General features: G+C 38.8%; 6 protein-coding genes and 2 long non-coding RNA genes across 14 annotated transcripts; 6 read left to right on the top strand and 2 right to left on the bottom strand.

Moving 5' to 3' along the window:
• The first annotated feature begins 6037 nt into the window (after positions 1-6037).
• LOC145116465 (uncharacterized) lies at positions 6038-9348 on the top strand. Of its 4 annotated transcripts, XR_013712101.1 has the most exons (8): positions 6038-6740; positions 6833-6951; positions 7167-7399; positions 7468-7543; positions 7706-7759; positions 7880-8058; positions 8228-8310; positions 9011-9348. It is a non-coding gene; the product is annotated as an uncharacterized LOC145116465 (long non-coding RNA). The 4 variants fall into 4 exon arrangements; XR_013712100.1 differs by having other exon boundaries at positions 6038-6223; positions 7167-7543; XR_013712099.1 differs by having other exon boundaries at positions 7167-7543.
• Positions 9349-12880: 3532 nt separating this feature from the next.
• LOC145112739 (histone H2A-like) lies at positions 12881-13711 on the top strand. Its single transcript, XM_079048874.1, has 2 exons — positions 12881-13159; positions 13363-13711. The coding sequence occupies exons 1-2, from the start codon at positions 12950-12952 to the stop codon at positions 13606-13608; spliced, it is 456 nt and encodes a 151-aa protein (XP_078905000.1). The 5' UTR covers positions 12881-12949; the 3' UTR covers positions 13609-13711.
• Positions 13712-15092: 1381 nt separating this feature from the next.
• Positions 15093-15891, top strand: LOC145112738 (histone H2A-like). The gene is made up of 2 exons (XM_079048872.1): positions 15093-15348; positions 15540-15891. Exons 1-2 carry the CDS (start codon positions 15139-15141, stop codon positions 15783-15785), a joined length of 456 nt encoding a protein of 151 aa, XP_078904998.1. The 5' UTR covers positions 15093-15138; the 3' UTR covers positions 15786-15891.
• An 18765-nt stretch (positions 15892-34656) lies between these two features.
• Positions 34657-35521, top strand: LOC145112731 (histone H2A-like). The gene is made up of 2 exons (XM_079048863.1): positions 34657-34941; positions 35172-35521. The coding sequence occupies exons 1-2, from the start codon at positions 34732-34734 to the stop codon at positions 35415-35417; spliced, it is 456 nt and encodes a 151-aa protein (XP_078904989.1). The 5' UTR covers positions 34657-34731; the 3' UTR covers positions 35418-35521.
• A 7407-nt stretch (positions 35522-42928) lies between these two features.
• On the bottom strand, positions 42929-43387 carry LOC145114100 (uncharacterized). Its single transcript, XM_079050107.1, has one exon. The coding sequence runs from the start codon at positions 43385-43387 to the stop codon at positions 42929-42931; it is 459 nt and encodes a 152-aa protein (XP_078906233.1).
• A 958-nt stretch (positions 43388-44345) lies between these two features.
• Positions 44346-45173, bottom strand: LOC145114099 (uncharacterized). Its single transcript, XM_079050106.1, has one exon. The coding sequence runs from the start codon at positions 45171-45173 to the stop codon at positions 44346-44348; it is 828 nt and encodes a 275-aa protein (XP_078906232.1).
• A 5018-nt stretch (positions 45174-50191) lies between these two features.
• LOC145112727 (small ribosomal subunit protein uS8-like) lies at positions 50192-51753 on the top strand. Its single transcript, XM_079048860.1, has 4 exons — positions 50192-50305; positions 50983-51135; positions 51234-51394; positions 51492-51753. Exons 2-4 carry the CDS (start codon positions 51003-51005, stop codon positions 51588-51590), a joined length of 393 nt encoding a protein of 130 aa, XP_078904986.1. The 5' UTR covers positions 50192-50305; positions 50983-51002; the 3' UTR covers positions 51591-51753.
• Positions 51754-52698: 945 nt separating this feature from the next.
• LOC145112726 (uncharacterized) lies at positions 52699-56678 on the top strand. Of its 4 annotated transcripts, XR_013710642.1 has the most exons (9): positions 52701-53226; positions 53985-54116; positions 54198-54269; positions 54352-54410; positions 54593-54735; positions 54800-54883; positions 55424-55488; positions 55726-55827; positions 56322-56678. It is a non-coding gene; the product is annotated as an uncharacterized LOC145112726 (long non-coding RNA). The 4 variants fall into 4 exon arrangements; XR_013710644.1 differs by having other exon boundaries at positions 52699-53226; positions 54198-54410; positions 56341-56678; XR_013710641.1 differs by having other exon boundaries at positions 52700-53226; positions 54198-54410.
• Positions 56679-71853: the final 15175 nt, after the last annotated feature.

The following is a 71853-nucleotide window of genomic DNA, read 5'->3' as shown; positions in this document are numbered from 1 at the left end:
AGTCACCCTTGTATTGTACATAGACAATGTACGATTTATAGGAAACTATATTCTAACTTAGCAGGTGTAAAAGCTTGGCTTGGTATGAGAACTGTTTCGCTATGATATACATGGGAGATACAAGACACGTGCATAATAAGGATCTATGGAGATAGATCAAAGTGATTCATTGGATTAAGCCAAAGTACATTGAATGTTGAGGAAACTCGACATGCAGAACTCAAAAAGGAGTTTAGGCTGGCATGACATTGAGCAATGCTAATGTCCTAGTTCTACTATTGAGCTAAAGCAAATGAGTCGTGTCCCACATGCTTTTGCTATGGGATCGATCATAAATGCCATGACATGTACTTGATCCAATGACTCGTATGCCTTGAGCATGACAATTTTGATTAGATCAATTTGGCAAGAATCAATGAATCAAGATCAAGAACATTCTTAAGTGACCTTGGAGGATAGAAGAGATGATCTTGATATAGTATGGAAGAGATCATTGTAAGAGTGACATTGATGCTAAGTTCCGCACTAATAAAGGCAATTCCGTTCGCAGTCGGAATTCGTGCTTTTACTGAATGGTGATATATTAGCTTGAAAGAGTACCAGGTAATACACCATAGTGGATTTAACATACTTAGAGTATATTGCAGTTGGTTAGTGGACAATGTGACTGAAAGCGATTCATTAGTGACATCTTTGTTGAAGTTCAATCATTGATGGTCCTTATGAAGTTTCTTGTGACTTTGGGTGAACTTACCTCGAGTATGGATCCCAAGTCACACGAGCTCACATGAAACATACTCAGTAAGTACCAACACATTTGATAGTGAGTCAAATGTAAAGACATCATAGTCAATGATTCATATCGAAAGATAATCTTGTCGACCCATTCCATAAGCCGATGTCATTGACCATGTCTGACAGTCAGAAAAAGTCGAGAGGCATTAGATTTGCAAATAAATTGGCTTAAACACTCTTAGTTTGGTTTGTTTTAAAACCCGAGAACTTTAATCAGTATAAGTTTTAATTTGATTTGGCGATTATTAAGTGGTGATCTTAATATATGATGGATTTCGGTCATTTCAATTAGCCTATCACTGCGTTCTCACTTTTGCATGTTTGGAACCCACTTCCCGAGTATTAATTTACTCAAACGTCCACAGTCGGTCATACTCTTGGAAGTAAGTAGTGATTCAAGACTGTCATGAGTATTAGTGGATTGTCCATATCGATTGGACATAGCAAAGAGATTGCGCTAACACTCATGAGTGCTTAATAGAGATTTAAGTATTGGACCAACCCACGCTTAGAGATTACTTCATGGATTCAGTCACGAGTAATTCTAAGACGATAATATCTTCTATTCTTCAAACCTACATGCATGCGGGGTTTTGCTCTATGATTCTGTTATGCATTGGTCTACTCCAACGCTAACCGTAACTGGTAGTTATAAAGGGTATGTCCATGTGTGACATGATGAAATAGACAAAACTATGTAGTCAAAGTTTATTCGTTCCTTCTGCCTTAATAGGAGAAGCGATATCTTTGGGCCCCTCGATGATTTGGTGCTGACATCTAAAGTGCTTGGTCGAGCCCTGACTGGAATTGATGTGTTCAATTTAGTAGTCAGATGCAGTCGTCACAAATCTATATCGGGAAACATAATCTTGAATTCTTGAGATTGACCATTATCCATGTCTCGAATTCATAAAGATATCATAGAACGAAGGGATAGTTGATCACTTATCTAAGGGCTGAATATTGACTAGATCAAGAGTTCGGTAGTTGCATTGGATGGCTAACTCTCTGTTGATTATTGGAGAAATATTAGTCCTCGTATAGTTGATGACTTGTCCAAGTGGGAGACTGTTGGAATAGTGTCCAAGGTCATTAACTATTGCTAATATTTCTAATAATAGCAGGGTCCTTTTGGGTTGCCCTCAAGACCCAAATTGAGTAGAATAAATAAAGGAGAAATTGGTTTATTAATTATTATGGTTAATAATTAATTAGAAACTAATTGGAAATATATTTTGGAAATATATTTTGGGAATTAATTAACAGTTTAATTAATTAAAGGGTTGAATGTTCATTAATCGATAGTTGGTTAATCAGGAATGTTCCAGAACCTTATGGAATTAGGGTTGGATGAAAATCACTCCATCCCACATGGGAAAGGAGTGAAATTTCGTGGTTAGGCCTTCATCCCACATGGGAAGGAGTACTAAACCCTAGGAGGCATCCAAGGCTATAAATAGGGCCTTAGGGATTTCATTCCTCCTTGCACCTTGGCTTGAAGTTTTGCCATCCCTTCTTCCTCCCCCTCTTAGGGACGATTTCTAACCCCTTTGGGTTTGTGAAATTGACCCTTCTCCTAGTTATTTTTATTCCACTCTTTGGTGTCATTGGGTGTGATACCATTAGAGGGATTCTGGTTTGGATCCTTTCATCCAAGCAACTTCATGGAGGTTCAAGATCTCAAGCATGGAGATCAAGGGCTACATAAGAGGTATGTTTTCTTACTTATGTTTTAGTTTTCTAAGGTTGATGTAATTAGCATGAAGCCATAGATCCATAGGTTGCATGTACACTTAGGTATATCGTTGTTTCGATTTTTCCGCTACCTAGTTTTAGAGTGTATTTGATGCGTAGAAAACCCAACACTTTCATCCAACACTCAGATCGAGTCCCACAACATCATTCTAAGTCATAAAGTTTCCACCTTTATGACTTTCCATGTCTAGAAAATGTCCAAAAGCTAAAACCTTAACTTATCAATCCATTAAGACATCATGACACTCTCCTGGAAGGTATAGAAGGATCAATATTACATTTTTATGGATCCTAAAAGCTCCATAATGGATAAATTTTCCAACTTTATCCATTAGAATAGTCCAAACCACCAAGATCTAGCCTTTAAGCATCAAATGAGACCAAAAGTGCATCTTTTTCAACTTAATCCATTAAGTCCAAGTCTCCAACCTTTAGATCTGAATCACAATGATGTTTAGATGGATAAAGTTTCCAACTTTATCCATAACAAGGTCACAAACTTTCAAGATCTAAATTTTATGCAATAAAATGACCAAAAGCTCATAACATCCAAAACTAGCTAGATCTAACAAATGCATCATCAAGACTCAAACTTTATACCTCTAGAAGATAGATCAAGGTGAACAAAGTCCAGATCTACAAGCTCCAATGCAACCAACACTTCTACAAGAAGTTCATTCTTCTCCGAGGTGCACCATGCATACTCCAAAGCACTCAAAATCACATTTTTTAGCTCAAAAGGCTCATCTAAGGTTAGGGTTTCATGAAAGGGGTGTTGGAGGGGTGGAGGCTGAGAATGGAGTGGATTTGGGGGAGTTAAGGAGCTTAAATAGGGCTTAAACCACAAAAATAGGGTTTGGGCACTGATTGCGTACACCCAGCGTACTCAGGATTCCATTAGTACGCCCATCGTACACCTTTTGTACGCCCAACGTACTCAGCTTGGCCCAAAACCACCCAAACTTCAAATGGTCATAACTTCTTCGTTCTAACACCGTTTTCGACGTTCTTTATATCCACGGAAAGGTATTGAGGAGATCTACAACCCTATCTAATTACTTTTGACTTAAAACACATCGAACTAAAATCCATAATTCATAAAAGAAGTCTGAAACACTACATTCCCATTTTACCCTTTGACTCCAAAGTGAAAATCGAACTAGTGGGTCACATATCTACATTATCCACATCCAAATGGGCCTAAATCTTAACTTTTTAAAGGCCCTAATCCTTATGATGATCGCTCTTCGGGCCACAGCCTCGAATTAGGAATTGATTCGGAACAGGGCGTTACAAGCATCACACCCCATTCCTATTTGAAAAAATGCTCTTGACCATGAGTTTGGATTCCTTCCCATAAGACGCACATAAGCAGCAGGGCTAATCATTTGAATCTCTTTCATTGTAGAATTGAAAAGGGGTTCAGTTGATGCCTAACAAACCTTCCAAAATCATTTCTCATATTAAGCCATAGGGAATTTCTTCTTGACGTTGGAAAGAACATGCCTGGCACATTGCCTATGTTCTGTCTCTGGGAATAAATCCTTCATTGCTTCAATTATCCCCTACATTTACATCATCATAACATTTACAAGTAGATCACATTTGAAACAAATAAGCAATGACATTATGAACACAAACATACCTTATGTTGATCTGACATCAATGTCTTACCAACCCCACCTTCAAGATGTTGATCTTTTTGCAAGTTTTCTAAGAACCATTTCCAATTGTCTTTATTATCAACATAAACTACATCCCAACCTATTGGGTATATATGATTGTTTCCATCCCTACCAACAACACACAATAACTGACCAATACACATTCCTTTTAGAAAACACCCATCTAAGTTTATTATCCCTCTGCATCCACTTTTCCAACCCTCCTTTAGTGCATGAAAACATATATATATATATATATATATATATATATATATATATATATATATATATCCTGCTAAAGTAAGTTTTCCCATCTGACATAGAGTTCACATACAACTTGACTGTTGATCCTGGATTAGACCTTTTTATCTCCTCACCATAGGACCACAACTTTGCATAATTTTCCACTATAGTACATTCAACAAGAGACACTTCATGTTGATTAGCTCTCCTACATTGTCTCATACTAACCTCTATGTCAAATCCAGTCTTTACTTCCTTTTTTAGCATCCTAACATTGAATTTCTGATTCTCAAGAACTTCCCTGGTGAAAGGACTACCAATCCATCTATAACTAACAATTAACCCTAACTTAAAACTTCTTGCACAATTATGCTCATTGATAAGGGACTTGATTGGGAATGAGTGCTCCTCACTCATCCATGACACCCAAAGCCTAAATGTGCATTCACCATCACAACACTTAACCAATAACATTTTATTGCCATTTTTTTCAAAGTACAATTGATACCCATTTGCTACAACATAATTACAAAGCATGAATTTCAATTGTTTAGGGTCGGTGAACCTCATACCTAGAATTGGCAACTGCTTATTCCAAGATATTTCTTCATTAAACATTGGTTTTCCTTTCACACCTGGGACATTCTCATCTTCATCATCATTTGGATCACCTTCTGTGGCATCCTCATTTCCATTTGCCTGACTTACTCCTTCATAGGTTACTCCTTCCATGTTGCTCTGTTGTGGACTCATTAAGTCAGTCAGGTCAATACCTTCTTCCCCTTCGATTGACATATTTGACTTCACAGAACAATTATCTTCATTTTCATTTTCCTTACTTGCATGCACAGTAGTACCAAAATGGTCCATGTAAACAGGCAGTTGTACCCCACATCGATAAGCAATGTCTATAAATTCTTGATATTGAAGATCATTAGAAATCAAGGTTAAACCTTCTGGGATTTGTAAATTAGGTTGACAATAATAAAGTTTCTCACACTTCTCTTGTGTGAATCGTTCAAGAAAAAACACAAACTCATTATACGACATACCAGCAAAATCGATGTTCTAGAACACATGATGAACACCATCAGAATAGCAAAAAGGTTTGTTGATGAACACACCTTGGACATGAACTTTGATTGAGAAGAATATAACCATCGATCTTCAGTTACTATGGTGGGACGAGGGGTTTCTTCAATGAGGAGGAGTTTCTTCAATGAGGGGGAAGGGATTGTATAACGCAATCGGTTTGTTTAAAACAAATTATTATAAATGTACTACATGTGGCCATTTCATTAAATGACCTGGCACCGACATTTTCCTTTGTGGCATGTATATTACCTTTCAACCCGGTTTCAGGTAACAAAAGGGTATTTTAAAACATGGAAATGAGAGTTTATTACTTTAATGTGCCAAAAAAATAGTTTAGTGACCTTTTAAAACAAATACGAAAAATTTGATGGGTTAATATTACATTTATCCATAATTAAATAGATGATTTAATAGGAAGTCTTAATTATGGAAAGGTTTTAAATATAAGAATAAATAAACAAATAACCGTTAGAAGTCGAAAGGGTTGGGTCGGTATTGGCGCATAATATACTTCAATCGTCCCGCTCTCAACAGACCCAAACGCCGCCGGTCGCCGGAGGCTCAAAGTGATCTCTGTAACTCCGCTCCCCGGAGAACCAAACACCCCCTGTCCCAATCATTCGCAGGAGATCCACTACCATGTCTTTAATCCAAGAATCATCAAGATCGTTGTAAGTTTAAAGGGTTTCTGTATCAAGATGCTGTAAGTTTAAAATTGATGTAGGGATGAGAAAAATCGAAGGTTAATTGCTGTTTTCTTAGTTCTCTCTCTTCTCAATACGGTTTCTTGTCTTACCCTGTCTTCGTCTCCATTATTTCGATGGCATTTTTCTGTAAAAATTGATTTTCTGGGTTTAGGTAACTACATTAGTTTCATTGCGTCTTATAAGGGAAGGAAACTAGAGTCTATTTCTATAGCTTTGTTGATCTTTTCGGGGTTTTCTTCTTTTTCTTTTCATTGGGGGTTTCGTTATAACATCCAATATGGTTTGTCTGCTGTGTTTAGATGTTTTTGTTGATCAATATGCCAATGTTTTTGTGTGTTTGGATGGTTTTGAGAATGTATTTCAGATTCCGTCTGCAGTTTTATGAATAAGCAATTTTATCAGATCACAGTTTTCTCTACCCTACTTACTATCAGAAGAGCAACCACACAAGTGGGAAGTCTGATTGATGTTACATCATAATGTAGTATTCATTTTCAAATTTCAATGTGGTTTGTTCCCTTAATCGTAGCAATAAGAATTAGTTTTCTTTCTCTGGTTTTTCATTCTTTACAGGAGTACTTTGATTTGCACCGCATTTTGGTTCAACATATTTCAGTGATAAATTTAACTGGCAATAAACAAGAAGATGAAGAATAGTGGTATATCAACCTCTAACAATGGCAGAAACTATAGTAAATTCAGTGCCTTTCTCATCTTTTTCTTTTTCTAATATTTTGATTTTTTTTTAAGTAAGATTTTCATCAATGGTGACACAGATCCATCTTTCATTTACTTATATGTTTCTTTGTGTAGAATACACCAGACTTTATCTTTTTTCTATATTTGGATCTGTGTTATATGTATGTTAATTGTAACAGAGTGTCTAACATTCAGGCTTTATGTTTAGGGAATTTTTACATATGAGAGGCAGCTGAAGGACAAGTCAGCAAAAAAATCTTTACCAACATTCAGATACAAAAATACTTACTTTGATTTAAGAAAAAGTCATTATTACATATTTTTTATTCAATCACTGATGCTTTTTGTATTCCATATGAGCGTAGGGATGCTCTAGCAAGTTTTCAGAGCATCAGGATATGATGTCACCAACAAGTTTCTGCTTTAGATAATACCTTAAAGGTAATATCCCCTAAAACCCGTTTATAAAGTTTATATTTGTAAACTTTTACAAAATTATCCATTTGAAGAAAATACCAAATTTAATCAAACTGTCGGGAGATGGATTTAAGAGCCTTTGACAGATGATGCAAAAGTAAACCCCAGGTAGATTAATCAGTTTTGGTCATTTATCTTTTCTAGTACATATGTAGTGAACAAATTAAGCATTAGCATGTGTTAATCATTGATATCATATAACATTAACAACATACAGAGTTGAATGGATGAAATAAAAGTTTTATGATTTTCTTTTTCTTGCTTATGCAGGGTATACAACAGAAAAAGAGTAGCATTATAGTTATTGGGCTTAGTTTTATTATGGTAACTTTTTCAACTATTTTCTGAAAAACAATGAGATGAAGAAACTTTTTTTTTATTGTAAATGCCAGGTCATCATATTAATGATCTTTTGGTTCCCATTTCATAATCATAATAATGTAGGAGGAGCTTATGGTACTGAAACCTCAAACAAAAAAACAAAAGCAAAGATGATCCTAGCAATAAATATAGCATACTATGTACTATGTTGATATTATCAGAAGATCAAACCACACAAGTGGGAAGTCTGATTGATGCTACATAATGTTTTCTTATTCAATGGTATTCATTTTCAATATGAGGTATGTTCCTTATATCATTATCATAAGAACCCTAAGAGTTTGTTTTCTTTCTCCGATTATTCATTCATTCTTTAGAGGATTAGTTTGAGGAAGATGAAGAATAGTGGTAGATCAACCTCTAACAATGACAGAAACTAATGCTTTTTTGTATTCCGTATGAACATAATAGGAAGATGCTATGGTAAGTTCCATATCTGTCATTCAGATTCAAGAAAGTTTTCAAAGCATCAGGATACCAAGTTTCTGCTACAGGTAATCTCCACTAAAAACCTGTTTATTATAAGTTTTATATTTGTAAACTTTTACAAAATTACCACTTATTTGAAGAAAATACAAAATTGAATTAAAATGTTGGGAGATGGATTTATAAGAAGAGCCTTTTTCATGAAATGTTCAGTGGATTGCTTAATTTGTTGTATTGAGAAAAAAAAACTTATAAGTTAGAAATCTGTTAAAATATATAATATATTTTTTACCAGGGCATATTATATTATTCAGCATTGCTCCACAAACGTTGATCCTAGTTTTGATATCAGAGAGTGAAACCTCCAAAATCTATGTTAAATAATGTATTTTCTTTCTCCAACCACTTATTCTTCCATAACTGCTTATTCAGTCTTTTTTTGTTTTTACTTTTTACTCCCTCCTCTCATTAACATTTTCAATTTTCCCCCTTAATCAGATTCTGATTTAAATCTTTATTATTTATTTGAGTAATTAATCTATTCTTATTAAACATGCAAATAAAAATGAACATTTGTTATATAGTTAGATGTAGTAAGCCAGCCATGTGTGTACAGATATAGTGAACAAATTTAGAATTAATTAACAACATATAATGTTGAAGGGGAGAGTTGCATTATAGTTATTGGGCATAGTTTCCATACTTGTATAGAAATGAGGGGAAAACCTGCAATTCCTGAAAACCTTTTCTCCTATTAATTCCTTGCAGAGATGGCAGAATAAAAGTGATTGGTGTGGATAACATTGAAGGGCTCCAAACAAATTGAAGGGTTTTTGGTCAGCTAATTTTATTGGCTATATAGTTCCTGACTGTAGCTAGCAGTCTGAGTGTGGGGTTGTCAATCCCAATATAGATCTATACACACATTGTTTCGATCCCCGGCTGGAGATTCTGGTTATAATGTCAGGACTTTAACTATATTGTCTAAATTAATTAAACAACCTGTATCAAATGACTCATAAAAAGCATATAAACGTTACATGTATAATAGTTATGAAAACCCAATCATTCTGAAATAAATGATTGACAGTATGTTCTTGAATAAGTGTTCTTAACATGTATCTGAAAGATGTATATCCTTGATTAATTTTGAATCAAACCTTTGTTCTTGTAAAACAATGTACTTTAATATACTTGAATCGTGCATTAATGTTATGTGAATCTTAAATTATACCTATTATAATTTATATGTACTTTCTAAATTGATACCGAGTATTTGTGAATGCAACCCCTTGCTCAACATGTTACAAAGTGTATTTGAACTGAATGAAATAACTTTTATATTTATATACATATACAAATATATATAAGTAAAATTTAAATGACACTCGGACAAATAACCGATACTTATAATTCACATCCAAACAAGGAAAAGGAACCAAAGTGGATTATCAGTCCTAAGCCTTTTAAATATTATATATATATATATATATATATATATATATATATATATATATGATTTCTGGAAGAAAATATAAGTTTATAAAATATTTAAAAGAAATTTAATATTTTGAAATACTTTTGGTGACTTAATGTCATTTAAACACAATCTTTGAAAACCATTTGAATTGATGATAACTGAAATTACTTTTGATAAGTTTATTGAAATCTTTTGTTTGTAACACAAAATCTTTGTGTTAGACTTGTATCCCCCCCTTAAAACAGTGAAATCTATGAATATACGGGGGTATGAACTCACCTGTAGTGAGTGATTCGAGTGAAAGATTGATATTGGATGCTAAGTGTCAAGTGAAGTCTCGAGCACAAACGGATCCTATTAAGCATATAATGACACGTATATGGATATAATTAGTGTATATAACAACTAATCATGAATTGGAACCACCTTAGGGACTAGGAAACACATGGAAGGAAGTGTTACAATCACATATGATTGTTGTAAAGGGGTTTACGGCCACACACAAGGGTGTTTTTACGGCCTAGGGTGTTCACGGCCATGGTGTTTACAACCAAAGAGGTTCACGACCATGGGAGTTTACGGTCAATGAAGATCATGAGGAGGGTTTACGGTCAATGTAGTTTACGGCCAATGGTGTTCTTCATAGGGGTTTACGGCCAAGGGAGATGCTCATGGTCGTAAACTCTATTGTTCTTGGGAAATGGTTGTTTTCAAGGGTATATGTTAAGAGCTTCTATAGGATAACTAGTATATGGAAGATTACTTATGTTTTGAAGCTTGAAGGGGGGTGTTCACGGTTCAAGAACTAGTATGTGTTCTTGGTGTAAGTGATGAAGATTTGAAGATCTACCCAAAAGAGATGACATCATGGATGAAATCACAGGGTTTTCACTAGATTAAGCAAGGTGAAAACTCTTGATGATAGTTGAGAGAGAATCGAGTTTCTTGAGTTGGAAGTGTGAGAAATGGTGAAAAATGAAGGAATATCATGTATATGGAAGGAGTTTACGGCCAACCAAGAGTTTACGACCGTAATCTATAGTTTACGGCCGTAAACTCTAAGACTTGGAGTTTTCCGGCTTGCATGCTGCACAATGAACTCCAGTAGATACTTCCTAACACCAAATCCTTGAAAGTACTAGGCTTAGAACACTCAAACAGACCCTTAACAATGCTAAAAGTTAGCAGAAACACGTCTGACTGTGATTGAATTGAATGACTGTACAAGATAAAAATTTCGGGTTGTCACAATGCAATCAGTCGAGCTCAAGTAAGCGGTTCCCAAGATTAACCATACTTATGTATTATGAGTAGTATGCTTGATATGAGAATTACATGCTAGATTAGAGCTAATGGTACCTTCAGGAAGCATATGATATAATTATCTGATTTGTGTGATGCCTTATAGCATAGGAGGATTATATGTTATGTATTACTTGGAATTGATATCGGCTTAATTAATTGATAAGGTGCTGTTTGTTAAAAAAAAACCACTTCATACCACTTATTGTTGCGCCGCGCAGCACACGCGCAACACTTGACCATTCACAGCTGTTTGTTTTTCAGAAGACTTCTGACTTAAAAATTGTTGTGTGTGTGCTGCGTGGCGCAACACTAAACCAACCGCTTCAAACCTCTTCACACATTAATTTAACTTACTGCAACAGTCTTCAGACGTTAAAAAACAAACAAACTTTTTATTAAATGTTGCAGCCGTTTGTTCCACCTCTTATGCTACAGAGGGTTGCAAAGGTGGTCCGCAGAGTTCATATATTTTTGCTTCGAAAAAACAAACAACACCTAAGTGTATGCTTTCAAATTTGTATACGATTAGGATTATATAGCCCTATAATGATCGATTTGACCTAATTTAATGTTCCTTGTTTTGTTGTGGACATCATTTGACAGTCCGTGTGATCCTATTTTGTGTGTAACGTGCATGCATAAGGCAACCAACGGTGTTGATTGAGGTTCTTGGTACTGCGAGCGGTGGGACTTGAGACTTCCTAAGAGAGCATAGGATATGTATGTTGTTTAACATAGGATTGGTATATAGTTTTAGTGTGGTGACTTAGAGGAATCATGATTGTTTTTTAGGAAGGTACATGTAGGTGTGAAAGGTAGTATTGAGTCTGTACTATTGGAAGCACAAGACCTGTACCTGAGAAGAGTTGACCTGGAAACTCTATGGAAGCCTGTATAGTGAGGATTCCCTCGAGTTACATATTGATTATTTACATGTTTGTGTTTCAGTTTGAGGACGGTGATGACTACTCAAGGAGGTTCTGGCTCTGGTTATGGTTCAGGTTCTGGCTCAGACACGGAACCAATTGATGAGAGGTTGCGCGAGTTCATTACAGCCGAGGTTACTCACGATATCTTGGATGCTACTCATGTGATGCTTGGTACCATCAAGGAGGGGATTATGAAGCTGATGGATGAGAGGCTCATGTATTTTCAACTGTTTTATAGAATGTGCTTTCTATTATTCTTTCAATTTTCACCATAATGGATGACCGATATCAACCGATAATTGAACTTCATTAACCAACAACCAAAATCGATATTAACCGAAACTCAATGGTTATGAAATTATATCAACGGTTGGTTCAGTTATACATGACACATGCTAACCTAAAAAATTTACCATTAAATAATAAAATCCATGAATAAAATTAAAGACGATTACTAAATGGTTAAAGAATTAATCCTTGGACGACCTTTTTCAACATTCAAGATTAAGTTTAGTGGTTTGGTCTCTTAATTTGGTTTTGTTTTGAGAGATAACCTCTATCATAAATTTACAAAATCAATAGAATTTAATTGAATCTTAATATTTTCCAATTAAACGCACGACACAATTTCATTTTCCAAAATATAATAAAAGTATAAAACAAAGTAATTGCATTTAAAATAAAAGTAAAACATGAAAAACTCTATAGCTGAAAGTCTCGCGGGAGATCCATACTATTCCTTAAAATTTTAAACAAAAATTTGAAAATCACAAAACCAAATAATCGGACTCATCTCCCGCGGATAGCGATTTAGCAAATCTAGTCCGTTGAAACAACACTCCATCCAACGGCTAATACAAAGCTATGATCGATCCCAAATTCCCCGCCACCCACCTTTCTCTCTACATAACCAAACCATGTCTGCTATTGTTCTTCATCGATTATCGAATAATTCATTCACTACTGCACAATCTATTTGTCGACATACAGAAAATGGACGGAGATGGAAAAGTTAAGAAGGGCGCCGGAGGAAGAAAGGGAGATGGTCCAAGGAAGAAGGCGGTTTCCCGTTCTGTGAAGGCCGGACTTCAGTTTCCGGTTGGTAGGATTGGGCGTTTTCTGAAGGTAGGACGTTATGCTCGGCGTGTTGGAAGCGGTGCTCCGATTTACCTCGCCGCTGTTCTTGAATACCTTGCTGCTGAAGTAAGTTTTCTCTTCCAATCTCCTTTCGTATCGATATAAGTTGAATACGTTTTTGATTATTAGCTATTCAAGTTATAGTTTAATTTAGGGATTTCTTAAATCGATGCCATGGCGGATTATGATGTTTTTTTTTTTCTGGTTTGATCTGGATTTTGATAATTCATGGAACATCTTCTAATCTGCTTGATTTTTGTTGTTTGTAGTTGTTGGAGTTAGCTGGAAATGCTGCGAGGGATAACAAGAAGACAAGAATTATTCCAAGGCATCTTCTTTTGGCCATTAGAAACGATGACGAGCTTGGGAAATTATTGGGTGGGGTTACGATTGCTCATGGTGGTGTTCTTCCAAATATCAATCCTGTTCTATTACCAAAGAAGACTGCTGCCAAGGAGCCTAAATCCCCATCTAAGGCTACCAAATCTCCTAAGAAAGATAAGAAGGCTGAATAGATTACTTTGTTAGAATTGTAGTTTTTGTGTTAGAATCATATAATTAGTTTGTATGTTGATGTTGATCAGGATTTAAGGAATGAAACAACTTGTTTTATTATAATGTTGCGATATAGATTTTCTTATTGAATGAGTTAACTTCATAATTATTATGTTTTTTTCAAACAAATTACATAGAAATCAAAACCTCAATCAATTAATTGACTGGTAATTTTTAAAAGGTACATAAAGCCAATCGTACATGCACCACATCGGCCAATCGTACATGCACCGCATTGAAACTCGATTTCCCCATCATCTTCATTATTAGCTCCTAATGAGACCATCATTAGCTACCGATTATCACTATCTTCGTCCCCTGTTCTCGCTTGTTTGTGACCCCATCTGCAGATCAGAGTAACAAGGAGGAATAAGGCATGTCATCATCGTCGTGATCTCTTTCTGGTGATAGAATCTCCCGTAACAGAAGTAGATCGAATGTGATGGGTTGTTTGTTGTCCATATATGAGAGAGTAGCGAAGTAGAGAGAAGGGTGGTTGCGAGAGTAGAAATCATCAGATTAGGGAGAAAGTGAGTACCATCTTCTTCCCCATCCCTCTTGTTTTTCCTCCTTTGAATTCGAAAGTTCCTCAAATTTGAATATGATTACTAGATTCATGTTGGTCTAGTGATTTTAGGTATTTGAGTTTGGGGAAGAAAGAGAGAGGGAAAGATGTATGTGTAAGAGAGATGATATCCACGTTTGTGTGTGTGTGTGAGAGAGAGAGAGGCCCAAATTAATTAACTATTTTCTTTTTCCTTTAAATTAAAATGGAAAAACATAAAAAGTATATCAGAAAGGGCATTTTAGTCTTTTCAGTTTTACGAGGGACCAAAATCACAAGCAAACTAGCTCAAAAGGACCACGAAGTCAAAAAAGTCGGAGTTTGGACTAAAACCCCAAAAAAATGCATACCACAGGGACCCTTTTTGCAATTTTGTCTAAATTGAATACTAACATCACAAACACCACAGTTTTCTTAACTTGACTCATCACGCATCTTAATTGTGGACCCATCATATATTGGTGTCAATTTCTCGAACCATCTATGATAGTTTTAAAAATTATATTAGTTGCCTAATATTAAATAATAATAAAAAAACTAATGATTATATCTTACAAGTTATAAAATAAAGTGACATAAATTTTATTTAAGCAAATACGGAATATGTTTTAACATCACCCAAAAATAATAAGGCCATTCATAATGGCGTATTTGGAAAACACGTGGTTAGTCTATTTAGCGGGAGAGTCAAAATATTTTTAAAATTTAAAAAAAGAGGTGAAAATCACACAATTCATTTCACGCGGATCGCTATCTAACAAATCAAGACCGTTGATTAATCACCCCATCCAACGGTTGTTACAAAGCTATCGATCCCGAGTCACCTCCACCCACCTCTACAAAACCAAACCATGTCAACACCTGTTCTTCATCCATAACGAAGAATCCGCTCATTTCTTACTGTTTATTCATCGCTAAAAGAAAAATGGAAGGCGCAGCAAAGTCAAAGAAGGGTGCCGGAGGAAGAAAGGCCGGTGGTCCAAGGAAGAAGGCGGTTACCCGATCTGTCAAGGCCGGACTGCAGTTTCCCGTCGGTAGAATTGGGCGTTTTCTGAAGAAAGGACGTTATGCGCAGCGTGTTGGAAGCGGTGCTCCGGTTTACCTCGCCGCTGTTCTTGAATACCTTGCTGCTGAAGTAAGTTTTATTTTCTCATCTCATTTCATTAAGCTCAACGTAGATATCGTAAATGGATGTTTACATGCTTGATTTTGAATTAAACAAAGAACATGGAGCTTAGATCTGATTTCTGAAGTTCCTTTTTTTGTTTATATTGATTCTAATTTATGGATTATTTTTCTAATCTGCTTGATTTTTGTTGATTGTAGGTGCTAGAGTTAGCTGGAAATGCTTCTAGGGACAACAAGAAGACCAGAATTATTCCAAGGCATCTTCTGTTGGCCATTAGAAATGATGAAGAGCTTGGGAAATTATTAGGTGGAGTTACGATTGCTCATGGTGGTGTTCTTCCAAATATCAACCCAATTCTATTGCCAAAGAAGACTGCTGCCAAGGAGCCTTCAACTCCATCTAAAGCTGCTAAATCTCCAAAAAAGGCTAAGAAGGCTGAGTAAATTATTACGTTAGAATTTGTAGTTCTTTTTTGGTTAAGATCATGTTATAAGTTTGTATGCTGATGTTGATCAAGATTTAATGAATGAAACGACTTGTTTCTTATAATTATCGCGGCACGGATCTTCTTATTATTTGAATGTCTTCCAATTATGTTTAATTGAGATTTAATGGTTTAAATCACTTCTTCCATCGTACATCTTTATCTCGCACATAAATTTTCGAAATAATATTTTAATAATTAATTAATTTTAAACAATTAATGATTTACCAATTAACCTTTAATTTAAATCATCAACGATTAAAATAATTAACTTCAATTAAACAATTAATAAAAATAATTCAAATTTAAATCATTAGGGATTAAATAATTATCTTCAATTAAACAATTAATAAAATACATTAAATTTAATCATAATCCAATAATCCTTATAATTTTCGAAAATAAAGAGATTAGGGTTAATAGGTTATAGTTATAAAAAAATTTAAGGCATTTAAAATTATAATTAAGGAGACTAAAAACCATAACATTTTCGATGATAGGGGGTGAAGGGTATGATTTCAAGAACCCTAGCCTTTTGCGAAAATTTAAGGCCATTAAGTTTTAATTTCCATAAACCTTAATTTTGATCAATTCACTATTATTCGTAATCAATTAGAAACTAAGGTTATAATATCAATGATGAGTTTTCTTGACTATAATAAAATTAATGTGACGGAAAACACTTAAACCTTTATGTTTACATATAACCTATAAATAATTTATGTTTTTTTTCTATTGATTTCAGTAACCTATGAACATCAATAAACGTTAAAGAGAGACTGAAAATCAGATTAAAGAAAGATTATATTTACATATGATTAATTGATTATAAGTTACACAAATGAATTGGCATAAAAATAAGCAAATATGATCAGGGCCTGTTCTGAAAATTTAAATATACTCAAATGCACATAACGAACAACAAAAAAAGACCTTTATACTTATGATAATTTTTTATTTTTAAACAAAAATATATAATCAAAAAACTAGGTTCTGTACAGCTGCCCACTTTGCTTTGGAGACTGGGAGCAAAACTTTGGAGCAAAAAACTATATTCAAGTACACCTACTTCCAAAACTTTGGAGCAAAACTAAGTAAATTAGATAGGATCCTTGTATGCCCAGAATTACTAAACAATTCCCACAAGGTGATGTACCGCTCTTCCCAGGGAACATTCTGATCATTGTTTGATCCTCTTGGAATTAAGTTCTTTGGATTTCGGACCTATCCCATTCAAGCTATTTAACTCATGGATCCTTCGACCTAGATTTAACGAGGTTGTGTTGCAGGCGATTTCTGAATTCAAAGGATATGGATCACCAGACATTTTTTTCCTTAGCAAACTAAAATTTATTAAAGGCAGAATTAGAAGACGGCGTGCGATGTATTCAAAAGAGGTCATGGAGATTGAGAAGACCAAAGAAAGGATGGTGGAATTAGATAAAAAGGCTGAAAGAAACTGTTTACAGATGGAAAAAGTCAGCGAATAGGCGAAAATTTCTAGCAAACTCACTGAATTGGAAAAAATGGCGAGCATGGATCTAAGGCAAAATGTAACACCCGTAAAATTCAAGCCAATTTAAAACTTTTTAAACAATTCAAAACCCAATCACGCATTTGCCTTGTCACAGAAACAAAGTCATAAAAAGTGAGGAACTGTACGATCACGCATTTGTCTTGCCACGATCCTCTGCTGCACCTGAAACAATAAACTGAAACTGTAATGGGTCCCCAACTTTACAGACTGGATTACCCCGAACCCACAGTACGAGTCTCCCTTTAGCCCGTAACTGGAATGCTCCCGAGCCCACAATACGAGTCTCCCTTTAGCCCGTAATCATAACCAACTGAACAACATTTAATGGGTCCCCAAATCTACAAACTGGATTACCCCCGAGCCCACAGTACGAGTCTCCCTTTAGCCCGTAACTGGAATGCTCCCAAGCCCACAGTACGAGTCTCCCTTTAGCCCGTAACTGGAATGCTCCTAAGGTCTGTTGGCTACCGCACGGAGCAGTACAACCTCAACCCATCCCACATAACATATAACATACCACATAACCACTGAGCATGCAATAATCATATAACATCACAGGTAGTCCTACAAGTCTACCTAACTGGCATAACCACTAGCATGCAATAATCATATAACATCGCAGGTAGTCCTACAGGTCTACCTAACTGACATAACCACTAGCATGCAACACTAACTCATACTCAACATCTAACACAGCTAGGATAACATATTCAATGGGCCGGCCTTCGTGCCTTAGACCCCTTAGTATAGTGAGGATAACTCACCTGGCATTTCTGAAGTCCCGTAGATAAAACTCCAGCTGCTGGTTGACAGATTCCCGAACCGTCAACATCAAACAATACCCAATTAATAATTGGGTTCCAAGCCCAAGGTCCAACTCACACTAGAAAAAACCCAAAAGTCAAGTAATGGGACAAGGCCGAACATATGGAAAATTGGGCCCAGACCTCTACATGGTCTTTCCTTAAGGCCCATCCAATTATTCCAGTCCAATTCCCATGGCCCAATATCACATAATCATAAAGGTCCAATTATGGCCCATCTATGGCCCAATTTTCCAAATTGGGCCCAAGTCCTCGCATGGGCCTTATCCTAAAACCCATACAATTATTTAGTCCATTTACTTATTCTTAGAATGCCCATTAATAGTCCAATCACCAAAACCCAATAGAAAGGCCCAACACAAACCCCAATTGAAATTAGGGTTTCACATAAAATGATGACTAGGGTTAAGTTTCCTACTTAACCCATTAAGGACTTAATCCATTAAGTCCATTTTTGTCTTAAGTTAGTTTGCCAATGACTATTAATTATTATTTTAGGTTTAATAATTAATTATCGTGTGTGTCCCAAGCAATTCCCACATTTAGGGTTTTATGCTCTTAGGGTTTTCCAAACCCTATATAGGGTTTCCAACCCAAATACTAGCCTATTTATCAATTTGTTGGGCTTTTTAGTTAATTAGGGATTTATTGGGCCTATTAGACCCACTAGAATATCATCAAGCCCATTAGGGTTTTATTGGGTCCATTGGGCCCCATTGGGACCACTAGGGTTTATTTTGGCCCATTAGGGTTTAGTAGTCCCTTGTCCAAACATCCAAACGAGACACAAACCAAACAAGGCACACCGCCACCCGACACGGCGGCAGGAGGCGGCAGCCACCACCTCACGGTGGTGGTGACGGATTTTCACTACTATTTCGTTTGGTTACAACTTACAATACGATCCAAATAACACACACACACCTAACGTACACAAAATCACACACACAACCACCTTCCATGGTGGCTGGTGGCGACGGAACATGGCGGCAAGCGGCGGCCACCATGGCTGGCGGCCATAGTGGGTCTTTTCTTCAATCTCCGGCAGCAGCAACTCGCACATCACCCAATCACGAGCAACACAACTCGCATACCCATCCTATTTGCTCAGGAAAATGGATCCAACACCCACCCGCAGTGGGTGGCGACGACACCAGACCAAGAAACGGCAACAGCAGCGGTGATTAGCCGCTGGGGAACGGAGCCGGAGAGATGGCAACGATTGGCAGCATAACAGCGGCGGCGGCAGGGTTTTTTTTTTGGCGGTCACAGCAGCGGCAGAAGTAGCAACGACCGGTGGCAGCGGCGTCTTCTTTCGGTTCTGGTCCAGCAAAACACGTCCACACACACACCACACTACTGGAACACGAACCTACTCATTGATCTAAACCAAACCACGCACCTATATCAGCCACTCCATGGCGGCAGGCGGCGACTAGCAGCAGGCACGAGCACTCCGGTGTCGACTGACGCTATGTTGTCTCACAGTCTCGTCTGCGTCGATATCACCGGCGGCAAGGTTCGTCGGGTCTTGGCTGATCGGAAAGACAAGGAGGAGGGGTGGTGGCGGCTGGAGGGCAAGACGATAAGGTGGCGGCTGTAGGTTATTTAGGGTTAGGGTTTTGTGTTTGTTGGCAACAGATGGAGGGGAACGGGGTTTAAGTCCCGTGTTCATATTTCAAACAAAATCCCATACTTACATTTCCAGCCCCTCCTCCTCTGTTCTTTTCAATTCAAATCCCAAAATTACCATTTGGCCCCTGACTCCATAAAATCCTTTCAATATAAGTCCAACAGTTACCCATTACACCCTGCCTTCTAAAATCTTTACAAAATAAGTCGCGCACTTACACTTTAACCCCTGGAGTTCAAATCCTGTCATTTGACTTCCCGAAACCAACACCCCACTAATTATTATTTAATTTCTGAGCTCTAACAATATAAAATAATAATAATTACTTCCCGGGGTTCCTGATTTATTATTTAATTAATCTCTTTAAAATGGGATGTTACACAAAAATCAAGAATAAAATGGCTAGTAGACGGGGATGAAACACCCGGTTCTTTCACGGGTTTGTTAATAATAGAATCCGGAAAAATCATATAAACAACCTTCTGATAAATGGTATTTGGTCAAATCAACCAGGAGAGATTAAGAAGGAAGTCCTTAGTTTCTTCTATTCAAAATTCAAAGAGAAATGGAAGCAAAGATCGGAATTTATAAGTGAAAAATTCAAAAAACTCTCCCAGGCTACCAGTGAGTTCCTTGAAGGTGCTATTTCGATAGAAGAAGTGAAGAGGGCTGTGTGGGATTGCGGAAATGATAAGGCTCCAGGACCAGATGGCTTCACCTTCAAGTTTTTGAAAAAATATTGGGAATTTTTAAAGGATGATATTATGGCTTATGTTAAACATTTTGAGCAGTGGGGCAGGCTCTCCCGTGGATGTAATTCTTCATTTATAACATTAGCGGCCAAGACCAAGGATCCGCTGTCCCTCGATGATTACAGGCCCATTAGCCTTATCGGATCTTTGAATAAAATAATTGCAAAGCTCCTAGCTTCAAGAATTCGAGTGGTGATTGGGGAATGTATCGATGAAGTACAAACTGCATTCGTTGAAGGTCGCAACATTTTAGAAGGACCACTTATTGTTAATGAGTTATGTTCATGGGGAAAGAAGGCTAACAAGAAGATCTTACTTTTCAAGGCAGATTTCAATAAAGCATTCGACTCGGTGAATTTGAACTTTTTAGATTCTATGATGCGACACATGAACTTCGGTATAAAATGGAGGTTTTGGATGAAGGGATGCTTGGAGTCAGCTAGAGCTTCGGTTTTGATGAATGGCTGTCCAACTGAAGAATTCCAATTGGGAAAAGGAGTTAGGCAAGGAGACCCTCTATCACCTTTCCTATTCATATTAGCCATGGAAGGTTTAAATATTGCATTAAAGGAAGCAACTGCAAAAGGTATATTTCAAGGTATAACCATTCCGAGCTCCAACATTCAACTATCGCATCTATTCTACGCAAATGATGCCCTTTTCATTGGGGAATGGTCCCACCAAAACATAAAAAACCTTGCAAGGTTACTCAAATGTTTCTACGTATCTTCCGGTTTAAGTGTCAATTTCAGAAAATCCAAAGTCTTTGGTGTAACATCCGGGAATTTGGGTATATCTATTTAACCTTTCCTTCTTTCTAAGTTGTCTTGTTTAGCCCTTAAAAGTAGATTGTGGCAAATGAGTACGCTGGGCGTACTGAAGAGTACGCTGCGCGTACTCATGGGCGTGTTTTGGACGCGGACTCCACCCGGTACGCTGGGCGTACCCTAGGCTACGCTGGGCGTAGCGGGTCCAGACTCAAAACCCTAAATAAGACTTGAGCCCTATATAAAGAAAGCTATGGCCTTATCCTCAACCACCATTTGAGAGAGTGAAACCCTAAGAGAGAGCCAACCTTCGTTCTAAGCTTGTGTGTGAGTGTTCTTGAGCTAAAAGTGCCTTTGTGTGTTAGTGAGGAAGAAGAGGAGGTTCTTATGAAGGCTAGAAGTTGGAGTACAAGCTTGGATCTGAGTTCTACAGAGGGAGGAGCTTCACTTGGAGGTAAAAAGCTCAGAGCTTTCCTTGTTATTGTTGATTTGTGCTTCATGGACCAATTTTTAGGGTTTTTGGTCCCAAGGTGGAGACTTTATGAGCAAAAGGTCTCCATAAGCTTAGATCTACTATATTTCAGAGTATTATGAGTTGAGGGTTCATAAAAATCCAATCTTGGACGTGAATATTAAGCCATGCATGAGATCTAGGCTTTGTGAGGGAAGAGGAAAGGTGTTAGAGTGATTAGTGACCTTTACAGCCATGCCAAGGCTTAAAGGTTTCAACTTTATGGATTAAGTGGCTTTAGAGAAGTCAGATCTGAAGTTTGAGTATATGTCTTAACCATTTAAGACCCAAAATCAAAAGGAGTATGAAACTGGGAGTTACGCGGGGCGTAATCCCAGTACGCGCAGCGTAGGGAGTCGCATTCCCCGATTCTGTGAAGTCGCCGAGTACGCCCAGCGTACAGATTTGGTACGCGCAGCGTAACCCGGAGGGTTGACTTTTGTTGACTTTTAGGGTTTAGTCAATGATTGGATCTTTGAGCCATAAGAGGGGTAAAATGGTCTTTCACCCTTCTGAGAGAACTTAGAGTGAGATTAGTCTAGCCTTTGAGAGTTGTATTGGTTAGAGTAATTGTTCCATGTGTTTAGGCGGAGGCTAGACCAGTATTACCGAGTTCGAGATTTACCGAGTTACCCGAGGTGAGTCTTCTCACTATACCTTACCTAGAGTGGTAATTAGAGTTATATGACAGAGTATCTTGTATGCTATTATGTGATTGTGATGCACTGCATTATTTCTATGTGATTTATGTTGTGTATGTTCCAGAGTTGCAGGGTTAGAACCGGAAGGTTCACAGAGTTAGGACCAAAGGGTCCACAAAGTTATAGCCTCGAGTGGCTAATATGTGTTATATGTGATATTTTGGGGAACTCACTAAGCTTCGTGCTTACCATGTTATGTGTTATGTGTTTCAGGTTTTCTCAGTATCTCGGGACGACACCGACTTGATTGTACACACCAGTGAAAGAATTATGTTTCGAGGATCCTGGATTATTAAAGTAATTAAGAAGGGATTGTGTTTTGTAAACTAAACAAATGATGTTTAATGAAATGTGTATTGAGAATCATATGTTTTTCAAAAGAAAATTTGTCTTGAAATTTTACAGTGTTATAAGTTGGTATCAGAGCCTTGGTTTGAGGGATTCGGATGCACCTTCTGGTAAATCTGGACTCAAACTGAGGATTTGAGAAAGAATTTTCAAAAGAAATGATTTTTCTAAAAACGAGCAAGAGTTTCTAAGAGAAAACGAGAAAGAGAAAGTGTGTACAATCAGCCAGAGCCCGAAAGGGCGTCATCCGATTCAGGAATAGTTATGCCGATAGGCGCCGATCAGACTTGGAGTTCCAGGTTGGGGATATGGTTCTCCTGAAAGTGTCGCCTTGAAAGGGCGTCATCCGATTCAGGAAGCGGGGTAAGTTGGGACCCAGGTATATTGGATCGTTTAGGGTTGCAGCCCGAGTGGGCAAGGTGGCATACCGGCTGGATCTGCCAGCCGAACTCAGTCAAATCCACAGCACTTTCCACGTCTCCCGGCTGCGGAAATGCCTGGTGGACGACTCAGCGGTGGTACCTTTGGAGGACATCCAGGTTGATGACAGCCTGAATTATATTTAGCGGCCTGTGGCTATCCTAGACCGGAAGTCGAAGGAACTGAGGAACAAGAGGGTGGAGCTGGTGAAGGTGCAATGGCAGCACCGGAAGGGCTCGGAATGGACTTGGGAGCCCGCGGATGAGATGGTGGAGCATTATCCGGAGCTGTTCCGGGAGGGAGCAGCAGACTTCGAGGATGAATTCTAAAATAAGTGGGGGAGATTTGTAACACACCGGATTCCTGGTACGATTTTATTTAAGTATTTTCTTAAATTTATGCCATGAACTCGGCGAGTCTGCGTCCCGACTCGCCGAGTAGCAGCGAGGTGGACACGGGATTTAAGCTGGGAACTCGGCGAGTCGACATATGGACTCGGCGAGTCCACTTGTCTGGATGAAACTCTATTTTCAGACATTGCACCCTATTTTACCCATTCTAAAACACCCATTTCGTCAAATTTTCCTCCCAGAGAGCAGTAGAGAACAACCCTATCTCCTTTGGTGTTCTTGAGTGATTTTGATATTCCAAAGAAGGTTTTGGAGCTTAGAAGAAGAATGAGGAAGTTGGAGTGTTCCAGAAGTGAAGGTAGATCCGAAATCTACTCTGGGGAAGGCATCAAATCAGGTAATAAAACCCTCACTCTGCTCATTAGCTCTTAGGATCCTTTTTGTCCCCAATGGTTGATCTTCAAGCCTTAAAACCCCCATATTTCGTGTGTATATGTGATAACCAAACCCTAGGAACTGAGACCCATGAGTTGGATCAGTTGCATGTCTCAGATTTGGCCAGATTGGGTGAAGAGTCGAAGGGAACTCGACGAGTGCCAAAGTGCACTCGGCGAGTTCCATGAAGATGGCCTTAGACTCGACGAGTTGGATGAACAACTCGGCGAGTCATATGAAGATTGCCTGGTACTCGGCGAGTTGTTCTTCAAACTCGGCGAGTCATATGAACTGTCACTAGGATAAGAAGGGTTTAAGTGTAGGAGGTCCAAACCTTCGTAGTCGCACGTGGAATTAGCAATTTAACGTGTAGCTATAGTCCCAGAATCTCCAAATCTCCAAGGTTGATGTTCTGATGAAAGATTGGAGCGAATTGTGAGATCTGTTCGTCCGACTCGACGAGTCCCCCCTTGGACTCGGCGAGTCCAGTCGCGGGTTTATTAGTTGTCCCCGTTTAGCGAGTCAGGCTGACTCAGTGAGTGGGAACAGGGACCCGATGAGTCAGAGTCGGGCTAGACGTAGAAGGACTCGACGAGTCGCTATATGGACTCGGCGAGTCCAGTCAATCAGAGAGTTGACTTTTACCAAGAAGTTGACTTTGACCAGTCATCTGACCTAAGGGGTATTTATGAGTACCTAATCCATGATTACAGATTTATAGCCGGAGGGTTACCGGTGCGACAGCCAGGCGTAGGTTGAGCGGGTTTTCAGCAGCTACCCTCGAGGTGAGTTACCTTCCAGTAGAAGTGGGTCTAAGGCCACAATGTCGGCCCACTAGTAGGAGTCGTATGATATATGACTGTCTGTGCGATAATCATCTAGGTTTGTTACTACCTGATATGCTTTATGTGCTAGCAGATTATGATGTATGGGTTATGTGATATGTTATTATGTGGTAGCAGTAGTAGGGGGTGAAACAGTCCCCGATCCGGTCGACAGGACCGAAGGGGTAGGCCAGCACCCATATATGCTAGGCAGTATCCGGTCGACAGGACCGAAGGGGAAGGTCGGGCACCCAGAAATGCCCGGCAGACATGTATGTTATGTGATTGTATGGTATGAGGTTCATTGGGGGAACTCACTAAGCTTCGTGCTTACGTTTTATCGTTTTGTTTTCAGGTACCTCTTCAGTTAGGGGAAAGGAGCCGGCGCGGTAGCGGCATATCACACACACTCTTGTTTCCGCACTATGGATTTTCTGGGATGTACTCTGAATATTTTACTATGATGTTACCGGTTTTCAGACATGAATTAATATTATGAATGTTTTGTAACGATGTTTTTATGTATTAACCTAATTTTAAAATGAAATTTTAGCTGGTATTTTTGGGATGTTACAAGTTGGTATCAGAGCCCTGGTTTGAGGGATTCAGACACACCTTCGGGGGTGTCTGGACTCAAATCGAGGGATTAAAAGATTTTTATAAAGAAATGATTTTTCTAAAGACTAAGTAAAAGAGTTTCGAGAAATAAAGAACAAGGTGTGTGATGTGCGCGACCGGCCGAGCTCAAGTAAGTTTTCCCCAAAGTACCCATACAAGTTATTGTTATGATTATCAGTTCCAGTTTTAGTAGAACAGCATGCTAGAATAGGACTAAGGATCTAGGAATGATGCCTTATGTGCCTGCTTTATGTGTTCCAGCTTTATGAGAATTGCATGCTAGTACAGATCAGTCAGTATGATAGCCAGAATAGTATATACTTGATTATGTGTACTCAATGCACGAATGTTGCTTGCTATGTGCTTTTAGGAGTTCTAGTTGTCTCTCACTAACTAGTAAACGAATATGTTACGTTACATATTGCAAGGACTAAATAATTTCAGAAGGTTGGGTCTAGCCCTGCTTCGCAGCTCTTGTCTGAGTCCAACCGTTGTAGGGTAGGACTTCTCATTCGAAGAATTATCTAGTATGAGTAATATGTAATAGTATTCGCGAGCTAGTTAGGGAAAGAAAGCAGGGACATCTTGTGCAGCTGATGGCAGAGAGTGGGATGACGATTACTTAGGGCAAGCCTAGGGCGAGAGTAGCACGAGAACCGCAATATTAGTAGAAAGGACTTGGTTGAGTTGAGGCAATTCTTGAGGAAAGTACGGATAGACGTGGAAGGTAGTATGGGCCCGTACTACCGAAAGCGGAGGATCCGTACTCGATTCAAAAAGGGCCGAGACGAGACCGGGGACTTGTGATATGTATGTGAGCCTCATTAGTGGCATATAGTTTGATGGTGGTTATGCTATGTTTTGCAGTATGGTGACCACACGACAGGGAGCGGGAGGCTCAGGATCAGGATCGGGTTCGGGTTCAGGGTCCAAACCAGTTGATGAGGTTCTACGCGAGTTCATCGCGTCAGAGATTACCAGTGGCATCCTTGAGTCGACTCCCATCATCTTCAGGTCGATCAAGGGGGGTATTGTAGAGTTGATGGAGGATCGTCTCAGGGCGTTCAGGAGTGATATGGTGGCTAGCCAGTCAGGACCACGCACACTGTCCTTTAAGGACTTCAGGGGCAGTGGTGCATCAGATTTCCATGGGGCGAAGGACCCCATTGCTGCCAGACGATGGATTGCAGACCTTGAGTCTGCACAGCTGATCAGCTTCTGCCCCGAGGGGTCGAAGGTACGATTTGCAGCAGGGTGTCTACGTGACAGAGCTAGAGATTGGTGGGAGTCGGCTTGTGACTCTTTGGGAGCCGCGACCATTGAGGCTATGACATGGCCGGACTTTATGACACGATTCAGGACGGAGTTCGCGCCTGCGGTGGAGCTCCAGCAATTGGCACGGGAGTTCTTGGATATGAGGCAGACGACAGAGACAGTGGCAGAGATCACCGCCAAGTTCCGGGAGAGGGCGTTACTGGTACCTCAGTACGCGGGTGATGAGGACATGAGGAGGACCCGCTACCACGACATGCTCCGAGCCGACATCCGGGAGCATGTCAGTTTTTTAGCTTGCCCTACCCCGGAGTCCATGATTGCCAGGGCAAGGGATAGGGGGATTGATCTGGGTCACATTCTGAAGAGAAAGGTTGAGGAGGGACAGATGATTGGGGCTTCGGGGAAGAAGCCCAAGGGATCAGATCCGGGCCCAAGAGGCCCACCGAGTCGTAGCCGCTGCAGGAAATGCGGCAAGTCGCATGAGGGACCATGCAGGTTAGGATCGTCAGGCTGCTACAAGTGCGGCAAGACGGGGCACTTTAGCAGGGATTGTACTGCTCCTACTCCGGTATTTCAGACGTCCGAGTTGCTGTGTTTCCACTGCAACCAGAGGGGCCACAAGAGGGCCAATTGCCCTCAGTTGACAGCAGCAGCGCCAGTACAGGCGCCAGCTCCAGCGACCCTGCGGATTACGGATGGCCGGCAGGGCAAGGCAGAGGCTCCGGTGGTGAGGAGCCGGGCATTTCAGCTGACAGCCGAGGAGGCACGCGCTGCACCCGATGTGGTGACGGGTATGATTCTTTCCCTCTGACCTATTTATATGAGATTTATGATATTGATATGTGCTCTGTGTATATACGTTTAGGATCGTTCCATGTGAACGGTATTCCAGTCCATATGCTGTTTGATTCGGGGGCTACCCGATCCTTTGTTTCTCTTGCACTTAGCAAGAAGTTTCCTGAGTCCTCGGGCATGTTGGATTGCCCTTTAGAGGTCGAGATTGCGGACGATCGGTCGGTGCGAGCATCAGAGGTCTTCCGAGATTGTGTATTGAGGTTGTTCGAAGAGCGGTATTTGGTTGACCTAGTTCCCATTCCATTGCGGGGAAATAAGGTCATTATTGGTATGGATTGGCTGAGTCCCAATGGGGCAGTGATAGATTGCGCGCAGCAGTTAGTACGAGTCAGAGCCCCAAGTGGGGGAGAGTTAGTAATTCAGGGTGAGAGATCACAGCGAGGGCCAGCCTTCTGCTCGGCAGCGAGGGCAAGGCGTTACCTTCAGCAGGGTTGCGCAGGATATGTCGCATATGTCATGGACACCCGGGAGGCGGGTAAGGCGACGGTGGGCGATGTGCCCGTAGTACGAGAGTTCGCGGATGTATTCCCCGAGGAGCTGCCTGGGATACCTCCGGAGCGACAGGTGGAGTTCAGGATCGACCTAGTCCCTGGTGCGGCTCCGATAGCCAAGGCACCGTATCGGTTGGCTCCTCCTGAGATGCAGGAGTTGTCTACACAGCTTCAGGAGCTGTTAGACAGGGGTTTCATTCGACCGAGCAGTTCACCCTGGGGAGCCCCGATTCTGTTTGTGAAGAAGAAGGACGGGTCGCATCGGATGTGTATCGATTATAGGGAGCTGAATAAGGTAACGGTGAAGAACCGCTACCCACTCCCGAGGATTGACGACCTCTTTGACCAGCTTCAGGGAGCATCTTGGTTCTCCAAGATAGATTTACGTTCAGGGTATCACCAGGTGAGGGTCAGAGAGGAGGATGTGCAGAAGACGGCATTTCGGACACGTTATGGCCACTATGAGTTCGTGGTGATGCCTTTCGGGCTCACCAATGCTCCTGCCGCGTTTATGGACCTCATGAACCGCGTGTGTAGACCGATGTTAGACCGGTCGGTGATAGTATTTATTGATGATATCTTGGTTTACTCCAAGACGCGAGAGCAGCATGAGGAGCATTTGCGAGAGGTTCTAGAGACCTTAAGGAGGGAGAACTTGTATGCCAAGTTCTCCAAGTGTGAGTTCTGGTTGCGCGAGGTGCAGTTTCTTGGGCACCTTGTCAACCAGAACGGGATTTCGGTGGATCCGGCCAAGGTGGAGGCCGTGATGAGATGGGAGGTTCCGAAATCTCCATCTGAGATTCGGAGTTTCCTGGGATTGGCTAGCTACTATCGGAGATTCATCCATGATTTCTCCAAGATAGCATTACCCCTGACCAGGTTAACGAGGAAAGTCGTGGTCTTTCGTTGGGGGCCTGAGCAGCAGGCAGCATTCGAGACACTGAGACAGAGATTGTGCGAGGCGCCAATCTTAGCGTTGCCAGAGGGCATGGAGGATTTTGTTGTATACTGCGATGCGTCCACCTCAGGTTTGGGCGCAGTATTGATGTAGAGAGGGCATGTCATCGCCTACGCGTCGAGGCAGCTGAAGCCTCACGAGGCGAACTACCCGACGCATGATTTGGAGTTGGGGGCCGTTGTGTTCGCCCTCAAGATTTGGCGTCATTACCTCTATGGGGTTCGCTGTACGATTTACACGGACCACAAGAGTTTGAGGTACCTCATGGACCAGCCAAATCTGAATATGAGGCAGCGTCGGTGGCTTGATGTGGTAAAGGATTACGAATGTGAGATCCTCTACCACCCAGGGAAGGCCAATGTCGTGGCCGATGCACTTAGCCGCAAGGCAGCACCGATCAGGGATATCTGTTTGAGGATGACGGTGGTGACTCCGCTTCTGGAGCGGATCCGGGAGGCTTAGCAGGAGGCTATGAAGGAGGAACATCGGAAGAGTGAGCGGATTGTGGGACAGGTTTCCTCCTTCGACCATGATAGCAGGGGATTATTGACATTACACCACAGGGTGTGGGTTCCATACCTCGGAGGCGTGCGCCAGGTTCTGATGGAGGAGGCGCACAAATCCCGATTCTCCATTCATCAAGGGGCAACGAATATGTATAGGGATCTTCGTCTGGACTATTGGTGGCCCTGCATGAAGCGGGATGTAGCATGGTACGTTGAGCGGTGCCTGACCTGCAGGAAGGTCAAGGCCGAACACCAGAGACCGCACAGCAAGATGCAGCCGTTGGATATCCCGCTGTGGAAATGGGAAGACATCACGATGGATTTCATCACCAAGCTTCCCAGGACCGCGCGGGGAGTGGATTCGATATGGGTCATCGTCGATCGGTTGACCAAGAGTGCCCACTTTATCCCGATTCAGGAGAGCATCTCGGCCGAGAAATTAGCCGATATCTACATCAGAGAGGTAGTGGCACGACATGGGGTGCCAGTTTTAGTGATTACGGATAGGGATGTGCGGTTCACTTCCAGGTTCTGGAAGAAGTTTCATGACGAGCTGGGTACTCGTCTGCATTTTAGTACAACCTTCCACCCGCAGACGAATGGCCAGAGCGAGCGGACCATCCAGACTCTGGAGGACATGCTGCGAGCGTGTGTTTTAGACTTCGGTGGTAGCTGGGATACCTATCTTCCTTTAGCCGAGTTTTCATACAATAACAGCTATCACGCGAGTATTGATTGTCCTCCCTTCGAGATGTTGTACGGGAGGAAGTGCAGGACCCCGATATGTTGGGGCGAGGTTGGACAGAGAGTCATGGGGAGCACCGAAGTAGTGCTCAAGACGACAGAGAAGATTCAGCAGGTCCGGAGCAGGCTTCAGACTGCTCAGAGTCGGCAGAATAGTTATGCCGATAGGCGCCGATCAGACTTGGAGTTCCAGGTTGGGGATATGGTTCTCCTGAAAGTGTCGCCTTGAAAGGGCGTCATCCGATTCAGGAAGCGGGGCAAGTTGGGTCCCATGTATATTGGACCGTTTAGGGTTGCAGCCCGAGTGGGCAAGGTGGCATACCGGCTGGATTTGCCAGCCGAACTCAGTCAAATCCACAACACTTTCCACGTCTCCCGGCTGCGGAAGTGCCTGGTGGACGACTCAGCGGTGGTACCTTTGGAGGACATCCAGGTTGATGACAGCCTGAATTATATTGAGCGGCCTGTGGCTATCCTAGACCGGAAGTCGAAGGAACTGAGGAACGAGAGGGTGGAGCTGGTGAAGGTGCAATGGCAGCACCGGAAGGGCTCGGAATGGACTTGGGAGCCCGCGGATGAGATGGTGGAGCATTATCCGGAGCTGTTCCGGGAGGGAGCAGCAGACTTCGAGGACGAAGTCTAAAATAAGTGGGGGAGATTTGTAACACACCGGATTCCTGGTACGATTTTATTTAAGTATTTTGTTAAATTTATGCCATGAACTCGGCGAGTCTGCGTCCCGACTCGCCGAGTAGCAGCGAGGTGGACACGGGATTTAAGCTGGGAACTCGGCGAGTCGACATATGGACTCGGCGAGTCCACCTGTCTGGATGAAACTCTATTTTCAGACATTGCACCCTATTTTACCCATTCTAAAACACCCATTTCGTCCCATTTTCCTCCCAGAGAGCAGTAGAGAACAACCCTAGTTCCTTTGGTGTTCGTGAGTGATTTTGATCTTCCAAATAAGGTTTTGGAGCTTAGAAGAAGAAGGAGGAAGTTGGAGTGTTCCAGAAGTGAAGGTAGATCCGAAATCTACTATGGGGAAGGCATCAAATCAGGTAATAAAACCCTCACTTTGCTCATTAGCTCTTAGGATCCTTTTTGTCCCCAATGGTTGATCTTCAAGCCTTAAAACCCCCAGATTTCGTGTGTATATGTGATAACCAGACCCTAGGAACTGAGACCCATGAGTTGGATCAGTTGCATGTCTCAGATTTGGCCAGATTGGGTGAAGAGTCGAAGGGAACTCGACGAGTGCCAAAGTGCACTCGGCGAGTTCCATGAAGATGGCCTTAGACTCGACGAGTTGGATGAACAACTCGGCGAGTCCTATGAAGATTGCCTGGTACTCGGCGAGTTGTTCTTCAAACTCGGCGAGTCATATGAACTGTCACTAGGATAAGAAGGGTTTAAGTGTAGGAGGTCCAACCCTTCGTAGTCGCACGTGGAATTAGCAATTTAACGTGTAGCTATAGTCCCAGAATCTCCAAATCTCCAAGGTTGATGTTCTGATGAAAGATTGGAGCGAATTGTGAGATCTGTTCGTCGGACTCGGCGAGTCCCCCCTTGGACTCGGCGAGTCCAGTCGCGGGTTTGTTAGTTGTCCCCGTTTAGCGAGTCAGGCTGACTCAGTGAGTGGGAACAGGGACCCGATGAGTCAGAGTCGGGCTAAACGTAGAAGGACTCGACGAGTCGCTATATGGACTCGGCGAGTCCAGTCAATCAGAGAGTTGACTTTTACCAAGAAGTTGACTTTGACCAGTCATCTGACCTAAGGGGTATTTATGAGTACCTAATCCATGATTACAGATTTATAGCCGGAGGGTTACCGGTGCGACAGCCAGGCGTAGGTTGAGCGGGTTTTCAGCAGCTACCCTCGAGGTGAGTTACCTTCCAGTAGAAGTGGGTCTAAGGCCACAATGCCGGCCCACTAGTAGGAGTCGTATGATATATGACTGTCTGTGCGATAATCATCTAGGTTTGTTACTACCTGATATGCTTTATGTGCTAGCAGATTATGATGTATGGGTTATGTGATATGTTATTATGTGGTAGCAGTAGTAGGGGGTGAAACAGTCCCCGATCCGGTCGACATGACCGAAGGGGTAGGCCAGCACCCAGATATGCTAGGCAGTATCCGGTCGACAGGACCGAAGGGGAAGGTCGGGCACCCAGAAATGCCCGGCAGACATGTATGTTATGTGATTGTATGGTATGAGGTTCGTTGGGGGAACTCACTAAGCTTCGTGCTTACGTTTTATAGTTTTGTTTTCAGGTACCTCTTCAGCTAGGGGAAAGGAGCCGGCGCGGTAGCGGCATATCACACACACTCTTGTTTCCGCACTATGGATTTTCTGGGATGTACTCTGAATATTTTACTATGATGTTACCGGTTTTCAGACATGAATTAATATTATGAATGTTTTGTAACGATGTTTTTATGTATTAACCTAATTTAAAAATGAAATTTTTAGCTGGTATTTTTGGGATGTTACAAGTTGGTATCAGAGCCCTGGTTTGAGGGATTCAGACACACCTTCGGGGGTGTCTGGACTCAAATCGAGGGATTAAAAGATTTTTATAAAGAAATGATTTTTCTAAAGACTAAGTAAAAGAGTTTCGAGAAATAAAGAACAAGGTGTGTGATGTGCGTGACCGGCCGAGCTCAAGTAAGTTTTCCCCAAAGTACCCATACAAGTTATTGTTATGATTATCAGTTCCAGTTTTAGTAGAACAGCATGATAGAATAGGACTAAGGATCTAGGAATGATGCCTTATGTGCCTGCTTTATGTGTTCCAGCTTTATGAGAATTGCATGCTAGTACAGATCAGTCAGTATGATAGCCAGAATAGTATATACTTGATTATGTGTACTCAATGCACGAATGTTGCTTGCTATGTGCTTTTAGGAGTTCTAGTTGTCTCTCACTAACTAGTAAACGAATATGTTACGTTACATATTGCAAGGACTAAATAATTTCAGAAGGTTGGGTCTAGCCCTGCTTCGCAGCTCTTGTCTGAGTCCAACCGTTGTAGGGTAGGACCTCTCATTCGAAGAATTATCTAGTATGAGTAATATGTAATAGTATTCGCGAGCTAGTTAGGGAAAGAAAGCAGGGACTTCTTGTGCAGCTGATGGCAGAGAGTGGGATGACGATTACTTAGGGCAAGCCTAGGGCGAGAGTAGCACGAGAACCGCAGTATTAGTAGAAAGGACTTGGTTGAGTTGAGGCAATTCTTGAGGAAAGTACGGATATACGTGGAAGGTAGTATGGGCCCGTACTACCGAAAGCGGAGGATCCGTACTCGATTCAAAAAGGGCCGAGACGAGACCGGGGACTTGTGATATGTATGTGAGCCTCGTTGGTGGAATATAGTTTGATGGTGGAGTAAATGGATTCCCAACAAGGTGAACTGCTTTGTATGGCGAGCAAGGATAAACCGAATCCCATCAGCGAGTGCTCTTATGCGGCGGGGAGTTAAGATTCAAGGAGAAACTTGTAGTGTATGTATTTAAGGAAGTGAAACAAGAGTTCATATGCTGGTCACTTGTCCTTTTGCAATTGCAATTTGGAATCGGATATGGAACTGGTGTGAAATCATACCCCTCAACTGTCTAATGTCAAGGAGATTTTAAATTTCGTAGCCACGTGTGGGAAATCCAAACAAAGAAGAGAACAATAAATTCAATCATATTCGGAACTTTATGGGGAATGTGGAAAGCAAGAAACGATAGAGTTTTCAACTCAAAATTTATCCCTCCGGAATTGGTGGTTGAAGGTGTTAGATCCATGGTCTATACTTGGATTAAATTTAGGCATGGGAAAGGGAATTTTGTATGGGAGAACTGGAAAAATTCACCGATCTCTTCTATGTAATTTAGATTGTAATTCGGCTCTCACTAGTTCCTTGCTTGTGAGTGTCTTTTTTATAAAAATTGCCGGTTCAAAAAAAAAAAATATTATGTATTTTTAACATCACCCAAAAAAATAATAAGGCCATTTATATGATGTATTTTTAACATCACCCAAAATAATAATAAAGCCTTTATTTATAACGGCGTATTTGGAAAACACATGGTTAGTTTTTTTAGCGGGAGAGTCATGATATTTTTAAATTTTTTAAAAAGTGGTCGAAATCACATAATCTTCAAAACGGGTTAATTTCACGCGGATCGCTATCTAACAAATCAAGACCGTTGATTAATCACCCCATCCAACGGTTGTTCCAAAGCTATTTGATCCCGAGTGACTTCCACCCACCTCTACAAAACCAAACCATGTCAACAACTGTTCTTCATCCATAACGAAGAATCCGTTCATTTCTCACTGTTTATTCATCGCTAAAAGAAAAATGGAAGCCGCAGCAAAGTCGAAGAAGGGTGCCGGAGGAAGAAAGGCCGGTGGTCCAAGGAAGAAGGCGGTTACCCGCTCTGTCAAGGCCGGACTGCAGTTTCCCGTCGGTAGAATTGGGCGTTTTCTGAAGAAAGGACGTTATGCGCAGCGTGTTGGCAGTGGTGCTCCGGTTTACCTCGCCGCTGTTCTTGAATACCTTGCCGCTGAAGTAAGTTTTATTTTCTCATCTCATTGCATTAAGATCAATGTGGATCTGATCTTCATGGGTTCATCTATTCATTTCGTATAATTTAGGGATATCGTAAATCGATGTTTACTGGCTTGACTTTGAATTAAACAAAGAACACGGAGCCTAGATCTTATTTCTGAAGTTCTGCTTGATCTTGATTCCAATTCATGGATTATTTTTCTAAGCTGGTTGATTTTTGTTGATTGTAGGTTCTAGAGTTGGCTGGAAATGCGTCCAGGGACAACAAGAAGACCAGAATCATTCCAAGACATCTTCTGTTGGCCATTAGAAACGATGAAGAGCTTGGGAAATTATTGGGTGGAGTTACGATTGCTCATGGTGGCGTTCTCCCAAATATCAATCCAATTCTATTGCCAAAGAAGACTGCTGCCAAGGAGCCTTCAACTCCATCTAAAGCTGCTAAATCTCCAAAGAAAGCTAAGAAGGCTGAATAGATTATGACGTTAGAATTTGTAGTTTTTTTGGTTAAGATTATATTAAAAGTTTGTATGCTGATGTTGATCATGGTTTAATGAATGGAACGACTTGTTTCTTATAATTGTTGCAACATGGGTCTTGTTCTTTTATTCACTACCTTCCAAATGACGTTAATTAAGATTTATTGGTTTAAATCTCTTGTTTTTATTGCTGTTGTATATATCTAATTCGCAAAGCACATTTGTTAGCATGTCAAACCGATTCAAGCATTTTTTTGCAGAATTTTGTGGGTTTAATTCGAAACCAATACTAAATTAAACTTGAATATAATATGCAAATTTATAGGGTTTGTAAGAATTGAATTGTAAATTTCTTTCCAAACAATCACAAATAAATCTGTTGCATGCGTTTGTGTTTTAATTTTTTTTATTCAATTTTCAAATTTAAACCATAGATCCGATAACTATAAATGCTAATCATTTTATACACATTTCATAATACAAAAACAAACATTATCTTTCCATTTTCTCAAAATTTTTCTCCAAAATAATAATCTAAATTAAAATATTTTGCGGACTTCAAACACCCAAACACTTTAAATGATCTATACGCACATCTTCATTAGATACAATTGTTAATATCCAAATCCAAAAATCTCTATTCATCCGCCTTTCATACCATCAAAACACTACCACAACAATTCAATCAACCCAAATTTCAAGCTTTTCAACAATTTTCTTAACAATTTCAACAACCTTTTCAACTTCAACAATCCCAACTTATAAACCTCGATAATGACAATGACGAAATGGCATCAGAAACACAACCATCATCTAGAAGAAGGTAACATAAAGTGAAAAGTACAAAAAAAAAGAGCTACGAGTTGGAGGGAAGACGAGGATTAAATGTGCTCTATGAATATTTTGGGAGAGATTCACTAAGTTTTATGTTTTCAATTGTGGATTAAATATGCTTCAGGTACTTCAGATGATCGCGGGAAGTCAAAGACATGACTGTATAGACCGACTTGCAGATCTTTTTATGAGTCCACATTTTGATAATTTGATTTCGGATGACTGTATTGATACACCTGGGATTTTATTATTTTGGTTTTATGATACTTGGAGATTTTTGCTAAATTAAAAATGAAAAATTTGTTGAAAAAATTGGGTTGTTACAGCAACCGTGGTACTAGAAGAGAAAACAAGAGCATAAGGACAAGAAATGGATAGTAGGATACTATTTGTGTATTTCCTTGTTGTTTATTATATGTAGTAGATTTTATCGTAAACCTGTGATTAAACCTAGGATTTAAAGTGTTTTTATTTTAGTAGAACTCCGCAATTGTATGAAAAACTCTGATATTTCCATTAGATTAAATGTTAAAAAATCTGGGCCATTATATAATACATCTTCAAATTAGCTAACAACAAATGGTTTATGTGTTTGTTTTCATTTCACCTAAATCATGAAAGTATTTCCTCCATAATAGTAATCAAAACATTTTGTAACACCCCATTTTCGCCTTATAGTATAAACGACCAATCACGTAAATGGACGTCTTTGATAGAAGACTATTTAGGATAAATAGTCTTGATGAAAGTCGTAGTAATCATAGAACCGAGAGCGTGCGAATAAATAACGACCAAATTTGACTTCATAAGAGGAAGTTATGATTTTCAGAAGTTTCAGCGCAGCAGTGTACGACATAGAAACCGACATACAGATATGTCGATTGTTAGGAGAAACAATCTAAACGAGAGTTGAAGATCTTGTCCACATGATTCCGTCTATGTAGAAACAATCTAAATGGAATTCATATGAGAGAGTTATGACTTTTATACGTGCTTTAACAGTTTAAGCGTGTTAAGAATATAACTTTAAAAAAAAAGTCAAAATTTAGCCGACAGAGTCTAAACGAAAGTGTGACAACCTGAATTTTTTTGCCTTATAAGTCAAGCCAATCAACCTTAAGTCAGACTCACTCCTACTATCATTCAGCACTGTTTAGAGTCTGTTTGAGTGTTTTAAGCCTAGTTCATTCAAGGAATGAGTGTTAGGATATAACTACTGAAGTTCAAACCATCAAACAAAGCCATAAACTCCATCATGTGGAGTTTACGTCCGTAAACATGGAGTTTACGGCCGTAAACTCAACCATGGCCGTAAACCCCTCCTATATATATGAGAGCACTTCATTTTCCTCATTCTTTTCCTTCCTTGGCCGAAATCTCTTCAAACTCTCTCAAGTATCATCAAGTTCTTCATCCAAATCCTCCAAAAACGTAAGTGTTCTTCCCTCTAGTTGTTGTTATCCTTCTTAATCATGTATCATCCTCATGCTTCATCCATGAAAACATTCCTTTTGTCTAGATCTTCATAATCTTCAACTTTCACCAAGAACACCAAGAACACACTAGTGTTTTTGGACCAAAATCAACCCTTTCAAGCTTCAATATCGTGAGTACTCCTTCCTTAACTTGTTGTATGCTAGAAGCACTTGATTTACCCTTTGAAATCATCCCTTTCTCAAGAACAATAGGAGTTTACGGCCAAGAGCATCTCCCTTGGCCGTAAACCCTTATAAAGGTGTCATTTTGGCCATAAACCCTTCTAAGAAGCTAAACTTGTGACCTAGAACACTTCCTTGATGCAAATAGGACCTTATCACATACTTGGGTACAACATGCCTTGAGTGTACGACCGTAAACTCATAGGGCCGTAAACCCTATGGCCGTAAACTCCATTAGACATACCACTTGGGCCGTAAACTCCTCTTTGTGGACGTACACTCCCCTAGATGAATCATATGTGATTCTAACACTTGGTCCAAGTGTTTCCCAGTCCCTAGGGGTGTTTCCTTTCATATAGTTGCTTATAAACATTATATTCATGCCAATATATGTCATTATATGTCATTTAGGACTTGTTGTGTCTCGAGACTTCATTCGTGGAACTTCTCATCCTTACGCGCATATTCGTTTGAATCACCCACATAAGGTGAGTTCATACCCCTATAATCAATCTTTTAAATGTTTTTAATGCTTTTAAGGGGGGGGGGGATACAAGTAGAACACAATGATAAGTGTGTAAATGTTTTGTGATAAACATCATTTTAAGGATTACTTATGTTTTATTAAGTGATCAATTCATTGCAAAAACTCTTTTAAAAGTTATGTTACTTTATGGTTTATAAAACTCCGTTTTTAAAGTGAAATCATAACTCAGTAGATAAATGAGTCTTTATTTCAAGGTAGTAACAATTCAAACAAACATACTAGTAAACTATAATAGGTATAGTTTAGGGATTCAGTTCATACTATAACCATAACAGAAGGAACATACTATAACTATAACAAAAGAAACATACTATAACTATAACATAGAGAACATACTCAGGAAGGAAGATACAATACACGATAACATAGAGAACATACTAGATACAATACATGATAACATAGAGGACATACTCAGGAAGGAAGAAGGAACATACTATAACTATAACAGAAGGAACATACTATAACTATAACAGAAGAACAAATCATGAAATTACTCAGGAATACCGTATTTGCATAAACCAAAGTACGAATACCACGTACATGGGTTAGCAAAGACGAGGTACAACGTCATACCGGGTTTCAATAACAACGGTAGAAATACAACGTACCAGGGTTAGCAAACGTGAAGAATGACACTTACATCATACCACGTTTCAATAACAAAGGTACGAATACCACGTACCAAGGTTAGCAAACACGAAGTATGATACAAGAAACACATAAACATATGTAAAATTCAAGTTAACAAACATGAAGTAATAACATATTATTTCGGGTTTGCACAAACAAATGTACAAATACAACGTACCAGGGTTAGCAAACACGAGGTACAACGTCATACCAGATCTCACTAACAACGGTACAAATACAACGTACCAGGGTTAGCAAACTTGAAGAATGACACTTACATCATACCGCGTTTCAATAACAAAGGTACAAATACCACGTACCAGGGTTAGCAAACACGATGTATGATTCAAGGAAAAACATTAAACATAAGTAAAATGTGTAACATAAACATTCAGTTAGAAGGTGACTTATAATGCTAACTTTAAAATTTCTCGGTAGATACATCTAGGATATATATTAATTGAGTCCAGCAGATAGTAGAATGTGTGCTTTCTGCTTCATTCTCTGTTCCTTGTTTGGTTGTGGGTTTAGAGCAGATGCACCCAGTCTACTATCTACTCGATCTTGAATATATATATATATATATATATATATATATATATCGTATACACCAAGTAATCATAAGGAGTACTAGGTATAGGTCAGATCATAGTATACAAATTCAATACATCGTTTTCTAGTACAAAAACATATTTTCAGATAGAACATTGAGTAAACTAAACTAGAAACTTAACAGTGAAAGGTTTAATCCATTCTATTAAACCAGTACAACTTAAAGGACCTTAAGTGGTTAATTCTATAATACTTAAGTTTACACATCAGGGTTATATATATGTAATATCCGACAGATAGTTAGATGTGTGTCTTACGCCTTATTTCATGTTCCTTGTTTGGTTGTGGGCTTAGGGCAGATTCACACAATTAACTACCTGTTCGATATTAGATTATATATAACTAGTGTAAACTAAGTGATTATAGAAGGAACTATTGTGGTTACTATTTTACTAAAAGAACTATTACAGTTAACTCCGTGAGTATCAAAAGAATGCACCAGAGTTATATACAATGAAGATCTAACAAACAATGGGATGTGTGACTTCCGCCTCATTCCCTGTTCCTTATTTGGTTGTGGGCTTAGGGCAGATTCACACAATCGATTGTTTGTTTGATCTGTATTCTATATAACTTATATTCATTTAGTACTCATAGAAAGGATTGTAGAGTCATTTATACTTATCTTAAATCACATCATAAGGTAAAAGACCTTCTGAGGAATAGGCGAAGTTTTCTAAAAAGAGCTTTTAACTTACTAATACATCACTTAAATACTTATGAACTCACCAACTTAAATGCTGATCTACTCTCTTTCAAAATAACTTGTATTCTCTGGTAACTAGTAGACAGGTACACGTGCTGGGATTAAGAAGATGGAGCATAGTAGCTTCATGTATTGTTTTGTCATTTACTTGTGTAATCTATCTTATATGAAACACATACTTTGTAAACATTTTCTTTCTAATGAAATGGTTGTTTAATACTTTGATTACTATGATGCATGTCTTGTGATACTAAACATGACGTCCTCCGCCCCCGAACCTTTCCGCCGTTCCGGTTTGGGGGTGTGACTGAAAGTTGTAGATCTCAGCAATAGCTACGTGTGGATATAAACCCCATAAAAACGGAGCTCGTATGGAGAAGATATGAAATTTTTAAGATATCAGAAATCTTCGCACGAAGTCGCGCACACCGCCCATAGTATAGTTTTCTATGTGACTGTAGATCCGAATATGTAATATATACATGCATGATTGTGATATGCTTATAAGTTATTGTGAATTAGTTAAGGGATGATGGCGGAATGACAAAGAGGCCGGGAGCCTATAGGCCTACGTGTTAACGAAACGACATGTGGGCCGTAAGTACATGTAGACCCGTGTTAAAAACGAAAAGGCGTGAAAGCCGTAAGTGTAAAATACGCATATTATTTATATGAATGTATGTATATTGTGGTATATGGTATATTGGGGGAAACTCACTAAGCCTAGCGCTTACCCAATTGTTATAAATGTTTTTCACGAAATTCATTCACTCATGAAAAGGGCAAGGTTTAACTGTACATACGTGCATTCACAATCATGTTTCCACATAATGTAATAAATACTCTCATATAATTTAATAAATAAAAATGAAAAATTTGCGTTGAAAATCGGGATGTTAAAAGTTGGTATCAGAGCCCTGATTTGAGTGAACTGGATGAACACTCGTGTGATTCCAAACCCAAACTAAGGATCTGAGTAATAAGCAAATCTTTTCCTAAAAAGAATAATGTAAAAAGGAAAGAATGTGATACATACAATCAACCAAAACTCAAAAAGGAAAATGATTAAAAAAATATCCATATTATGTTTATTGATATGTGTGAAATGTTAGAAATGCATGTTAGAATGTAAGTTAAGGATCTTTTCAGGAATTGATACATAGAATTGCCTACAAATTTAGATACCTTATAGCCTAGGGATTTGCGTGTGTGTGTTTTTTTTTTGTTTTTATTGGGAACGGCTTTTAATAAAAAATAAAAACTAGCAAGGAGCTAGAAAAAGATTACATGAGAGAAGTAGCAAGAGATGGGTTATGAAGCCACTCCGTCCAATTTAACCTTACCCTACTACATCTATTGGAAATCCAAAAGAATGATTTCTCAACAACATCATCAAAAATACCCGACTTTTTGGTAAAACCGTTCCAAAAGCAGACATATTACGAAAACTCCATAAGCACCAAAATGAAGTAATAATGACCGCATCAAACGCCTTTCTTTGACCTCTCCGCAAATTCACACCATCCCGACCAATTAAGCAGGGCTTGCACCGAAAACTGGGAGGGAAGAGAAACCCCCCACCATATAGCGACCCTACCCCAAATATCTCGTAGATCACGACAACCAAAGAAAATATGGTCTATAGTCTCGGCTGCAACCATGCAAATAGGGCACATAATAGACGGGACCAGAACACCTCTACTCGATAACCTCTCCCTCTTAGGAATACTAGAAAGCTTAATTCTCCAAACTAGAATATTGAGCTTAATAGGAACCCAATTATTCCACCGAGTGCCCCTGTCTCCCGAAGGCACCAAACCACTATCCAAAGCATACCTTACCGAAGAAACAGAAAAAGAATCAGAACTTTCAAGAGACTAACCCAATCTATCCGGGACCTCCTTTAGCTGTACCCCCTGCACCACTTCCAAGAAAGAAGTCCATTAAGTTTCTTCAATCCCGCCTCTAGGCATTCACCTAAGATTATCCGTATTCCACCCAATTAAGTAACGATCCCTGACATTAGCTGAACGGTTCATATCCAAAGCAAAGACTCGATGAAAGGAAATCGAAAGAGGATTATTGCCTTGCCACTTATCATGCCAAAAGGAAGTAAACGCCCCATCACCAATTCTAACCGGAGCTAGGTTATGGAAGTCAAAGCCCTTATCTTTAAGATTATTTACAATCCTTGTAATACCATTCCAGGGTCCCATCAACTGTCTCCTTGGAATCAGAAAACTATTATTATCCCCCAAACCATATATATACTTTTGACCACCCTCACCCATAATAAATTAGGTTTATGAAAAAACCTCCACTTCCAACGTAATAATAAAGCCCTGTTAAAGGCAAACAAACTGCCAATCCCCAAACCTCCAACATCTTTAGGGGTCAGGACTTTATCCCAGCTAACCCAATGCATACGACGATTATCCAAATCAGCACCCCAAAAAAACACTGATCTCAATCTTTCCAACTCCTTTATCACTGTAAGAGGCACCGGATAAATAGACATCAACTAGCTCGCAACCGACCCCAAAACTGCTTTAGTTAGAGTCAACCGCCCTCCAAAAGAGAGACACTTGGCTTTCCACCCCACCAATCTTTTCCGGAAAGCATCAACCACAGGACCCCAGGAAGCAATTCTGGCCATATTCTGCCCAACCGGAACCCCCAGATGCGAAAATGGAAAACAACTTGACGAACACCCCATACAAGTAGCCATAGAAGAAACTTGAGCATCTGTGACCCCCATTCCATCCAAATTGCTTTTGAGAAGATTGATTTTCAGACCCGAGGCAAGAAAGAAACATCTAAGAATACGAACAATATGTAAGGCATTTTCCTGATTCCATTCAGCCAAGAGAACAACGTCATCAGCATAGAGAAGATGGGAAATGGTGATTCCTCCAATCTTGATTCCCCTATAAACATTAGCTAACTGGGCCCTAGTAAGGGCCACATGCAAACCCTCCATAGCCAGCACAAAAAGAAAAGGAGATAGGGGATCCCCCTGTCTCAAACCTCTAAACATACGAAATTCCTAGGAAGGAGAGCCATTCACCAGGACGGAAACCGTAGCCGAAGATAACATCTCCAAAATCCAATTGCACCACAAAGAACTTAACCCCATAATTTGCATGATCTCAATCAGGTACTCCCATGATAGAGAACCATAAGCCTTTTCAAAATCCACTTTAAAAACCAAAAGAGGATTCTTAGAGGCTTTACTCCAAGCTACAATTTCATTAAGAAGAAATGGACCATCCAGAATCTGTCTGCCTTTTATAAACGCCGATTGCTCCACACTAACCAGACAATCAATAACCTCAGCCAACCTATTAGCGAGAATTTTACCAATAATCTTATATTGACACCCAAGAAAGCTAATAGGTCTATAATCTTTTACAACCTTCAGGTCTCTAATTTTAGGGATCATAGTGAAAAAGGAAGCATTACATCCCTTAGGAATCGACGAATGCGTATGAAAGTGAGAGACCATGTCAAAAATGTCATTCTGAACAATATCCCAATACCGTTTTATAAAACCAAAAGTGAAACCATCAGGGCCTGGAGATTTTGAAGATCCGGAGTCCCACACTGCCTTTTTTATTTTCTCCCGAGTGAACGCCACATTAAGAAACTGAATCTGAACAGGCGATAAATGTGAAAAATGGGCATCCTGAGTTCTCGGTCTAGTACCGGCCTGTTTAGAGAAAAGAGTCTGAAAATGGCCACGAAATTCCTCCTTAACCGTATTCGGGTCATCAATCCAGCACCCATCCTTCAAAACACCTCTAATAGCCATTTGTCTTCTCTTATTATTTATGACCCCGTAAAAAAATCCTGAATTTTCATCACCTTCAATGCCCCACTTGACTTTTGCTTTTTAGGCTAACTCCAGATTCGTAACATGATCTAAATCAGTGATATTCTTAAGAATATTCACTCGTTGCTCCCGTAAAGAGGCACCCCCCGTTAGTCATAAGGCGAGAATCAATAGAATCTAAAACATTTTGAAGCTCCTTTCGTTTAGAATCCATTTTGAGCCTAGAAGAAGTATTCCAAACACGAATATTTGACTTAAGGAGTTGGAGCTTCTTTTTTAATTTAACCCAAGGATGAGAAACCGTGAGTAAATTCTGGTCTTGAGACCACAAATTTCTTACTACATCATCGAACCCTTCCAAATTGAACCAAGAATAGAAGATACGGAAGGGAGTAAGCCCATAATCAACTCTATGCTCTGATAACAAAATAGGTCTATGATCCAAAATGTACTTTTCCAAAACCATACCTGTCAAATGAGGAAAAGCATCCAAAACACCACGGGTTGTTAGAAATCTATCCAGCTTACTAAATTTTGAACCCCACTTATCACTCCATGTAAACCAAGGGCCTCCAAGCGCCACATCAAATAAACCCGCCTGCTTAATAAAATTATTGAATCTCCGAGCTGTATTGGAATTAAACGTAGTACCTAGTCTTTCCGATTCATCACGAACTTCATTAAAATTGCCCATCAACACACATTCCCCTTGCGGAGCATAAACCACAATAAACATGATCGGCAATCCAGAAGAAGACAAAATAGCCTCAATAACCGTAAAATAATCAGAAATATGAGAAGATTGAAGGGAGATAGAATCCAAATTCCAAAGAAGAAGAATACCACCCGAAGCACCGCGAGAAGGAGAGAAAACATAAGAAAAAGAATTGTTACCCCAAAAAGACCGAGCCATACGAACATCAACATATTCCATCTTCGTTTCTTGAATAGCCAACAAATTAACCTTATGTTTAAGACACAAATTACGTACCCAACTTCGTTTGTCTTTACAACCCGCTCCTTGAATGTTGATGGAGAGACAATTCATCTCAACACCATTTTTTCTCCGTTACCTTCAACGATTTCTTTTACCCGGTCATAGCATCCCTCCAAATCGTATCCCATTGCCTTTCCCATCTCCATTGTTTTTTGAATCTCACTTAAGAAAGAACCTTTATTATAAGAATTATCCGAACCAGCAACAAAACTATTACAATTTGAAAAGCCTGGAGGATGGGTTAGTTCATCTTCTGAGTCAACAACACCCGAAACCCGTCCAAACCCTCCCGAAAAACCAATTGGAGCATTGGTATGATTAGCCTTCCTTTCCGGATTAGAATCAGTTGGGCGAAAATTCATAGCCGATGCAGCAGAGGGGGCCGGACCTGCTGTCGGGTTGCTTTTTCTGGCCGGCACACTTGCTGGAACCGAAACAGTGGCCGGCGGGCACAGTTGTGAAGGCTGACCAACCTTCAAATGCTGATGGCGATCAACAGCATTGTAATGTTCAACCTCATGCATCTGATCAGGTGACCTGTTATTAGGCACAAAATTCTGCTCCTCTATTTTTTCATGTGAATTCCGAGATTGCCCTTCTTCATGTATAGGATTTTTACTGCTATCATTACCCCGTATCTCTTTATAACTGGCACCTGAATTGACTTCTTTCCCATTTCTTGCATCCCCATTCATTTTTTCTAGTGTTTCATAAATTCCAAACGGGTCCAATGACCCCTCTTCCTTATCACATTGTAAATTATCATCGTGATCTTCCAATCCATTACCATTCTCACTGGACCGGTCACTGCTAGTCTTATTATTTTTCCAAGTAAATGTTGGTGTCCACCCAGGTGCTTCCTTTATTCTAACCAAAAAATATTGGCCATCGATGCTAACTGTCACAGTCTCTGAAATAATCTCTTGGACTGAGGAAAGAATACAAATCCTTTTTTTATATACATCTTCTCCCAAATCATCATCTAGATGTATTATATTTCCCCATTTAGCCAAAAAAAATTTGAATGCTTGTTTACTCCAGGCCCGTAGAGGTAATCCTTCAACATCAACCCAAATCAAATGGTCTAAAGGCACAAAGTTTCTATCCCATGGTCGCTTCTCATCTATCCAATGATCCATAGCATCACTTGCAAGGAAATTTTTGCATGCAACTTTATGTTTAAACTCAAGCATAACCCATAATCCACCAACATAATGTATGTCGAAATCCTCAAATCCTTCATCATAACATAGCATTTGAAGATTAGGCAATGTAAGAAAATCCCTACCCCTAATGAGGCAAGCTCGGTGTCTTTTTTCCACAATAAAATCCCCTGCAGAGAGTTGAACTATTTCATCCTCACTTTTTGGGGTAAATTTACCCCCGACTCCCTTTACAACACTTGCATAAGTAACTGAATGACCAACCATTTTTCCCTTTACCATAGAATTCCCTTCTGTTGCATGGGGTGCATGAGGTTTAGAATTTTTTGAAACTCTTGGTACAGCAGCAAAGAGTTTATGATACCCAGACCAAATATCACATAGGTCTCTAATCATACGATCAGGATCATTCACATCCGCAAATCGTATAAAACCAAAACATTTTCCCAATCGAGATTTCTTATTAGAAATAAATACGTTTACCACTTTGCCAAGACGATTACACATACGCCATAGGCCACTATTTATTACATACTCTGGGAAATTAGTAACATAAAATGAAGAAACATTCTTACTCGATTCCTGATTCCTACTCCTGAACATCTGTGAGCGTTGCAATCCTGATTTCTTGGACCCTGATTCCTTAGGCTGCCAGCGATCGGCAAAAGCTGACCCCATATTGATATTCGAGTTTCAATTGGCCAATATCCGAATAAAAGGAAGAGATTTAAGACTGTTGAATTGATTAATCGACCCACCGATCACCTTGCCGGCATTTGGACCCGCCGGAAAAGGTTTGAAATTCCAAAATCGCCGGATCAAGAGAGGGTTGAAAGGCGGTTTTATGTCAAATTAAAAACCTAGGGATTTGCGTGTTAATTGTTGTTTATAACCTATATTGATATTAATTAGTTATCCGAAAAGTACGTTAGGTTGCATGCTCTCAAAATTAAATAGTTTTAGATTGCCTGATTTGACGATATTGCGCAACACTCGTTTGAGTCTAACCGTCATAGTGTCAGATCAACCAGGAAGGACAATTGGGAGGCAGGACCATTTCAACATATAAATTTTCTGAAATCCAACAACTAAGCCAACATGACCATTCTAGAGACCTCTCGCGTAAGTAGATCAATCGATATTATAATTGGAATTGATGATAAATCTTATTCATACACTCATAACAACGACTATGAATATAAATATAAGTTACACTTAAATCACAACTTAACTTAAAGGGATCCTAGCAAAAAAAGGGAAAATTACAGGCAGAACCTCGATACCACACACCTCTATTAATCGGGCTTGTTGATGGCTCCTAACCTTGCTAGGAGGAAGTTTCCTCCGAACCTTGAAAATCCCCTGAAAGTCGGATCTTAGTGAGAGATGAGAGAGTTTGGAGTAAATAGGGTGTGGGAAATGAAAGAAACCATACTACTCTATTTATAGCAGGGAGGTGTGCCACACACTATAGATGCGCGCCACGCTTCTTGTCGGGGCGCTGGTGTTGTTTCAGTCAGAGGCTGACACATGGTGATTTTTAGGTGGAGTGTCAGTGCGCGCCGCACACCTTGTCGACGCACGCCCAGTTGCACGTGAATTTTCAGTTTCTTAAAAAAATCATATATATTCTTCATACGATCTTCGTTTTCGACGTTCTTTATATCTACGTGTATCTATTGACGAGATCTACAACTTTTATTTAGACTCCGTTGGCTAATTCTCACTCTATTTTTAAAGATATATTTTCAACACGCTTAGATTGTTAAAGTCCATATAAAAATCATAACTTGTACATACGAATTTCGTTCTCGACTGTCTTTATATCGACGAGATGCTCAACTCTCGTTTAGATTGTTTTTCCTAACAATCGATCTATTTGAATTTCGGTTTCCGTGTCACATACTACTGCACTGAAACTTCTAAAAATCATAACTTCCTTCTACGAAGTCAGATTTAGGCGTTCTTTATTTGCATGCTCTCGCTTTTACGATCACTACGAATTTCATCAATACTATTTATCTAAATAATCTTCTATCAAAAAACGTCTATTTACGTAACCAATCGTTTATATTGTAAGGCGAAAATGAGGTGTTACATAATTGATTTCACAAATTACATGCTTTATTAGTTTTGTGACTTTGATTAAGAAAATATGAGCTTCTCTATCCATTTTAATAACAAAGAAAAGTTAGGGTAATTTATGCTTATAAATCACTATAGTCAAGTTAAATTAAATCACAAGTAACATCTAATGATAAACTAGCTAGACATCCATGTGGTAGTGAAGACCAATCTAACCATTAGAACCAACTATTATTTACTATTGAGCTCAATTTTCAGGTAACTGCATACAATAGCAAGTTTTGATGGTTAAATTGTAAAAAAAAAATACCAGTGATTTTTTTTGTCAATAGACTAAAATATAGGTATTTTTTTCCAAGCATAATAATTTTAACATTAACTCTTATCTATTTTACAATCTATTTTTGCTGAAAAAATCATTATAAAATTTTTGATTTAATAAATATATATATAAAATTTTAATTATACTTATATTTAATAAAAATAAACCGATTAAAATGTAAAAGTATATTGTTATAAAATGTATCTGTCACTTTAAATGATGAAGGTAAATCAAAATTTGATATGAAATATCCATCCACATACCAAGTACTTGGTTGAAAAAACAGTGCATGAAATTCATCTATAGATCGATAGAGAATATGCAAAACAATTTTGTCTACGATTTTAAAAATCTAAACAACAAACATCATACAATATTCTTTATAATATTGGTATTAATGTGATATATTGTAATCTATATTCGATGTAGTTCCATCATCAAAAAGTGACAAATACATTTCATAACGAAATATTTTTAACTTTTAATCGGTGTTTATATTTTATTAAATAGAAGTATAATTAAAAAAAGATGCTACTATATGTACCACTCACTCACATAAATTGTAAAATCACCGTGTGTGTCTGTGGGCGGCCGGGAGGGGGGGGGGGGTCCATTATCAAAAAGTGACAAATACATTTTATAACCAAATATTTTTAAATTTTAATCGGTGTTTATATTTTATTAAATAGAAGTATAATTAAAAAAAAATGCTACTATATGTACCACTCACCCACATAAATTGTCAAATCATCTTGTGTGTCTGTGGATGGCAGGGAGGGGCCAGTATAGAATTGACCTTAAAAATTATATTTATTTATCATCATATATTAAATATCAAACAAGTTGTAATGATTATTTCAACAAAAATAGATTATAATTTAAAAGGTGTTTGAGATTTTATTTAAAAACGACTTATTGACTTTTTGAAGTCAAATACCCCATAAATATGTATAAGTTAATACAAACATTTTTTAAAAAATAACTTATTTAGTTATTGATTTCTCCACCATACAAGCTAATCAAACATTTTTTTGAAAAACACATTTTTTTCACTATCATAAATCAATAAGTCATTTTGCTTAAAAGTTATTTCCAGCTTCAAAATAAAATTTAAAACACCTTTTTAATCTTAAAATAAATAAAACTTGACTTATATTCTTTTTACAATTTATTGTAAAAAAAAACATCCTTATATTCTTTTTACAATTTAATACCTGAAAATTGAGTCCATTACAAACAATAACCGCTTTCAAAAGTTATATTGAAAAAAAAAAAAAACTTAGTGATAATAGATACAAAATATAGAAACATTTTATACAGATTTCCTTTTTTAAAACCGGTAAAAGAACTAACACATTTTAAAAAAAGTAAATAAATGACATTTAGGGTTTTCTTTAATTTAATACGACCCACCACTCTCACGCTTTTAAGAACCCAAACCCTAATTCTTATTTCACTCTCTGTGATCCTTTGCGCGCCGCTGCTATTTCTGCTTCGAGGTAAACCCTAGCTCTTTCTCTCAGGACGTATACGTGTTTTTGGCCATTTACATAGTGCTGCTGCAGTGCAAAAGCTTTTGTTCTTTGCAATTTGAGTTCTGATTAAGTTAATCGTTTGCTCGATCTATAAACCTCTTATTCGGCCGTTTCGATTTTGTCTAGTTCTTTATTACGTTGATGTCTTATTATCGACACCTGAATCATTAGGCCTCTTGGTGCTCCGTGATGTGACTTTTAGGCTTATCAAACGAAGAACATGCTATTGCTAGTTGGAATATCTGATTTGATATTTATTGTTAGCTTTTAGTTTCGTTATTTTAGTTGGAATATCTAATGCATGATCTCGCACCTTAAGAGTATTTTAGTTTCTGTATGATTGTAAGCTAGTTGTTTGTTTATGTAATACGTGTTGACGAATGATGAGTGTTTGTGAGTTTCTCTGTTCAGTGTTTCGTTTACTCAATTGCAAAAGCAAGGAATTAGTGTTTCGTTTGTCCAAGAGACTTCAATTCACATTGTGCTTATAAATTTTGTGTCACATCCTCGATTCTTATTCTGTTGATATCATGTAAATTGTTTTTACTTTGTAATTTATTGTGAGCTTGCATCATATATCTGAATTAAGATTCGGCATTTCAAGTTGTCATTATTGATGCTTCAATTTGTTTTTCTTCCAGGATCTTGAAAATTTTGAACAATGGTGAGGGTTAGTGTTCTGAATGATGCTCTTAAAAGCATGTACAATGCTGAGAAGAGAGGCAAAAGACAGGTCATGATTAGGCCTTCTTCAAAAGTTATCATCAAGTTCCTTATTGTTATGCAAAAACATGGTTTGCCTCTTTAACCCATTTCCTCTCAATTTATCTTGAAACATTCTTATCTCCCCAATCTAATTAATGTATCCATTGTTTGATTGTATTGTACCCAGGTTACATTGGTGAGTTTGAGTATGTTGATGATCACAGATCAGGTAAGATTGTGGTTGAATTGAATGGAAGATTGAACAAATGTGGAGTTATCAGTCCTCGATTTGATGTTGGTGTCAAGGAAATTGAACCATGGACTGCTAGACTTCTCCCTTCAAGACAGGTTAGTTTAATCAAAACATGACTTATATATAAAATTGTTTTTTTTTTTGTTTTAATTTACAAAATTGCCCTTGTGGTGTCTTTTTGTGAATGTGTAGTTTGGTTACATTGTATTGACAACATCTGCTGGAATCATGGATCATGAAGAAGCTAGGAGGAAGAATGTTGGTGGAAAAGTGCTTGGTTTCTTCTATTGAAAAACATGATATTTTGAAAAAGATGAATTTATTTTGTGTTTTGAGATTGAATTTTGTCAAGGCAATTTATGGTTTTGGTTTTGTTTTGTGTTAGTTGTCTGTCATCTTATGACTTTAATTTGTATCACAGTTTTTAATTATGCTATAAGTTTCATTTCTGGTATGACTTGGTTGTTCCACATTTTCTTTAATCATGCTATAAAGATATATGTGTATAAAAGATATAATAAGGCTATACTAAGATAATATTTTTGTAAGAGAGAATACATTGAGATTTGAGACAATATCTTTTGTGAGAGAGAATATAGTATTAAGGAAAGTTAATATAAATAACAACTTTATATTAGCTGATGTAGTAAATCTCTATCTTATGTTGTTTTGGACCATTTATATGCAATTATATCACACTATTTAATAACCAACAAGTCAATAAACCAAAAGAGAATAAATGACTATAACAGGATCGGATGAAACCATTTGAGATAAACGTATAACAATACATTGCTGGTGTTGAAGGTATAACCAGAAAGTCTTTACTTTTCGATACTTTTCCTATAATAATATTATAGCATGATAATAGTCTACATACTTTTCCTATAATCAGGACCGGTCCTGAGTTATCTTAGGCTCGGTTCAAACACGAAAAGAAAGGCCCCCTAAAAGTAAGTTTATATAAAAAGAATTATATATATATATATATATATATATATATATATATATATATATATATATAATAAATCTAAAGATTATCACAAAAAAAGGCCCTCTAAAAAAAGTTTATATAAAAATAATATATATATATATATATATATATATATATATATATATATATATATATATCTAAAGGTTACAATGAATTGTACTAGTAAAAGAAATTGTTAAATTAAAGTTATAAAACAAACTTGTAAATTGTGGAAATTATATATACATATTAAACTTGGACAATGTTGGGAACAGTAAACATCAGCCTTTTTTGTCACTGCTGGCCCTCCGTTTCTATCTGTGGCTTCTATTTTCGAAGGGAATGTATTTTGGGTGCTATTTGACAATCTGTTGAGACTTTGTTATGTTTATCCTTCTGTTTCAGCCACGTGTTTGATATGTGGTTCCTTTGCCGTTTCCGTAACCGCCCCATCACCGTTCATCCATGTTTACTCACCGCCTCCCTCGCCCAATCACATACACTTGCTTCCACCGCCTTCTGTTTCTTTCATCTGCCTCCGTCTTTTGGAGACGATCACTCTCCGGTTCCTTCCATTCCCTACCCGCCTCCAAACCACCGCCTCACTCTCTTCTATTTCTTCTATACCTCAAATATCCTGTTCTTCTTCTATACCTCACTCTACCAACTCGATTCCGGTTGATCAGAATCAACGAACTTGGATTTGGCCGGTCATCATCTAACCACTCTACCTCCGATGTTGTCGTCTTCCGTTTCGATTAAAATCTCAAGTATATGTTCATTGTTTTAGTGAAGATCGTTGATTGCAAGCGGTCATCATCTAACCACTCTAGAAATCGACTTTTGCTGGCCTCATCTATCCGACAGAAATCGAGTTTCGCCAGGTGAAACACATACAAAACACACTCCGTCTTTCGATTTTGACCAACAGATGGTTGGGCATCGTCAGTCCTGGTACGACACCATCTCCTTATTCTATCTCTTTTTTTCTTATTTTTTTTAGCTTTTTGGTTGTTTGTTTTTCATATTCCCTGCCCTAATCTTGCAATTTTATAAAAATTGGTACCCATGTTGCTGTGATATGCCAAAATACACGACAGATCGACCAGGTAAATCCCACCGACACCGACCGGTCGGTGAGCGGTCCAAAGACACAGTGGATTCAGTTACCTCCCTATTCCGCTTCCTGTCGTCTTTTCACATTTCTGTAAAACTGTCACCAGCGTAGCACCACAATTTGAACTGTTTTGTTGTTTGGTTTTTGAAAAGTAGTTCGCTATGGTTTGTTTTTTACGTTTCTAACCTTCTGTGTTTGTGGTTTAGAGTTGCTTTCTGATGTTGCTTAATGTTGTTGATTTTGGATGATTTCTACCAAAAAGAGAGACATAGGTTCTTAGATATCAAATGGTTTACAAATTTTGTGATTATAAAATTTTCTTTACGATGGAAATCCATGATTATACCCTCTCCTTCAGGCGTTCAACGTAGGTTTTGGATCCGAAATGGGTTAATTATCAACTTCGAAGAATATGTTGTTATTCGATTTCTAACATGTTCGTATGAAATTGCGTTGGGAAGTTCTAGGTTTAATTGGAAGAACCAATTTCTTTATGTACAAGGGGGTGGTTAGATACATATTTAAAGCTTTAAACATATTATTGTTGATGTAAGTATGCTTATTCTTACATTTGCTATATAATCTGCATATTTAGGATCCCTTTGCTAAACCACCAGAAAAGAAGCAAGCAAGTAGAGGAAAATGTTCACAGTTGACTTTGCGTCCTTTAAAATGATGCACCTGGGTTGACTTTCATTCATCCTTATAGGTTCAACACTACACACAGGTGAGAATTATCTATTTTTTTTAAAATTACATTTAATTAGGTATTTTGTTTAATTAACTGAGTGACATGTGTGTGCTGCAGTGGCGTCAGAGGTGTATGGAGGAGGTTGATAGGATTTATCTCATATGGCAGAGGAGATGGACGCCAGCGAAGGTTACACCGCTTTCTACCTGATACTCTGATAGATGTTTGTTAATTTCCCTTTGCTTTGTCTTCTATTTTTGTGTTCTTGCAGATTTTTTTCTGATTTAGTCTGTTGGTCCACGTCATCAACCTCAGTTTTGAGAGACTCAGGTTGAGTTTTAGCACAAAGAGCATCCTCTGTAGTATAATGAATATGTTATGTTGTTTATTACCCATTTATTTTCCAGATTAGCAACAAAGATACATAGGAAAACCTACTTTGTGATGTATCCCATTAGTTATTTTTTTTATTGGTTTTTTACATGATTGTTTTGACCATTTTTTTACTACAGTGTGAAGGGAATATTCGAAATAGGAACCATATACAGCTTAAGAAATTAAGAAAATCACTGGTAAAAGCTTCTATTCGATTTTTATCGACTCGGCTTCTTCACTGGATGAGATAAAAGCCGCCAACCATTACAACTAATTTCAGGTATGATTGCAAAACAACAACCTACTTTCTGATGTATAAATAATTTTTTAACTTTTTTTTGTAGATTTGGGTTATTAGACAGCCTCGCATGTGTACTCAGAAGCGGACCCTGTATATGCTATCAAGGATGCGGTGTATCAAATTCTGAGTGAGTCTAATCGTTTTCTAGGATTTTATATTTATAAATAAAGTATGTGTTTTTAAAGTCTAGAATATGAAGAGTAATTTTGGGAAGACTTTTTTCAGAGAAGAGGAGATGTTTAAGAACCTTGACAACCCCTTATGAATGACAACAATTTGTTGCAAAAATATAATACGTTTTGTTTATTTCAGTTTATTTACTAATTATAATGAGCTAATTATTTTAGATAATTCTAAAATTTTTACAACAAAAGTGGTTTCTAAATTTATGAGTATGGAACAAAAACTGCCAGAGTAGAGTTTAGGTTAGCAAGCTAATTTCAAAATAGTAAACAAATTATCCAGAGTACAACTTATTCATGCATGATTTAAAAGACTTTTTTGAAAATTTGTCCAAATTTATGCATGGTCACTCCACCCGCCCAATACAATTTCATTTTATATTAGTGATGCTCATTCCATTTTGTTAGTAATTTGTTTTGTAATATAATATTGAATTCTACTCATAACTTCTCTATCTCTAAACATGTTCATTTTTTATTTACAGACATCTCCCGCTCCTAAATTGATCACATTTCTTCATGACAAGGACCTCCCGTCATTTTAGCCCAGGCAAGTATTTTTTTTTTTTTAATTTGTTAAATATTTTTTAGTATTTCTTAGAAATACGTCATGGTAAAATTGGTTTTAGCACAGCACAAAGTTTCAAATGACTTCATTTATTTTGCTTAAAAAAGACATATTTTGTCTTTTTAGTCAAACATATTTACCGTTATTATCGTTTACTACAGTCTCATAGCTATCAGTCTAATGTGCCTATCCGTGCGTATCTGGTAACCATGTATGTAGGGGTAGAATTGGTAATTTGACAGCAAGAGGAGGATTTTTTTGAATTGAATAAAGCAAGACCTTCCCTGAGCCGCCTATAGTAAGGAGTTTCTTTTCTAACAGGTATAATATATGCTGGGTGTGGCAATTTTTTAGTTTGGATGTATAGACAACAATTAAGACTCTTAATAGAATACCGATAAAAAATGAAATCTCTGTCTTTATGTGTTATAAGATGAAATTAGTTCATAAAAGATGAATTTTTTTATCGTTACGTGATGAAAGATGATTTTAACTACAATGACAGAGAATTGCATCATCAATTTTTTAATCTGCCCATTGTACTTTTATTTCACTTAAACTACAATAGCATAATGTGCAAACATATAAAAGTACAATTTTTAACTACATTCAACACTTTGGCAATACTTATGCTTTTTATGGTCTGTTTTGTTGCCAAATTAGAGGTAAGAAGTTTTGTTTTCTGTTACTCTGATGTAGATTTACTATTTATCGTGTTCAATATGATTATGTTAAATTTGATCCTATGTTAAAGTACTGATTTATTAAGATTTATAGTATTGAAATTAAATCTTTTGTTTGTGGAATTATAACAGATGAGATAAATCATTGCAGTGTTGGATGTGGATGTACTATTTTACTCTTTCCCAAGAAATGACCCGACTCTTCGGCCCCAAGTTGGCCAGATGCAAGTTCACCATCAAAAGATGCTTTACTTGAAGAGGCTTGCAAAAAGTATGATAAAGCAACCCCTTTAAACCCTAGATTTCATGGTGTGCGCATTTCCAGTCCCTATATTTTAATCAAGCTGCATGATATTTTTACTAAAATGATTGATTTGTATGATTATATGCCTATTGCCAAATCTGATCCAGAATTGTGGAAGCAGGTCTTAGACCTTTAAATTATATTAGTGATTTTTGTTCCATTTTATGCATTTATATGTTTTACAATCGTTCTGGTTCTATTAAAGTTAATTAGTGAAGATTGTCAAACAGTAAGAAATATGTGTTTTTTGTTTCCTTAATATTGCATGCAACAAATAATTAAGAAAAAGTTGTTCAACTAAATTGGAACAGGCCCTAGGTAACTTTGAGAAATCGTTAGGGCGTGTTTGCTTTTCGGATTCGGTGGAATTGGAATTTGTGATTACATTCCATATGGTCTTTGGTTGCCAAATGGATGGAATTCAACTCGACTGGAATTCTTTAAATTGAAATTTTGATGGGTTTCACCATACCTAGGGGAGGGTAGAAGAAATTCAGTTCCTTACTTCCCTTTTATTTTAAAGACCAAAATTGTCTTGAACTATATGTACATTGTTAGAACAGTAATAATGCTTTGTAAATTGGATAATACTTGCAACAATACAAATTAACTTTTCACCGAAGGTTTCCAACCCCGCAAAGCGGGGGCACTCATCTAGTTGATTTATTAAATGGAATTAACTACTGAATTTGAGGGATTGATATGTAACTTCTATTTATTTAAAAAATGAAAAACAAAATTGTTAAATTACTCAAAATGTGAAATTATAAAAATTTGGAAGACTTGTAAGTTACGAAAATTGATTTATTAAATAGAATTAACTACTAAATTTGAGGGGTTGATATGTAACTTCTATTTATTTAAAAAAAAAAGATTGATTTCATTGAAAATATGAATAACGGAGGGGATCGAACCCACATCAAACAATAATAAGCACACTTAGGGAATGTGGTTTTGCCGGCTAGCTGAGTTACATTTTTGATTTGTTATTGAACAAAATGATATATATACACACTTATAACTATATAATTTTGTTAAATCCGAAACGTATTTTTTCCGAGGTCCTGTGCGGATGCACACCCTGCACACCCTTGGGGCCGGCCCTGCCTATAATAATATTATAGCATGATAATAGTCTCTGTTGATCCATATTATATGGACTAGTTAAAATTATCCCACATTATTTGGCTATAATATTATTGTAAATAATAAAATAAAATTGAAGTAAAATTATCAAAAGTCACTTTAGAAAAACCTATAAATTTTGATCATTTTTGTGAAAAAAGCTTGTAGCTGGTAACGGGTATAACGGATAGCTTCTAGCTGGTAGCTACGTGAAGTAACATTTGGATTTTGAACGTTTTGTTTAAAGTAAACGCTAGAAGCCCGTTGTGCCAAACGAGACTTTCTGTTTGAAACAGAGCGTTTTGTCAAATGCTAGAAGTTAGAAACCCTCAAACGCTCCTAAACGCTCCGTGCCGAACACGCCAATTATTGTCGGTATCAATTATGTTATAAATGATTAAATGTGTGAATCGGACATATGTCGCCTTAATATATGTATTTATTGATAATAGAATTGTGCAACATGAAACTTATAAAATATATACAAGTGTTGCATATTATTCTGGTAAATTTTTAATATTATTCATTTTAGGGTGAAGATTTACCCGTTCAGTAGAATTCTAAAGAAAGATTGTTGGCAATAGGTGTAGACATTTCTTTTGCTCTTCAAAAAAAAAAAAAGAATGAAATGCGGGCAAAGGGTTCGAGAATAAGATAAGGTCAAGTTTTTAAGATTCAAATAACAAAAAGTTCCAAACCTTTATGCATACACTTTGGTACAAGTGCAACCAATAGTAAGCAGCTAACTTTCCTGCCCGTTCGAGGTTATCTCTACTCGGTTCCACAATCAATCCAAGATCCATCCATTTGAAGGGGGGGGGGGGGGGTGTTAAGGTCTAAGCTCTTAAAATTGTTTAGATATAACGGTTCAAAATATAAATGTTATCAAATTGATTATTTCCATTAATGAATGAAAGAATATATACATAAGAAAAAAATAATTACATTCCTAAATACAAACTAACAATCCCTATGAATTAACAAACAATGAATGGTAATAAAACATGTGAATAAATGAGAAGATATAACAAATCAAAATAATTCAAAATATTCAAATTGTATTAGGTCTAACATGCCCGCGCAAGATGGACGCTCGAGAAAGGAGTCCAATCTTTGATATGAGAAGTTGATGCCTGTGTTTGAAGAGAAGTTTAGCGAGAGCATCAGCCAATTGATCATCTCCGACTATGTGGGAAACGTGCAAGGTGCCTGCCTGTACTTTCTCACGGACAAAGTGAAAATCCAATGCCAACGAGGGGAACGATGGATGGTGATAAAATGCCAATGAGGGCGCCAAAGAGGAGGCGGTCCTGTTAAAACTAAGAGGAGTAGGCGGGGTTGGGTGTGTTGATGGCATCAACTCCAGTTCCAGTGGTGGTGGTTTTTATAAGTTTTAACATGTGAATTCAACCTTGTTCACCAAGGTTTCAGGTCAGAATTGCAAACAGGTAATATTGGAACAAAGAAAAAACAGAAACAGTGAATAAGGAAGAATGAAACGAGAACAGGGGAAGAAACGATTTTGGGAAAATTGCTTGGAAGAATGAAACGAGAACAGGGGAAGAAACGGTTATGGGAAAATTGCTTGTTCACCAAGCTTATTTAGAAACGAGAGCGTAAAAAACTAATTACAATTACTTCTACTTAACCCCCTATATATATATATATATATATATATATATATATATATATATACACACACACACACACACTAAAAGAGTTAAACTCCTAAAATAACTCAAAAACGTTTAAAAAATAACAATTCCGAAAATATCCCTGGGCCAATCATTATCCCAAATTTCTAGATTATTCCAACATTTTCTCCCTTAATCCAGAAATCTCATCATCCTAACATCATCTTCATATCGTCAAACTTGAATTTTCCCAATGATTTACTTAATCTTTCTTTCTTTCCAATGATATACCCTTTGACAAAAACTAGATCATAAATTGTTGCTCTTTTACTATACTTTGAAATATACTTTGAAATATGCTTTAGCACCTGTATATGCTTGATTGTGAGATGTTCTATGTATCGACTCGTCATTCCTACGACATATGAGATGTCTAGCCTGGTGTTTGCCAAGTACCTTAATCCTCCATTGATGCTTCCATATTCAATGGACTAGTCTGGTTCACCTTGGTGCAACAACATTTTTAAACAAGGTTGGTTGTCTTCGGGTGTAACTAAAACCTTAGTTTCTTGTGCACGTATAAGAGTGTTCCGTGGGGTAACAACAAACATTCTATCATCTTTTGTCTTATTGCCAAGTGATAAGAAAGTGATATCAGGTAACACCACCTTCTGTCCCACTTGTGTAGTCTCACCACTCAAATTTGCAGCCATATCATCAGCCTTATAAACCACAACTTCATCATAGTTGATTTTCTTTTTTATCAAAACTCCTCATTTAATTTTATTTTGGTAATATTTGCATAAGCTAATGTAATGTCCATAAAAAAAGCACGCCAATTTAAAACTTTTTAAAACATTTAAAACCAATAATTATTACAAATTAGTTTTCAAAATAGTTTCATGTCAGAGTATCCAGAATCAAATCATTAAATATAAGGAGGTGCACGATCATGCCTTCGCCTTCCCACGATCATCAAAAGTACCTGAAACAAAATCAACAACTGTAAGCCTGAAGCTTAGTGAGTTCCCCCAAAATACCAACGCCATACAAACATAACCATATCATAACAAACAACATGCATACTGAGCCATCAGCCTGACTGGACCACCTCGCAGGGCCTACAACCTATCTGGACCGCTCGCCGGGCCTTCGGCCTGACTGGACCGCCTCACAGGGCCTTCAGTCTATCCGGACCACCCTGGGTATGTTGGCCTTCAACACAAAGTAGGACCGCCTCAACTCAACCCCCAATCAAAAAATCATGTGCACATAAATATCATACGCTAGCTAGCATGTACATGTAGTCATACAAATCTAACAGATCACTAATCATAGCATCATCTTATATACCAGGATACCGATCTAACATATCACTAACATAGCATCATCCTATAACCAATATACAACTCTAACCAATATCTAACATAGCATAATCCTATAACCAGGATACAAATCATAAAGGGCCGACCTTGGTGCCGCAAACCCTGTTGATATAGTGAGAAGAACTCACCTCACGGGTAGTGCTAAACTGATAATCGAATCCCAACTCACAGCTCCAAAATCAACCGCCTGTAACCACCATATGACTAATCCCATTAAAATCCCAAATTACCAAAATATCCTCATAAGTCAAACTTGGTCAACCGTGGTCAAAGTCAAAGTCAACGGTCGATGTCAACTTTCCTCATTATTCTATCCTCACTCCGTGACCTTCCCTGGCTCACGGCGTGAGAGTCAACTCGTCATGGGTCGACACAGCGAGTCAACTCAGTTCACTCATCTCAGGTTTTCAAATCGGGGTAAAGTCGTGCTCACGTCGTGAGACCATACTTCTCACGTCGTGAGAACTGTTCTGTGGGTATTAAGCTCTTAATCCTTTAAGATGCGCGTTGGGAATTTACAGGGTACCATATATAGCCTAAAGCACCATAAAAATCATATCTTTTCAGTCATGCATGTCCCATGCATGACTTAAACACTAGTTAGGTCAAAAGATGGGTAATAACATCAAGATTCAAACTTGGAATCCAAGCACCAAAATCCAGATCCAAGGGTTCTAACATAGTAAATGACTCAATGGTCCATAAAGTTGCAAACTTTATGGACTTCATGCATGATAATCCAAGATCCCATAATAAATAAGTTATTTAATTTCATCAGTAAATAAGTTATTTAATTTCATCAACCAACAATAACCCGATTACCCGTTCCCGTTATCCTTACTTCACGTCCCTAAACACGTATCATAAGGGACCTAGCCTAAGGATCATCATCGGGATGGACACTACTGGTAAGGGGGTTCCACAACAATAAATGTCCTAAAGGCAACCATGAGGGGGATGGAGTACACCGGTGAACACATTGTTCATAAACACCTACAGGCTGCGAGCCTGCTAGCGTTCCACTAGACTGTCTAGAAAAGTCCGTGGTCGTCATCTATACTCCGCTAGATGACTGGAAACATCATCAACATCGAGGCCTCTCATCATTTTATTTCATCACACACAAATATTACATCTACCCATGTTTTACCCAACACATTTTGTAGATATAAAATACATATACAATTTAAATCATTTAAAACATGTATAAAATCTTTCATCCAACATAGACACCACATAACACGTAATTTATATAAAATACTTCATATCTATGTGTAAGATGAAAGTGACTATGCACTCACCTGGTAAGGTGGTGATTCTGAACTCAGACAACGCTTCGCTTCTATTAATTTATTTTCTTTCGACGAAACCTAGTTTCATTACCACTAGATTTTAGTCTAATATTTATTGCGACTAATTATTAGTCTAGATTCATCATTAACTCAGAGTCTACTTCATGATCTATCAAGTAAGGAACAACCAGGTAGGGTCATATCGGAGGTAGGGTCCGTTTGGTATATGAAGTTTACTGTTTGGAAATCCCACTTTAAACACCTCACTAAATCACAGCCTAGACATCATTCCCGTAAGTAGATCAATCAGTATAACGACTTTGAATCACTGATAAATCTTATTTATAGGTTCATAATAATGATATTATATTTAAATATAAGCTATATTTAAATTACGGTAGGCGTATCTCACTTACAACGGGTTTTTATTAAAAACCGGGCTTCGCTGGAGCAGCGTTTCCGAGCCGAAAGCTTTTCTTCTCGGAGCCGTCGGGAGCTCCGGGGATTCCTTCTCGTGCTAGTGAGGTCCCCTAGACTTGGGAGGGGTTTAGGGAGGCTAGAGAGAAGTTAGATAGAGAAAGAAAGGCTTATGGTGTGAAGAAATTATGAAGAGTTCATCTCTTATTTATAGGAGTTTTATCGTATAGTAGTCCCTAAGTTTCGTCCGTATCTTCCGCGTATGAGCTCCGTTTTCTACGTTATTTATATCCACGCGTTGGTATTTACGAGTACTACAACTTTCATTTAGACCCCGTCGGCTAATTCTCATTGTATCTCAGATTTACAAAAACTGTATCGTATTTATCGCACTCGAAGAGTAGAGACTAAGCTTCGTCCATATCTTTCACATACGAGCTCCGTTTTCGACGTTATTTATATCCACGCGTTGGTAATTACGAGTACTACAACTTTCATTTAGACCCCGTTGGCTAATTCTTATTCTATCTCAGATTTACATAATTGTATCGAATTCGCCGCGCTCGAAAAGTAGAGACTAAGCTTCGTCCATATCTTTCGCATACGAGCTCCGTTTTCGACCGTCTTTCTGTCGTTGAGTTCCTATTAATGAGATATTCAATTCTCATTTAGGTCGCTTTGGCCAAAAACCGCTCGATCTAAAATTCGAGTTTCGGGCTGTGCAATGTTATGCCAAATCTTAGAAAAATCATAACTTTCTCATACGAAGTCAGATTTGGACGTTCTTTTTATGAACGCTCTCGGTTTAACGTATACTATGACTTTTATTTAGATCACTAAGGCAAAAAAATATTCTATCGTAAATTCACTATTTACGTCGCGCTGTGTCGTGCCGGTTTAGCTGTAAAACTTTGACAGCTCATAACTTCTTCGTTATAACTCAGATTTCGGCTTTCTTTATATCTCCGGAATCTTCGTCACGACCACTAAAACTTTCTTCATAGATATCGGGTTTATCTATTATTTAATTTTGACGCTTATTTTCATTCTTAATTTATTGTATCGTTATAAACAAGTATATAAGCACATAATTCACATAATATTCACATAATTCCTCTTTATTACTTCAAAATGAGTTACAATGGTTGACCCTGACTATTACATCATTATACTAATGCTTTGCCTAGAAACACGGGCGTTACAATTCTCTCCCCCTTAGGATGATTCCGTCCCGGAATCATGCATCAACAAACAGATGTGGATAGCGACTCATCATGTCACTTTCTGTTTCCCAGGTGAGATTCGGCCCATTCATATGTTTCCAACGGACAAGCACTAAGTCGACCATCTCACGTCGTAACTTCTTAGTCTTACGGTCAACGATTCCCTCGGGCTCTTCGATTAGCCTCTTATTCTCATCCATCCTTAACTCTGAGATTGGAATTATGTCGGGAACTTCTCCTGTGAATTTCCTCAAATAACACACATGGTAGGTGTTATGAATAGCATCCTTTCCATGATCACCTTTAACTTCTCAGCAGTCTGATGGACCATCTCGGGGCCCATAAGCTGCTTTTCCCCAGCCTCAAGTTAACAAGACGGCGTACGGCACTTCTGTCCGTACAAAGCTTGGTATGGTGTCATCTTGATGCTCGAGTGGAAACTATTGTTGTAGGAAAATTCTACCAAAGGTAAATGCTCATCCCAGTTACCTTGGAATTCTAGGGTACATGCTCTCAACATATCTTCAAGTGTTTGAATTGTTCTTTCGCTCTGACCATCAGTCTATGGATGGTAAGCTGTACTCAAACACAACTTTGTACCCAATTCCTCTTATAGAATTCTCTAGAACCTTGGCGTGAAACGACTATCACGATTTGATACAATCATTAGAGGAACACCGTGAAGTCTTACTACTTCCTTCACATAAGCATTTGCAAGCTTATCCATAGACCACCTCTCGTTGGCTGCTATGAAGTTTGCACTCTTAGTGAAACGATCCACGACTACCCAAATCATGTCGTGATAGTTCTTCATTCTGGGCAGTTTAGTCACAAAATCTAGGGTGATGTCTTCCCATTTACCCATGGGTACAGGTAGAGGTTCTAAACTCTCGTATTGTTTCTGATGTTGTGCCTTAACTCTTGCACAAGTTACACACTCGACCACATACTTTGCAGCATCGAGCTTCATCGTCGGCCACCAGTAGTAGGGTTTCAGGTCCCTATACATTTTAGTGCTACCAGGATGAATCGAGTACATGGTCTTGTGAGCTTCTTCCATCAGAAGATCTCTTATTCCTCCCATCTTAGGTACCCAAATCCAATCTTGGAATACCTTCAGTCCTTGACTGTTTGTACCGAACACTAAAGTTTTGCCCCAACGTTCTTCTCTTCGGTCATTCTTCTCTGAAACTTCTTCTTGAGATTTTTTGATGCTTTACACAATCGTCGAGACAAATTCTATTCTCAACACTCTTGGCCTCTTCTTTTCAAGGTTTACTTTCCGACTGAGAGCATTAGCGACAACATTTGCTCTACCAGGGTGGTCAAGTATCTCACAGTCATAGTCCTTGAGTAACTCTAGCCAGCGTCGTTGCCTCATATTCAATTCCTTCTGATTAAAGAGATACTGGAGACTCTTATGATCAGTGAAAAGTTTTCACTTCGTGCCATAAAGGTAATGCCTCCATATCTTCAAGGAAAAAACTACCGCTGCCAACTCCAGATCATGAGTAGGGTAGTTCTTTTCATGCTCCTTCAATTTTCGAGATGCGTATGCTATCACCTTTTCTCTTTGGGTCAGAACACAACCCAAACTGACTCCAGATGCGTCACTATAGACCGCGAAGTCTTCAACTCCATCGAGTAGAGAAAGAATCGGTGCTTCACATAATTTCTTCTTTAGCTTCTCGAATGATTCTTTGTGCTTCTTACTCCATGTATAAGTAGCTCCTTTGTGGGTCAAAGCTGTCAATGGAGCAGCTATCGAAGAAAAGCCTTGGATAAACCTTCGGTAATATCCAGCTAATCCTAGAAAGCTTCGAATCTCCGTGGGACTTTTTGGTCGTTCCCACTTCATTACAACTTCGATCTTTGCTGGGTCAACCATTATCCCTTCTTGGTTAACCACATGACCCAAGAATTGGACTTCTCGGATCCAAAAATCGCATTTGGGGAACTTTGCATAAAGTTTCTCCCTCTTCAACACTTCCAATACTTCTTGTAGATGCTTGCCATGCTCCTCATGGCTTTTTGAGTAAATCAGAATGTCATATATGAACACGATCACGGATTTATCGAGGAATGGTTTACAAACCCTGTTCATCAAATCCATGAACGCTGCTGGAGCATTGGTCAGTCCAAACGACATAACCAAGAACTCGTAGTGTCCATATCTCTTTATGAATGCAGTTTTCTCAATATCTTGCTCTCTTACGTTCAACTGATGATATCCTGACCTAAGATCGATCTTTGAGAAATAGCTCGAACCTTGCAGTTGATCGAATAGGTCATCAATCCTTGGCAATGGATACTTGTTCTTCACCGTTTCCTTGTTAAACTCTCGGTAGTCTATACACATTCTCATGCTTCCGTCTTTCTTCTTTACGAATAGCACCGGAGCTCCCCAGGGTGATGAACTAGGTCGAATGAAACCGTTGTCCAACAACTCCTGAAGTTGCGTCATAAGCTCCTTCATCTCTTTCGGTGCTAATCGGTACAGTGCTTTTGCTATTGGTGTCGTCCCTGGTAACAAGTCTATTCGGAACTCTACTTGTCTATCAGGTGGTAATCCGGGAAGATCTTCGGGAAAGATTTCCGGATAATCACACACCACTGGTATACTCTGCACCTCCTTTTTCTCATTCTTTGCATCAATTACGAATGCCAAATATGACGTGCATCCTTTGGACAAACATTTTCTGGCTTTCATCAGTGAGATGATTCCAGAATTTACTCTGCGTTTGTCCCCGTACACCATGAATGACTCTTTTCCGGGTGGGTTTACTCTTACTATCTTCTTTCGGCATAGTATCTCGGCATCATTGGCACTGAGCCAATCCATTCCCAGAACGATGTCGAAACCGTTCAATTCTATGGGTAACAGCTCTTCGTGGAATTCGTTTCCGTTTAAGTCGATGACGATGTTCTTAATACGGTCACTAACAGGTACGAATTTGCCACTGGCAACTTCCATAATTAGGGCATTTTCAAGTTTTTCTACAGGCAATGCTAGTTCTAATATCATAGTCGTACGCTTAGAATACTAAACGCATAAGGTTTCTAGATCCGGTCGGCAACAGACCATAGATCCAAACAAATAACAATATATTAGGCATAAAGCATTTAGCACATAAAAGCATATTAGGCATTTTTCCTAAAATAAGCTAGTGCTCACATGTCACAATCATCGCTTAGCATTCTAAGTTTAAGTCTAGAAATCCTACGAATTCTTAGTTCGCTTAAACTAATGCTCTGATACCAACTGTGACATCCCCATTTTCACGGCCAGAAAAGACCGATTTTTTTATGCTTTGTTTGAAAATCAGAGTAACATTTTTAAGAAAAGTGTTGCGGAATTTGTTCCCAAAATAAAATATGATAAAGATTTATCAAAGCATTTCCGAAGAAATGTATTTCATTAAAAACCACAGGATGTCATGTTCGATACAGATCAAAAGCATAAAAGTACAACATAAGCCTTACAACATTTATTCATATCTACAGGCCTATAATCCGTAATCCCTCATCCAAACATCACATATGTGCTCGAGTGCCACTACCTGTAATACAAGAAACTGAGTGGGTCAGGCTTGGGAACCTGGTGAGCACATAGGGTTTTCAAGCCACAATAAATAAGTTATTTAATTTCATCAACCAACAATAACCCGATTACCCGTTCCCGTTATCCTCACTTTACGTCCCTAAACACGTATCATAAGGGACCTAGCCTAAGGATCATCATCGGGATGGAAACTACTACTAAGGGGGTTCCTCAGCAATAAATGTCCTAAAGGAAACCATTAGGGGGATGGAGTACACCGGTGAACACATCGTTCACAAACACCTACAGGCTGCGAGCCTGCTACCGTTCCACTGGACTGTCTAGAAAAGTCTGTGGTCGTCATCTATACTCCGCTAGATGACTGGAAACATCATCAACATCGAGGCCTCTCATCATTTTATTTCATCACACCCAACTATTACATCTACCCATGTTTTACCCAACACATTTTGTAGATATAAAATACATATACATTTTAAATCATTTAAAACATGTATAAAATCTTTCATCCAGCATAGACAACACATAACACGTAATTTATATAAAATACTTCATATCTATGTATAAGACGAAAGTGACTATGCACTCACCTGGTAAAGTGGTGATTCTGAAATCAGACAGCGCTTCGCTTCTATTAATTTATTTTCTTTCGACGAAACCTAGTATCATTACCACTAGATTTTAGTCTAATATTTATTGCGACTAATTATTAGTCTAGATTCATCATTAACTCAGAGTCTACTTCATGATCTATCAAGTAAGGAACAACCAGGTAGGATCATATCAGAGGTAGGGTCCGTTTGGTATATGAAGTATACTGTTTGGAAATCCCACTTTAGTTTATTGTATCGTTATAAACAAGTATATAAGCACATAATTCACATAATATTCACATAATTCCTCTTTATTACTTCAAAATGAGTTACGATGGTTGACCCTGACTATTACATCATTATACTAATGCTTAGCCTAGAAACACGGGCGTTACATATGCCTCACGTCGTGAGGTTGAAGAACACGGGTGAGCCTCTTCCAATGCAAATAAAAATAAAATTAATATTTTTAATACCTCGGAACTTGGATGTTACAACTCTACCCCACTTCAACTAGACTTCGTCCTCAAAGTCTGCTGTGGTGAAACACTCCGGATAATGCTCTTGCATCTCCGCCTCCGGCTCATAAGTCCACTCGGATCCCCTCCATTGCTCCCATTGTACCTTTACCAAATGCACCTCCTTGTTCCATAGAACCTTAACTTTCCTTTCCAGAATAGCCACTGGTCTCTCCATGTAATTCAGGCACTCATCGACCTGTATATCATCCAATGAACCATCGCCCCTCGTTTAATATGCACTTCCGCAACTGTGAAACATGGAAGGTGTTGTGGATCTGACTAAGCTCCTCTGGAAGATCCAGTCTATACGTCACCTTGCCAACCCTGGTGACAATCCTGAATGGCCCGATGTATCGGGGACCCGACTTCCCCCTCTTCTTGAAGCGAATCACACCTTTCTAGGGTGAGACCTTCAGGAGTACCATGTCACCGACCTGAAACTCCAACTCAGATCGGTGTCGGTCGGCGTAACTCTTCTGATGACTCTGTGTGATCTGCAACCGCTGTCTTATCTGTTGAATCATCTTGGTAGTCTGCAGGACTACCTCTGTCCGAACCATCACCCTGTGACCAACCTCACCCCAACAGACTGGGGTACGGCATCTCCATCCATACAACATCTCATAAGGTGGAGCACCTATCCTGGAGTGGTAGTTGTTGTTGTAGGAGACTCTGCAAGGGGTAGGTAGGAGTCCCAGCTCCCATCGAAGTCAATGACGCAGGCCCTTAACATATCCTCGAGGGTCTGAATGGTCCGATCGCTCTGGTCGTCTGTCTATGGTGCTGAAATGCAGTCGCGTGCCCAGTTCCTCGTGGAACTTCTGATAGAAACGGGAGGTGAACCAAACATCACGATCTGAAACGATAGAGACCGGAATCCCATGGAGAGCGACAATCTTGTGTATATACACATCCACCAGCTTCTCGGCCAATGATGTAACGCCCCGATTCTCAGGTATTGATTTAAATAAGAATTTCAGTGATTCCAATATCTACTCGACGAGTTGGTCACCCTACTCGTCGAGTAGCAGCGGGTTGGTCCACGTAGTTTAGCGACCTACTTGCCGAGTCCAAGAAGGGACTCGACGAGTAGGAGTTGGCAGATGAAACCCTAAATCCCGGGGTTTTGCACCCTATTTAAAGAATCATAAGCCTCCTTCAACCTCTTTACAGTCCCTTGAGAGTCCAGAAAACCCTAATCCGTGTCGTGCTTCATTCTTGTGTGTTTTAAGCTTTGGAAAGTGGATATTTGAAAGAAGAACTTGGAGGACAAGAGGCTAGAAGCAAGGAAAGTGTGGGGGATCAGAAATCTACCTCCAGTTAGCATCATTTGAAGGTATCAAGTCGTCACCTTTACCTCATTTCTTTCTAGATCTCATTTGGGTGAGGTTTAGGGTTGTTTTGTATTGGTTATGATGATATTGTGGTGTATGAGCTAGATCTGAAGTTGCAACTTTAGATCTGGACCCTTCTTGGGTTCTAGGTTCATAAAGTTTCGAGCTTGGTCATGTTTGAATCCTTCCTTGAGTGTAAAACTCCATTGTAAGCTTGGATTCGTTATTAAGAACCTTTAGAGCCGTGCATGCACATAAAGTTTGCAACTTTACGTGATAAACATGCCTTGGGAAGTTGGATCTATAATTTGGAGCCTTAGAATGGCTTAAGATCGTCTGTATGAACAAAGGACTGAAGAGACTCGGCGAGTTGTATGAACGACTCGACGAGTCCAATGAAGATTTTCGTAGACTCGGCGAGTTGTATGAACGACTCGACGAGTCCGATGAAGGTTGTCTTGGGCTTGGCGAGTCAGTCGAGTGACTCGGCGAGTCGACGAGGGTTTTCCCAACCTTTGGACACGCATGAACTCGGCGAGACATAGGGAAAATCGATGAGTCAACCAAGGATTTCACGACTTCTCGAGTTCAGGAAGGACTCGACGAGTCGGTGAACTGCACTCGACGATTCGAGTCAACATGGACTGTTGACTTTGACTGTGGACTTTGACTTTGACCAAGGGTTGACCAGCTGACCTTTGGGGGCATTTTGGTAATTTGGAAATTTATGGAAAAAGGGTTTTATGGTGACTATAGGTGGTGGAATTCATGTTGGTGATTCGAGAGTTTGAGCCTATCATTTTCGTTGCGACATTGTGAGGTGAGTTATCCTCACTATACTAAGGGGTCTAAGGCATCAAGGCCGGCCCATTGGATATGTTATCCTAGCAGTGGTTATGTTGATTATGAGTTAGTGTTGCATGCTAGTGGTTATGCCATTTAGGTAGATCTGTAGGACTACCGGTGATGTTATATGATTATTGCATGCTTTATTGTAACATCCCGAAATTTCAGAAGTTCAATGAAGGGCCAAAAGTGTAAATAAAAGAAAGGACTCGACGAGTAGGCCTGTTTACTCGCCGAGTCGGAGCGGGAATTCTGTCGCGGTTTAAGTGGCCAACTCGCCGAGTCGGCAACTTGGACTCGACGAGTTGGTGCTGTAGAGAGAAAACCCTAATCCCGGGGGTTGTGCCCTATATAAAGAACATTATAACCCACCCTTAGCCTCTTTACTACCCTTTTGAGATCCAGAAACCCTAAAATCGAGTGAGCCTCCATTAATAGAGAGAATAGAGCTTTGGAGGAGGAAATCTTGGAAATGGGCTTGAAGATCAAGAGGCTTGCTGCAAAGGAGTGGTGTAGATCCGGGATCTACTTCATTTGGAGCTTATATTGGAGGTAATAATCCGTTTCTTGGGCTCTTTTGCATCTAGATCTTTTGTCATTGAGATTTGGGGCATTTTTGGTATGATTGAGAGCTATTTCGAGTTAGAGGCTTAGATCTGAGGTTGCTACCTCAGATCTAGGCTTGTGATGGTCCAAAATGTCATAAAGCTCCTGTCTAAGAGATATTGGTGAAGCCCCCTAGTCTTTTGTTGGATTAATGTCTAAGTCCGTAACTATATTTGGTATGTACTTGACCCGACCGGGCATGGTCCATTTGGGTTGCACTTCACCGGCACAATTTATATGGATAGTCTTTTGAGAATAGTATATTTATGATTTATATTAATATATTATAAGTTCTAATATATTAATATGGAATCATATTATTTAATTAGTATTGATCAAGAATTAATTTAGAATTAATTAAGTGATCAAAAAGAACTAATTAAATATGGACTCTTATATATATGGAATGGGCCAAGTTCATTTAGGTTGGGCTAAGCTTTCATGGATGGTCCATGGAGCTTTTAACCCATGGATCCTATGTAAATGAAAGGTCATGGGTATTAGGGTTTACATGGATGTAACCCTAATCCTCCATAATATATAAAGGGGTCCTTGGCTCACAAAATTGGCACAAGTGTGTGAAAATAAGAGTGGGCCGATTTTAGTGTGCATACATATTCTCTCAAGTTCTTCCAAGGTGTTTTGGTGATTTGTGATTCCATTTGAGGCTTCCACACTATTGGGGCTAAGCTCTTAAAGCTTGAAGACATCAAGCTACATCAAAAGGTATGTCATCTAACTAGAACTTTGTAGTATAGGTGCTTCATAATATGCTAGTTAGGATGAAACCTTGGAATAGTTAATATTTGCATGTATAATAGA

The sequence above is a fragment of the Lactuca virosa genome, chromosome 5 (assembly GCF_052849685.1).
Source record: "Lactuca virosa cultivar CGN04683 chromosome 5, Lactuca_virosa_CGN04683_v6, whole genome shotgun sequence".
NCBI lineage: Eukaryota > Viridiplantae > Streptophyta > Magnoliopsida > Asterales > Asteraceae > Lactuca > Lactuca virosa.
Note: the sequence above shows the minus strand (reverse complement) of the source record. Positions and strands in the feature narration are given on the sequence as shown.

Coding starts and splice junctions, on each gene's coding strand:
- LOC145112739 (XM_079048874.1), top strand. CDS start 12,950: ATGGACGGAGATGGAAAAGTTAAGAAGGGCGCCGGAGGAAGAAAGGGA. Junction 13,160..13,362: donor TTGAATACCTTGCTGCTGAA/GTAAGTTTTCTC, acceptor TGTTGTTTGTAG/TTGTTGGAGTTAGCTGGAAA.
- LOC145112731 (XM_079048863.1), top strand. CDS start 34,732: ATGGAAGCCGCAGCAAAGTCGAAGAAGGGTGCCGGAGGAAGAAAGGCC. Junction 34,942..35,171: donor TTGAATACCTTGCCGCTGAA/GTAAGTTTTATT, acceptor TGTTGATTGTAG/GTTCTAGAGTTGGCTGGAAA.
- LOC145112738 (XM_079048872.1), top strand. CDS start 15,139: ATGGAAGGCGCAGCAAAGTCAAAGAAGGGTGCCGGAGGAAGAAAGGCC. Junction 15,349..15,539: donor TTGAATACCTTGCTGCTGAA/GTAAGTTTTATT, acceptor TGTTGATTGTAG/GTGCTAGAGTTAGCTGGAAA.
- LOC145114100 (XM_079050107.1), bottom strand. CDS start 43,387: ATGGAGGGTTTGCATGTGGCCCTTACTAGGGCCCAGTTAGCTAATGTT.
- LOC145114099 (XM_079050106.1), bottom strand. CDS start 45,173: ATGGAATATGTTGATGTTCGTATGGCTCGGTCTTTTTGGGGTAACAAT.
- LOC145112727 (XM_079048860.1), top strand. CDS start 51,003: ATGGTGAGGGTTAGTGTTCTGAATGATGCTCTTAAAAGCATGTACAAT. Junction 51,136..51,233: donor TATTGTTATGCAAAAACATG/GTTTGCCTCTTT, acceptor TATTGTACCCAG/GTTACATTGGTGAGTTTGAG. Junction 51,395..51,491: donor GACTTCTCCCTTCAAGACAG/GTTAGTTTAATC, acceptor GTGAATGTGTAG/TTTGGTTACATTGTATTGAC.